The sequence below is a fragment of the Thermobia domestica genome, chromosome 5 (genome assembly GCF_964235325.1).
Source record: "Thermobia domestica chromosome 5, izTheDome1.hap1.1, whole genome shotgun sequence".
Lineage (NCBI taxonomy): Eukaryota > Metazoa > Arthropoda > Insecta > Zygentoma > Lepismatidae > Thermobia > Thermobia domestica.
Window position 1 is genome coordinate 219081548 of NC_137458.1, and position 55224 is coordinate 219136771.

The window sequence follows — 55224 nt, forward strand, 5'->3', positions numbered from 1 at the left end:
ATTGTATTATGTAGTATCAAAATCACATAATATTAATTTCACCTTGAATTTACATGTTTGAACCTGCATTATAATGGGTTTGTAATATATTAAGTGAATTACAAACATAAAATATTTTACTAAAATTGCAAGGTTTACATGAGAGAAAAGTATAGGCTTTCTACTGAAAACATTCGCTAATTAACAAATCATAATAAATAACATAAAAATTGTTATTTTCCTCCGCATACTTTTACTTCAGGAACTTGGTTTTGTATCCATGTTATATACTTTGTCACATTTGTAAATCCTGTAGGATAGTTCTCACAGCCTGGTCCGTAAAATGTTGTAATACCTAAGAATAAAATATGTTCAATTATTGTTAGAAACTACACTTGTAGAATTATTTATTTTACATAAAAGGCAAATAAATAGAAAATAGCTAGAAAATTATATTGTATACATAAAATGTTTCAAATATGATTAAATGTTATGAACAATTAATAACATTTACTCAACTCCTGTAAAGACTATACATTATTTTTAATTATTATTTTGAAACTAAGTAATTTACATTTATATTTATGCTTTCTAGTCTTCTGTTTTATTTTACGTAAACATTATTAAAACTTATACCTTACGTTGAAATTACATTTCAATTATAAAGAAATTCTCCTTAATTTCATTAATACAAGGTCTTTCCTGGTAAGATAGTGAAATCGGCCCTTGATCCATATTGGGTCTCTATTGGCCAAAAAGGTTAAACTTGACTTAACACTGCCTAAAAAAAATGACCCCTACTTTCTCCCCTTACCAAATTAGCGTATCATACATGCTCAAAATTGAATATTTTGTAATTTTGGTGGGGGTGGTCCAAAAAATTTGAAAGTTTCACACATTGTAGATACTATCTAGATGCAAATATGCAATTTTTCAAAACTATGGATGCGTATTTTCTTTATTCTTTTGCGTCTTGAAAATTTTAAAAAATTGTAGAACAAAATTTTGGGGGAACACGTTCCTGATTTTTTGGTCAGAAAATTTGTTATACCCTTAGGTACAACATATATTTTTTCAGGGCCTGAAAGTGGTGGCAACATTCTCAAAAAGAAATAAAACTGAAAACAAACGTGTTTTCAGCAAATTTTTCCACCATTTTAGGGTCCTCACAGTGAGGGCATCCTTCAAACAATCCTTTGCCAAAGTTCACAATTTTTCTTTCTCTTGCGCCCCTTCCGCATTTGTCGTTTTTCAGCTGCTTCGATTGTGTCCATTTCGAAACAGAATTACCAAATATATCTCCACAACAGTGCTTCTACTTCAGCCGACTCTTGCACAACAAAGTTACACACAGCTCGCGGTAGAGAGCGCCACTGTATGCGACCACTGAAGCAAGCACTGATAGATACGAGGAACCTACGCGAGGTATGTGTAAATTTGCAAGTGTCTTTTGAAGTGGAAGCACTGTAACGGAGATATATTTTGTGTTTCTATTCCGAAATGGACGCAATCGAAGCAGCCAAAGAACGACAGAAGCAGAAGTTACGCAAGAGAAAGGAAAATTGTGAACTTTGGCAAAGAATTATCTGAAGAGGTCCTCACCTTGAGGGCCCTAAAATGGTGGGAAAATTGTGCGAAAAACACATTTGTTTTCAGTTCTATTTCTTGTTGTCATCATTTCAGGCCCCAAAAAATATATGTTGTCCCTAAGGGTATAACAAATTTTTTAACCAAAAAATCAGGAACGTATCCCCCAAAATTTTTTCTAGAATTTTTAAAAATTTTCAAAATGCAAAAAATTAAAGAAAATACGCGTTGGTGGTTTTGAAAAAAATGCACGCTTATATCTAAATAGTATATACAACCTGTGAAACTTTCAAAATTTTTGGACCACCTCCACCAAAATTGAAAAAATATTCAATTTTGAGCATGTATGATACAGTAATTCGGTAAGGAGGTAGGGGGTCAAAAATTTTTTGAGGTAGTTTTAAATACGAGTATATATGTATGTACGAGTTAAAGAAAAGTAGTTTGTTTCTAAATACTGAGATCCCTTATATTTATATAGTAATTTCCCTCTTTAGCTGTTTATAAGGGATTCTATTTAATTGACAAATTGCTTTCTATATTATCATTGTTTTCGTTTATACATCAAACATTTATTTGTCTCCAGAGGGAATGTTGGCAGAGTTCTGTCAGAATTCGATTTAGGATTGGTAGTTGCAAATTCAGAAAAATCGTTTAAAACAAAATTTACCAGAGCACTTGGCAATAAAAAAGCATAATAACACATCTTATCTAAGGTCATTATAATAAGAATAGGAGGAATTATTGTGACGGCGTCCAATTTGCTTTATGTGCTATCAGGTGCTTGAAATGTCTTCAGTCTTCTTCAGACATTTCCCTGAAAATGAACACATGACCTTTGAGTCGGGAAGATTGCTATAGTCCAGTTCCTATGTTCTTCAGATGTTTCTTGAATTTCAAAGTAAAGGATCTCAGCACTTACAATCAAACTGCTTTCGTTTTCTTTCTTTCTTTGGTTTGAAGACGTGAACTTTTGTTTAATAAGGCTAAGGCGCTTCAACTCCTAGTGTCTTCAGGAGTAGTTCGTATTCGAAGCTCAAGATCTTACTTTGGGAAGACTACGTAATTCGCAGGACTTGATGGGGAATCTAGTAGTAATTGCGCTTTTTCCATTATATTCTGGAATTATATTAAACCACCATACTTTGAGCGAAATTTATAATGAAGAAGAGATTGTTGGATTCTTGAGGTAAATGTTCTGTTAGTAATCGAAGATAATATACATATAATTGTTTTCCATTACGTGTGTATAATGAATTCACCCTGGTTATTTTGTGATTGAAGTTCTTGGTATAGCCACTTGTGATTGTTACATGTGTTTTTAATTGGGTTCGACTCTCCTTACTTTCAACGGTAGGAGGTGATAGAAAGCCTAGTTTTGAAGTGAAGTATTTTCGATCAATATACTCCGATCATCGTTGACAGAATTTCCCACTAAACTGGATATCCATGCATTTTATATTTTTCTGTTACATACTAAATTATTCCATACCGTCGCATAAGAACCAGAGGAAAATTACCCCATTTTCGTAGGTTTACAGGCGAGAGGACAAAAATATTATTTTCTTTGAAAGATGTGCTTTTAATAAGATGGTAATTGAGCTACATTACAACAGATTATCGACAAAGAGAACAGATGGCGTTACGTTCCATTTGCATCAAGTGGGGCTTTGAAAATTATATCCAAACATGAAGAAAACGAAAACCATATTTTTGGAGTTAAGTTCCTCTGGTTCTCATGCGACGATATTATTGAGACGCTTGCATATTCTTTTCTATACTTATGGTGTTTGGTTTTCATTATAACATTTTCACTAGTGTACCGAGATTTCACCGCGCTAGAAAATTGCTCTATAAATACAATATCGTCAGGTCGATTCTGATAATCTTGATAAGCCATGATGGATTTAGAAATATGTATAAGTGTACAGATACGTTGCAATGAGTAGCTTATGGCTAAATAAAAAGGTAACAAGGAATTTTGGTGACGTGAAGGAATCCAATTCTAGATTTCAACTCAGTTACACATTGTATAGCCTATAGACACCGAAAAAGTTATTTTTTATCTATCCGTCAGTTCGTCCGCTCGCCCGTTCGTTTTTGTGTACACTCACCTAGACTTTGTGTATACGTCTTTGTGTATACTTGACCATATACTAGACCATAGAACATATTGTTCAACGTATTTCAATGACATTTTAGAGATACGGTTTGTATATGATGGAATTGCTCAATCCTGAAAAAGTGTAAGATGTTTTGTTTATTCTTGGGCTGAGTTTTCCCTCGTACGATGTTCTCAAAGATGACGACAATATAGTATAATTCATTTGTGCTGAAAAACATCTACGGGCAGTAGTTTATTCTTGATAGTGTTTTTGGGACGGTTTGATAACAAAACTACTCTACTGATTTTGTCCATACTTCATAAATAAATATTTCATTAATAACTGTATAATATTATATAAATTATTCTTTACGAAAAAATCAAAAGGAGTAATTTTACTCTTGGGGATGAGTTCATTTTCTGACAACTTACTCGAAAAATAAACATGCAATTTTGGTGAAATTTCATAATCCATAAATCAACACTTGGTTATTATTCTTATAATATTGCATAAATCACTTCTATGAGAAAACCTGCTACTGATAGTTTACTATTGGGCAGGATTTTTTTGGTCAAATTTCTAAAATACCACTCATGCGATTTTGTTATAATGTTATTAACAAATAATTTATTAAAAATCCTAACATATGGGAAAAAATATTTCTTATGGAAAAATCTGCAAGGGGTTGTTTACCTTTGAGAATGAGTTTCCTTTCGGTGAAGTTTAAGGAAAACGCCTTAGAACTTTGTTCGTATTTCACAAGAAAATGCTTCATTAATAACTGCAATACAGGATTTAAGTAAGGAATTGAAGTCAGAAAGTTTAGTGTGGCGGGCTGTGCCTTGTATTATTATTGTTGTTGTTATAGTTGTTGTTATTGTTGTGTGTAGTTAGATCGTTACTTCCTGTTAATCTTTCATTAAAAATAAATAAATTTTTGGCAATGATTATTAGAATTCCTAAATAAGCTGGTCAGTACTTGTATTTGTTAGCCATGCTATGTAAGTATTAGCAAGAAATAAAATGTCTCTAAATAGATGCTTACATCAGGATTTTCCAACTGGTGTTTCATGCACCCACATTTGGTACGTTGTGAAATTTTATAATTTAAATATACAAGATTTACATAATATAGGACGTATAATAATAATAATAATAATAATAATAATAATAATAATAATAATAATAATAATAATAATAAATCAATTTTGAGACCTACTGTACTAGTCAACAGCATAACAGTGCTCAACTGTACTACGAATTACAGATCATGTAAATAAGATTTAGAAATACACATAGTACTCTCAAAACAAGAACTGTAAAATTTACCTACTTGGATAAAGATTACCTGAATACTGTTCTTAACGTAACATTTCATCGTCTTTGACTAAACTAATAACAATATCATGACATCTTAAATCTTGAATATTTCTTATTTCAAATTTCTGTCATAAGATCTTTCTGAACATTAAATGGGAAAAAAGAAAAATGAAATGAAAATAGCATCACAATTTATGTTTTGCTTTCTTTCAGAAAGAGACAACGGTGACCTACTATCTTTCCTCATTACTTTGCTCGTAACATTTCTACGATTGAATAGAAAGACAAATGTGTATGATTAAAAAAATGATAAATATGCACTCCCATTCCCGTTCATTTTGAGTTTGAATATTGGGCTTCGGGGTTAATATTCAAATACGTTTAGGCACCATTCTTTATTCAAAGTAAGCCACGATGTTTCGTAACCATATACTATAACAAGCATAACTATAGTTGTATATAATTTTACCTCCAACTTCTTTTACAGAATTCGGGATATCAAGAGAGTTTGGACTGAATTACTTCGTGTAGGTGGTATTGATTGAATGTGTCCGTTTTGTCGAAGACGAAAATTCGAATTACGTTTCACATAGTCGTGTTCTCTCGTTCCATTCGTAACATTCGAAAATTCATTTCTTCTTTCATCCAGCTAACTTTCAGTTTTTTTTTATTGTATACACGTTTGAGAGTTCTCTACTAACTTTCTTCTCCTTTCTCAGAATATCCATGTTTCTGCGTTCTACATTTTGGCTCTTAATATGTGTTATTCGTCAAGTAATTTATATTTTCTAATTGAAACTTAGTGTGCTTTTCAGCATCGAGGCTACCTAAGACACAGATAAACAGTTTAAGGCAAAATCCGAACAGTCTTAATGAGATCAAATTTCAATGAGCTTATAACGGTAATCAAACTCACACACCGTGAACTAAAGGGCAGCCTAGCAACTAAAAATTGCTAATTCATTAACTGACTTAGAAGTTTCTCTTAAGATAAATTGAATTAGTGACGACGGTATCGCATAATCGGGTATAGTGTGAAGGAAGGTCAGATTATTACCTTTCCCCAGGCGTTATAATAGATAGGCATGATTTGTAGTTTAAAATCCCTTTTAAGAAATGAAGTTATATGAAACTGGACCTAGAGAATAACATTATTATTCTAAACTAGACAGATTTTGATGAAAACAAATTATTTCGCATGGAAGGCTTGTTTGCTGGCCAAATAGTTATACATGATGTTTTTCAATGTTATAGTAGGACATAAAATATATGGATACAAAAATATAAAGTTTAGTTTTGAACATGAGTAACAACAGATTATTTTCCCACTGTAAAATACACTGACAATGGAAGAAATTATTAATATATCAGGAAATAAATAATTGAAATATTACTTACCGATTTGTCCGAAGATATTTTCTGTTCCTGTTACGCAATTCTTATGAACAATATTGCTAATTCTTTCATTATCATTATTTGGAAGTGAAAAAAACAGGGGACCTCCAATATCGTACTGAAATGAAAATATCATTCAAATATATACAACAATTTATACGCACTTAAAATTATATTCTCATATATCTTATAATTAAGTTATTAATACATTCGTGGAAGTATATATATATATATGTAAGTGTGTGTGTTTAATATGTGGGGATCAAACTATCATTAAATCCAACCATTTGAAACTTAATATTGAAACTTTAAACACAAATGAAGCAGCTCAAAACAATTTAAAACATACATTCGTGTATAATATGAATCAATGTATCGTATTTTTGTTTGTATCAAATAGTTTTCAATATTTTGTTAGTAGTTAAGTGTGAGAACGTTATGGCCCTAACCTCATTGCTCTAGGAGAAAGGCAGTAAATAAGTAAATAAGAAATTCACCTTTCAAGACAATAGCGCTCTTCGGAATTGAAAATTTAAAAATTCAGCACTTACTAGGGATGATTCTACACCTCGAACAGGAACTTGAGGAACACTTATACACTAGACTCTCGTTAGTCTGCCATGCCTGGCACATTCAGTATGGGTGCCGGATTACTGAGTGTCTGACATTTATTTCATTCATTTATTTATCTTGTTTCTTTATTTATTTTCAAACCATAGGGAATATAGTGTACTGTACTTTATTAAATCAAAGGATATAATTTTAAATCATAGAGTATATGCTTTATTAAATCCAAATATACATTAATTTTCAAACTAAACTTAGTCCTTGAGTAATATCACTCACTATGGAACATGTTCCTAATTCTTAACTGATGATACGCGATGGTGGCATGCTTTATCACGCAACCGAACTGCAAAGAATGCTACAATTTCGAATACGTACAGTATAAAAAGCATTGTTTAACTAAGCATTTTTTCGCATGTGCACGATAATTCATTTTTCACTTCCTTTTGGTTGGTTGCGCGCCGAATTACCGAGAGGCCGGACTACTGATGACCGGTTTAGCGAAAGTCTAGTGTATATCGCCTGAAAGCTCTTGCCATGAGAAGTACGAAATCGTTTTCAAATCACGGGCAAACCCGCAACGTAACCCTACAATGGGCCAGTTTGTTGTTGTTTGTGCCCCTATGTATGGCATATTGGACAGAAGTAAGACTGAATGTTATACGATGCATCACGCGTAAACGCGTGAGATTGCCATGTTCCGTTTTTTGGCTTATAGCCAAAACATGACTCGGAAAAGGGTTTGGTAATACAACTTGGCACCCAGACGTACAGATTTGGTCAGTATTACTAACGAATTTTAAATACAATGTGGTAGATGGTTTCTGTACCACTGGATGTATATCCATGAAACGTGGCATAAACATCATTCGTCACTAGAGAAAATATACTGTGGACGTATTCTTCTCTCAAGGACCCCAGCCTGTCAGTGTTTCCAACCAAGTATAAAATGAAAAGTAAAACAGGTTCCGTTCGATGAGACGTTTATACACCAAGCTTGAGAGAAACATCACACGATACTATAGTAAAAAGACGTTGAGTGACCGTCTGCAGCAACTCTAGGTTTTCAGTGTTTCCAATCACGTGTAAAGATCACAACGTTGAAAACGGCGTGACTAATATACGTATGACAAATGTGACTGAACGTCAAGTAGACAATGGAAAAAATAGTGCGAATGTCCTCGTTTCCCAAGCACCCCAGTGTGGCAGTGTTGCCATGCAAACATTCAAGGTTTTCACGTGAAATCTTGGCGTTTATAATGAGACTGTAGCCAATAATAGGTTTGTAATATGTTAGTTTGATCCCACAAACATACATATTGTCAGTGTTTGCAACCATTCTAAAATACATTTTCTCGAAAGTATGTCTGACCATTGAATGGATAGAGACAATACTTGTCATAAACATCAATCGACACAACAGTAAGCAAACTGTATTTGTTACCATTCTGCGAGTACCCAATCTGCCCCCATTCCCCGAGCCACACTATTTACACACTGGCCAAATGGGTACTTCTGGGTGCAAAGTAATATTATAAAACTCTTTCCTAAGTAATGTTCAGGCTATGAGCCAAAAAATGAATATGATTGGCGTAGGCTCTTACGTGTGATGCATCGTGTAACAATAAGTTTTACTTTTGTCCAATATGCCATACATAAGGGCACAAACACAAACAAACTGGCCCGTTATAGGGCCAGGATGCGAGTTTGCCCGTGATTTGATAACGGTTCCGTAATTCTCATGGCAAGACCTTTCAGATGATATATAAGTTTTCCCCAGGTTCTTAGTTCTCGTTTGGAATCGTCCCTAGTTAGTGTTAGTGTTGCAATGCTTTAAAATGTAAGTGCAGAATTGTTTGTTGATAAAAGATCATATTTAAGAGAAATCGGAAGTATACTTTATATATACACTCAGAATAAAGGACATTTTCACGACGTATGAGTGATATTCAAACGTTCAGTGAAATTGTAATGTTGCAAGAAAAAGGAAAATCCATAGGTAACTAGAAAATAACATAACCTTGAATTAAAGCAGGGTCCTCTAGTATCAGGTGAGAATTCTACAACTAATCACTTATGACGCCATGAAACAATATAAAATACACAATTCATTGTACGAAATTCAGATTAATGGTTCTCAAAACACATAAAAGTAAGTAAGTCCTGAAGTTGGTCTAAATGTCAACTGAGCAGCCCTTAGCGTGTGATTATTTTTTAAGTTTGTTCCAGTAGAAAATCCTCCTACAGAAATGATAAATTTTAACCGAATTTTCCAAAAAGCTTCTCAAAACGTGTATTTTTGAAATAAATATGTATATTTTTTATGAGACATTTACTTAATTATAAAAATATTATAGAAATTGTTAATTCTGTGACAAGAATTATCATATATAATACATATCAAAATGCATCAAAATAATGATGAACTTGGATTAATACTTAAAACTTAATGATTCAAAGCTTTTGTGATAAATACAGTATTAAAAAGAAGTTCTGGTATGTTTAAATTCTCACACATATCAGAAACAAGTTCTTCGCTTTACGGTTTATCTGTAAGTTCAGGTTGCTTTGGAGGAGAGCTATCTAACAATGCGGGCATTTGTTTGTCTGACTTGTGTAATATTTGGAGAAAATATATAGTACTACACAGTTTTGTTATTATCTAAGGCCCTTTCTAAGAGCTTATTCGTGAAGAAAATTGACGTCATGAACAAAATGAATTAATAGGTGGAAATGACGTCACAATAGTATATTTAATAGTTATTTCAATTTTATAGGGTTTTTATGAAGTGTTTTAGATTTGAATGAGTGAACTATCAAATTAACATGAGAATATTAAAAAGATTGTGATGGAATATCAAAATAGAGAAATATATGCTTACTTCCATGTAAGAGCAAGACAACAAGATCATTGGATCGTAAAGTATTTTATATATGTACTAGACTGTTTATGTCGAAGAAGAAAAAGAAAAAGAAATATATATTAGTTCTAATTGTAATATCGACGTGTAAAGATATTCATATGTTTGTGTAGTTTTTTTTAAATAATAGGACTGTGAATAGGAGGTTGTCAGGACAACCATAAATAAATAGAGCGATTCAGATTTAGAGAGAGTAGACATATTGAAAAATAAGTTTGTAAACGTGATGTATACTTCTCAGTTTTGATTATTAAATTATGTATAAAAGCAGATATATAAAGGCATTATAATGGCTCAATAATTTATAAGAACCTGTGATTCGTTGTATATAGTGCCGCAACCTCGGGAAGTGAATGGTTGTATCGTTTTGGAAGTACAGTAAAAAGCGATCAATACTTGAGCCAAATATTAATTATACAATTTTGAGAAGTGGCCGAATTATATATAGAAACATAATGTTACAAATAATGGAACGATTGACACTCCAGTAATGAATTCCTCAGATACCATGTTGGAAATGTTAACAGAAATGTCACGACAAATTACAGACCACCAAGCTGAACAGTTTGCAAAGGTGAATCAACAGTTGGAAAAACTGGATCAAAAGGTGATCCAACAAGCTCAACATTTTGATCAAAAATTAGAACAATTGCAGCGTTGTAATGACGGTAAATGGGACCAAATACAGGAACAATTAAACCAGGTGATGGAAAAGATAGTTCAGAGATTCACCGAGGTCCAGGCTCTGTAGGCATTATAGAAACCACGGAAAAAGCAAACTTTGAACCTACGTTAGTGGAATTTACGGAGTTTTCAGAAAAGCATACTGCCGTGTTGGTTGAAACAGACTATCCTAACTTCTCCTTTCAGCCGCATACTTTTGATTGTCTTATGGATGCTGCGTGTAGTGGTGATTTCGGTATGCATCAAAGTGTGAAAAGTTACGACCGTTTTCGTCTAGTGAATGCTATTGATTGCTTGTATTCACAATATATTCAACATGATATTAATTCTGTGGTTCATGTAGCAGGAGGTAAGTTGATTCCAATATTCGTGAAATGCAGAAAGAAAACGTGTGTTCCTATTAGTGCTTGTGTTGATTGGTCGATTGAATTGAATCTGTTGAATTGTTCATTAAACGAAAAGATCAAAATGATGTTAGTAAAAAATCCGATGATGTTTTCACAGAACGTGATGCAGTGCATTGACTTTAATAATCTAAGCATGATAGTGCAAAGTTTTGAAAATCCATCAATAGTGCAATACAGTGCTAGCTTGAATCAAACTAACCTTCAAAACCACGTTCGAAGTTTCCATGTGAGACTCAAGTGTGATCTCAATGTAAAAGGTGATGTTAAATCCATATGTACCGGTAATGTAACCAAGCCTAACTACAGAAGAAACAGAAACCATGACAGGACAGACTACCGTGAATGTCATGTAAAGGACAAATACAGATCCATTAGGAGGCACGATATTTCACCTCCAGTAAAACGAAGAAGAACTGAACCTAATTTGGCTGATAATACAACTCAAACTAATCACAGTAGAAATAATACGATTTTTCAGAAACGCTGCGCAGATGGCAGGAATTCCGGTAATATAAATAAGAAACAAAGAACTGTAGATGTAAATAACGTGCAAGACTGTATTCCGGTTTATGACTTTCAATGCAACCTAAACAAATGCATTGGTCACCTAATGTAGGCACGTCCGAAAGGATATACCAAATTAATTCTTAATATGGCCACATATGTCTTAATGTTATGTGTTTTCTTTGATATTTGTATTTCATAATATTCATGCGTTTTCCTATGATAGAAGAACACAGTATCAATCACATTATTCGTGTTCCATGTTATTGAAGTATATTTAAAAGCATCTTTGTAATGCTACGATATATATTAAAGTTAATAATTTATGTTTTCTATAAAGGAATTTGTATTTTAAACAATTCTTACTTTTGTGTTCTCGTTACATTTGAATTATATGTTAATAATATAAATATATCCGATCATTTTACGTTCAAAGAACAACTACATGAATATCACATACATCTTTTTCAAAACCTTCTTCATCTTGCCAAAATAAATAATTAATAATTTGTAACAAGTATTTAATGGACCCGGAAAAGGACTTAAATAACTAGCAAATCAAATTTCGAATGTGCCTTATCGTCGTTGAAACGTATAAACAAATGAAGATGATGATAAAGTTTAAAATAAATATGATATTTAATATGATAATGATATTTTTATAAAATTAAATATGATATATATGTATAATTATATGAATTGTAATTTTCAAGTATACGAGGTGCATTCGAAAACTCGAATGATTGATATGTGAAAATAAACGATCCAGAATTCTTTTTCTTTTTATTTGAATAAATGAATAAAAAGAAAAGTCCGTCGGGCGCCATAATATACAACAGTATGTTGTATATTTATATATTGTTAATACTTGTAACGATCATTGGGTCGTAAAGTATTTTATATATGTACTAGACTGTTTATGTCGAAGAAGAAAAAGAAAAAGAAATATATGTTAATTCTAATTGTAATATCGACGTGGAAAGATACTTATATGTTTGTATATTTTTTTAAATAATAGGGTCGTGAATAGGAGGTTGTCAGGACAACCATAAATAAATAGAGCTATTCAGATTTAGAGAGAGTAGACATATTGAAAAATAAGTTTGTAAAAGTGATATATACTTCTCAGTTTTCATTATTAAATTACGTATAAAAGCAGATATATAAAGGCATTTTAATGGCTCAATAATTTATAAGAACCAGTGATTCGTTGTAACTACAGTGGGAAAATTGTTTTAACAAAATTCACTAGTTATATATTGGTTCTTCTATTACTCATTGGTGTAGGAGCTGTATTGTTTAATAATAGTATATCTAAACTAGGGATGGGCAAAACCGGTTTTTATAATAACCGGAAACCAATTTCTAGAAAAAATAATTCCCAAAAAAACCGACATTTCGGATTTCTCCAAAACTGGTTGAAGAAAACCGAAACCGGATCTGGTGAAAACCCGAACCAGTTTTAGATAAAACCGATAACCGGTTTCGGTCAACACCGAACCGGTATCGGTTATAAACCAAACCGTTTTTGTAGAAAACCGAAAAACCTGTTTTTGTGCCCACCACTAATCGATACTTTAGATCACGCTTGTCATTGGTGAGTGAGTGATTAAGGGATTATGAGTTATCACTTTATATTGGACTTTTAGGTTCTAAAAAAGTAGGTTTTAGGTGCCTAAAATAGGTGCCAAAAATACTGAATTAGGCATCAAAAATGAAAAAACAGGTTCTTATAAAAGATGCTCATTATTGAATGAAGTGATGCATTACGATCTGAATACAAACTTTAAGATACAGAGGTGCACGCACACATTCATGTTACATTACATTTTACCCAGCTGAAAAATATTGCTGAGGAATATTGAAATATTGTTAAAATTAAGAATTTTAATAAAACTATATGTCTGTAGTCTTCAGTACAAAACACAACACCTTCAATAGCTTGACATTTCTGTATTACATAAGCCGTAATTGGCCTCGTAGTAAATAACAAGCACTTTTCCAGATTTTCTACGGTGAGTCGGTGGCGCTGTTGGTAAGGATAAGCTTGTACGAAGAGAATGAACGTTCCACATCAACTGACGTGATAGGGGCAAACTTCAACTTGGGTACATGTTCGATTAGTATTTCGCATTATTATTCACTTTGTTTCTCAGCCAAAATATCTGCTGCTGCACAGAAACTCTAGAGCCCCAATTTCTTTCCCAATACACTTTCAATTTTTATCTTCAATTCCACGATTATCACTTCCACGATTTTTGCTTCACTTCCTGAATAAGCTCAATATTCTTAGAAATTGGTATTCCCGAGCCCTCTAATTCTGCAATAACTCGAACAAGAAGTATGTAGTGCAATTAGATGCATGTCAAAGCAGTAGAGATAGAAGAATCATTCATCAACTCTTTGGCAGCAATAACGCTATAAGCATCCTCTACTAAATTCCACGACTTCCTTTACTGCAGGAAAATGGTCAACATAGTACTCAACTGTTAGCAAGATTTAAAACCATGGGCGAGACAGTATGTCGCATGCACAAGGGAGGGACAGAACACCTTCAACAACTTCATTGCAGCAACCATGCAGCATCTGTATAGGCAAGAAGCATTTTCTTCTCATGAAGATTGTTGGGGTACAATACTTTTAGCCCATTGTTCAAGAAGTGTGCTATTGTTTGCTGATTGGTTGTTGAAAGTTGTTTTGTGCAAATAAATCAAGCTCTGGATGGTACCCCAGAGTAGGGCTGTTCCGATAATCGAGTAATTGATAACAATTCGATAAAATTTCAAAACCGTTTCATCGATAAAGAATTTTAATTTTATCGAATTATCGAACTTTCGAGACTCCCGAAATTTTCGAGACTCCCGAAATTTTCGAGACTCCCGAAATTTTCGAGACTCCCGAAATGTTCGAGACACTCGAAATGTTCGAGACTTGAAATGTTCGAGACTCCTGAAATGTTCGAGACTGTCGAAGTGTTCGAGGCACTCGAAATGTAAGAAACATTAGACAACTTCGAGACAGTCGAACTCTTCGAGAGTCTCGAATTGTTTGAAAACAGCGAATACAGAAATATATCAATATGATCGCATTTGTCGAGTCGCTTGAATATTTTGAAAAGTTCGGGATTATCGGAGTGTTAGGAAGAAACAATGAATTCGAGGTTATCATAGTTGTATATAATATGTATTACATATATGCAGAGTGTTTATTTTAAAACTTCTCTCCTTAGCAATGAAGTGGAGGAAAAGATTTTTCCCCACAGATCTGTATAAGGTTTAAGCAGTCTGTCAGAAGAGAGAAAGAGAAAGAGAAAACATGCATCACCTGAATAGAATTGGAATCCAAGACACCATTAGTCTACTAAGAGTCACTTTGCCGATTGCGCCAATAACGGGGCAGGCAGAAAAATAATTTTGATATGATTTCGAGGGTTTAATTTAAAGTTCTGTATAGAGATAGGTACTGATATAGGTAGAGGTAAGGAAAGTCGATAAGGCTGAAGACTTACCAAACTTCCGTTTCGAAAAATTACTCTCCGGCGCTCGAATGCCTTCGAGTATTTGAGATTGTCGTGAAGCAAACCTTAAGAATTTTGAGTGTGAAGCTCCCTATTATAGGCCGTCCTGTCTGTCTGTTTGCATGTGGCATCCGACGATAACTTTCGAACGGATTGTCCGATTTTGATGGAACTCATTTTAAAATGCTCTCTTTTGCTTTCACCAGACACTTATTGTTTTGGTTGCCATACCACAAGGGGATTTTTCCTGAATTGAAGTATTTGTTCTTACTTTGGGCGTAGGCGTGTGAAAGCTACGATAACTTTCGAATAAATTATCCGATTTTAAAGAGGATTGGTCTAAATGCATATGTCAGGTATCTGTTGCTCTTGGTTACTTTACGATATTTGATTTTGTGCATAAGATGCCGTGCGGCTCTGGGTATTACCAACCTCAGATTCAATGCGTACCTGGGAGGGGGGGATGTGGCCGAAGCGTGGTGCCGACAACACCACATTCATCTACGACTGAGGGCACACTCCCTACATGCCCTCATGGCATGATGCTATGCACAAGGGAGAACTTTACATATGACAGAACGAAGACTAAAGGAAAATGAAATGAAGTGAAATCTTCCAGTTCAATGACCTACTATTATGTCTGTTAGGCTAAGGGAGAAGTATGATTAAGGCAAGTGAATGATGATGGAATAATTGGTGGAATGGGAATGTGGAAGGAAACGGGAGTACGCCGAGAAAACCCACGGACACGATGTTGTCCACCACAAACTTACTTGGTCGTGGATCGAACCAGGGAGGGACAAAAGGGATGGAGGAAAGGAGAAAAACACACAGCCTCTGACTTACATTTCAATGGCTCTGATTCAATTTCCATATCAAATTAAAATAACTTCCGATCACTTCTTAAGGAAAAATAGAAAACATTATTTCCTCAAGAGTTCTTTTAGCTGCTTCGTATATTGTTGCAAACAGCCTTTCAAAGAAAGATGGCCGTGCAGTTACTTGCTTTGCAGTTGTTGAAAGAAATATTAGACCCTATCTCTCCTGTTGTGTCCTGTATACAATAGACTACTTATCATTGTTTCTTTCTTTTAAGAAACAAGAAGCCAATGTCTTTAAAACCGATTACGATTACATTGCACTTCGGTTGTAATCAGATTTCTCTATGGGAAACAAGGTTATACTGCTAATTCAAGCTTAAACAGTACTGGAAAGTGTGTTCAAGTTACTGAAGTGAAAATGTCAGCGAAAAGATCATATGGGATATTTGGATCATTCTGAAACTTGGATATTTGGATAGGGCACATACTAGTTCCTAAATAAAATCTTGACCGGACTACGGTAGATCCTATAGTATTGGAGCTATGGACCTATAAAGTTAATTTATTCATGTTTTCGGCATCCTATAACTACTCCAAAAGGAAGCATTTGTGCACCCAGGTTGGTCTATACTTTTTGTTTTATCTTGGTCTCAGGATAGGGTTGCCATATTTTGAAATTAGAAAAGCGGGGTATTCTAAACCGTAAGTACTGATGTGAATTTGTGTATTAGAAATACTGACGATCCTTCTGACCATTTTGTTTGTGATTTCTTTGTTAAGTGACACTTCCAATGTACTTTTCTAACAAAACTAAAGTAAAGAAAATTTAGTTTTTGCCTTTAATGTTTTATTAAGTTCAACAAATGTGAGTCTCGAATTGTAAAGTAAGTATTAAATAAGTATTACAGTAAAATATCTCTAATAAGGATTTACCTAAGACAAGTTTTCAAAAAAAAAGCAAGCGATATATGGCAGATGTTGTTCATACGGTTTTCTCTCTAAGGAATACAAAATAATTTCTAAACTTTTATCGTAAGAAAGCTAAAACATATTTAGGAGTCTTGGTCCATCTCTTATAAAATTTCTGATCATTTTCAAAGATTTCTACTTGAAATCATACTAACATACGAAAATACCACAGTTTCACAATATATGAAATACAGTATAAACATTTTAAAAGAAAAAATACTAATAATGAATCTAATCTAAACAATATGCTAAGGATCCGTAGGTTCAATTTGCAATCATTTCTGAATATATAAAGACTAGTTGAACATATAGATTACGTAACAACATAGACGTGCTCAGTTGAACTGGACAGAATGTTATCAAAGAAATACGCACCCATGAGATCATACACTAGTATTCATGGGTTGAACCAAAATGTGTATGATTATGCCAAATTTTTTACATTTTTCATTCCCTTTAACTTCTTTTAAAAAATCTCGATGGCATAAAATCTTATCATAAAATTCTACGCATGATACGTCTTTTATATTGTACAAAACCAGTAGTAATAATTTGACAGTTTTTGCGTTCATCTTGTTTCTGTCATCTGTCCATTCGCGATTGAGATTGACACAGAAATGTAGCGGTTTACATTGAATATAACAACACTTTATCAACAAAGTCGTCTTAGATTTTTCTCCAATCCGAAAAAGCGGGTGGTTTTTCATGATTAAGATATGATTAAGCGGGGGACGAATATAAGATCTGAAAATCTGGTGGTATCCGCTAAAATTAGGTAATGTGGCAACCCAAACGTTGGCGGTGTTGTTTTGAAACACTCTATTTAAAATAATGCACCACGTTATTCTAAATTGATGCAAAACTCTTACGTTTTTAAAACCTACATTATTCGTCCAGGAAGCAATCTAACGACGCCAAACGACGCTTCTGGATCCGCTAGTGTGTGGATTCATCATAATGTACAAACCAACTGTATAGAACATATGGTACACTGTATATTCACTGTCGAGGAAATAGATTTATTTCCGTTTTTCACCTTCATTAAACTTAGTGATGATTTCAAGGTTTCCCCCGCTTAGTCTTATCATACGTCCTAGATTCAAGCCCGATCCGGAAAATTGTCTGGGATTAACTAATGCCCGAAATTTTAGGGAAAATGGAAGACTGGGAAATTTCGCTGTGTTTGGTCAAGTGCTTGGCTTGCAATTCTGTCTTGTGCTGATATTTATGAAAAAATCAATAAGGATAAGGTGTTCTTCGCAAGAATACTTTACTCAGGAAAATAATTAAGACAATAATATAAAAAAATATATTTTAAGTATAGAAAATGAGCATAAGCATTTTAGGAAGTTAAAATTAGACTTTTCTTAACTTCTCAATAAACAGATACACCATTCTTAAAAATATCCAGAAATTATGGTAATCCTACCCCGGAAGATTTTGAATACACGGAGGGTGAAAGTAGCAAAATTACTGGTAAACCACGGTGAACATGATCAGAGATATGTTTGTGGGGAAATATTCCTCCTAAACAACCCCTGAAATCACTACTGATTTGACTAACATTTATTTTACTGAAAGGCTAAAGGGGGAGTTTGCGCCCAAAGCATCATCATGTTTGATTGCGGCAATGTGTGAACTAGTGGCCATTAAGAGAAAGCAAACACGACAGAAGATAATACATTTGGCTTTAAAAAAAATTTTGCTATAACATTTTAGCAATACCGTGCGTGATTAATATGGTTGAGGTGTATACTATATCGTATGAAGAGCAAATTACCATATTTGTACGTTTAAGACCGTATCTCTGGCAACACTAATACACTAGCTGTTAGCAAATAATAAACAAGAGATAAAATTCAGGAAAAAATGAACGCTTTCTGTGTGGGGGGGAGGGGACGAAAAAGCAATCCCTTTGTGCACGCTTTCCTTTCTACTCGCTTTCCTTTGCAATAACTTATCAGATAAAAAACGTTGTTTGACTAGTTTAGCTGCAAGAAGGAATCATTGGAGAGGTGAAGGAACCGAACTGTCCATCACTACTATTGATAATACTCGAAACTTCGATAATACCCGAAACTTCGATAATACTCGAAATATCGATAATACTCGAAATGTCGATAATACTCGAAATGTCGATAATACCCGAAACTTCGATAATACTCGAAATTCCGATAATACCGAAACTTCGATAATACTCGAAATTTCGATAATACCCGAAACTTCGATAATACTCGAAATTTCGATAATACCCGAAACTTCGATAATACTCGAAATTTCGATAATACCCGAAACTTCGATAATACTCGGAACTTCGATAATACCCGAAACTTCGATAATACTCGAAATTTCGATAATACCCGAAACTTCGATAATTTCAAATACTCGAAAGTTTTCGAGTAACCGATGACAACTCGATAAATTTTCAGTCCCGAAGTTCGATAGGTCCTCAGCCTTATCGAACACCCCTACCCCAGGGTTTAGTTTCTCGGCAACTAAGTTACAAATCGATTATCCTAGGTTGTCAGTGGTTTCATCAACCGATAACCAAATATAAGAATCTCCTATGTCATTTTGTATTCTGAATATTGCTTCGTCATATGTGGGTTGAACTTAGTTCTTGCGAAACTTTGACTCAGAGGGGACCGAATGATGGCAGTACTGTTCCAGGAATCTCTTAAAAGTTGAATTTTCTATAGTATGGTATGAACTGTTGGCTGCTAAAATTGCGTGGCACAGTTGAGCATAAAACTCGTTGTTCCTGTCACATTCCGCGCAAAATAGGCAAAAATAGGATCTAACGTTCAATTAAACATTTTTAGGCAAAATTAAACTTGGTGGTAGTGCTTTAATTTGTCATAAGACCTTCATATACGACTTTATTTTTAATTCTGAGCTAAGGACAAAATAGGTTTTACCTAAAGATCCGATGTCTAGTTATCACTGAAGAGGATTTTAGTTGACATGATCTTGGTGCTAATAGATAACAAGTGCCAGTTTCGTAGTATTTTCATTTCCGAAGAAGGATAGCTGTTTCTGCACATTAACCTGTACATTGTACATGATTAATAAAAATACTTACAAAACATGGCGTTGGACCTTCCACGGCATTTGCACATATCATGTTACATGTTATATCTCCTGGCCTTCCATATATTTTACGACACCTTTTCAATGATATCAGTGAAAGAACAGTTGCCATTACCACCTTTGAAGTTCGGTTATTTGCTTCAGGATAATCTTTCCAACCAGCTGTGTAAACTCTATGTGTATGGTAACCTGAAAATACCAAACGAATTATATATATATGTGCTGTCAATTCTGGCAAACAATTTGTTATATATTATGTAATGGTTTGTTTATACAAAACTTAAATGACTGTGGTGTATTTGCGTAATTGAAATGCACACAAACTTTTTAAACATTATATGAGAATATGTTAACTCCGTATTTATGTACATAGATCTGGAAGAAAAGCTTAGAAAAAGCTAAAAATCTACGGCTATATTTCTACATTATTTGTAGTACCGGTTTTAAGCTCTGAGAAATAAGCAGATGTTTAGCTTTCTTCAACTAGATATACTTTATGATCATATTTTTGTCAACGGCTCAAAATAACAAAGTATTGATCAGATATTTATAGAGTTTCTACAGCGTCGCTACTTACGTTTCAGTTGAAGATACTCACTCACATCTCCAGTATTAACAAACGATTTTGTAGCCCTAGATTATTGATGATTAAAATAAAACTGAAGAAGAGGTAGGGTTACAGTACCAAATTTTCTTGCTCCAATTCCTTATTTAAATCATGATGGGTTGCAGTTAACGAATTTTTGAGAAACTTTATCCAAAGAAACTCGTCACCAATAACAAACAATCCTTTCTAGATTTTTCCATCAGGAATAACTTATGTCACATTAGGATTAATATAAAATAATAACAAAATCGCATGATTGATTGATATAAAATTGTCAAAAAATCTCACTTCAAGAGTAAATCAACTCTACTTGTAAACCAATTCCAATGCAAGTGATTGATGTAGCATTATTAGAAAAATAATAAAACATTTGTTAATAAAGTATCATGAAAATCATGTGTGTCACTTTCGAGTAAGTAGTCTAAAAGAAAACTCATACGAAAGAGTAAACTACTGCTTGTGAGTTTTTCGAAAAGAATAAGTTACACAATATTATAGAGTTATTAGTTATATATTTACTTATGAAATATGAACAAGATGTCATAACTCGTTATTGAGAAAATTATGGACAGATATCGAAAAATCAGTTTCTCATTATCTATGTGAAATGAAATGTGCAAACCCGTCCAAATCCCAAATTCGACTTTTTTCCACGATTGCTAAGCTTTCTTTTTCCCTTACGTCGCCCGAAAGTAGAAGCTGATTTATTGCAATTTTCTAACTCAGTACATAAGAGGAAGATTGTATCTGGCCATTGTCATATACCAGCTGTGAAAATATCTTCTTCACCTTTTGTTATCATGCCTATTCTTCAAGGTCAGGCCGAATAGCATGAAAATGTAGATTTTATATAGTTAACGATCAAAAGTTTGTTGCTCAGGCTCCGATTAGCCTGAAGACGTGAAACATGAAAAACAGTCGTCCTCGTTTAATAATTTTTAACAGAAGTTTTCACTTGTATTTTAACATTTTTAACGTAATTAAATTACGTTAACTGTGTCAATTTTTAACGTAAATAACTATTTAGTAATTAGCTAGTGAGTAAATAACTATTAGCTCCTTCTGGACACATTAAGGACTTATTAGTTTATACGTCATCCCCATCTTTATTGAGTTAAATTTACATTTTATTTTATTGTTGGAGAAAGTTGTTTAGCACTGTCGTTTGAATTATAAATTCCTCCAGTTCAGTGCAATGAGTTGTCATCCAATTTTGTAGCATAGACGATGCAACATTCTCAAATATATCACAGGATATAGGGACTGTATGGCGAGCAGTGTCTGGTATGTTGTACTACATTCCGTTCGCCTGTGACAAGAAAATGCAAAATATAGTAGAACATAATGGATCCGTCAATAACATAGGTGCTCCTATATTGAAGTCAACCACTCTCTCCCAATGCGCTTAATTATTATTAGAAGGTATCATCTTACACATTAACTGTAATTCACAAATCTCTGTAACATATACTGTAATAAACTACTATTTAGATGTAACGGTAGCCCTATTTTCATTTGGGCAAACCTTATATTTAAGCGGTAAATACAAAAGTAGTAATAACATAATCAAAATATGTACCTACGGTTTGTAGAAACAAATAAGTTGATATATGAGATCCTAAGTTTATGTTATATTTGCCAGAGATGTCTAAGGATTTAAAACAAGATTTCTAATTTAATACTGCTTTCTTATGAAGAAAACATCTGTGATGAATGAGGCATTATAGTGAAATTAAGCATTACGTGGTTGTCTCAAGTTACAAAGAAAAAGTCAAGATTTACATTCAGAAATGGTAAAAGCAAAAATAATACCGTTATTTATCTTTCAAATGTTTCAGATATATTAAAATGTCTAAAGCATGAGGAGCACATACTTTTTCATTATAACATCAGATTTAACTTGCATTTAGTAATAAATAAAAATTCTCAATTTGTTCTTTTATATGATTATTTCATGATTATATTTTTATTAGTAACATTGCTCAAATTCATTATTACCGCTGTCGTAATTTTCACTTATTTTAGTTGGTAATTTATTCATTTAGATTACCTGAAACTGGAGCAATGAATCGTGACATTAAAAGCCTTTCTCAAAACTAGATCTTTAAAACTTCTAAGTTGCCTTTGAAATTTTATTAAACTTCGAAAAGTATGTTTAAATGAAAATGCTCATGGGATTGAAAACAAATTTTACTCATTGACAAGCAAGGAAAATGTTGTCCATATCTGACCGAAGCAAATTTGTAATTATCTTTATAGAAATAATTTCTATTTAACCCAATGGTGGTAAAATACTTGAATCTCTTTATCAATTGAGGGGTTTGGAGCAATAAAAAGTTAGATTCTCACTGCTCACTGCCTGCTTTGTGTAAAAAATACACACATTACAAAAAGTCAATATTTATTTCATATTTAACAGTGCAGCCAGCTTCAACTACGCGATATTTTGAGAATTAATAGGAGTGGCTAGCATATTTTTTCCACGAATCGCTTGAGCTAGATTTTTGTTTGAAGCTGTACATACCGCAAATTGTCGAGAATGAAGCTAACCCCTGATTGTAGCAAGCTTCTCCTAAATGTCTATTTTTTAACGCTTGCTATTGAAAATTCGCAAACAGGTCTTGTAATGTTGTTTGTTCGCTTTAGGACGTTTCTGCTTTTTATCGTAATTGTTGTAGTAGTTACTATCATTTTTTACTAATTGTTAGTGTTTATTCTTTTTTACAAGGTGTTTTATGACTGGAAAGAGGTAGGTTATTTGTTTATAGCTAAATCACGAACATTCTTATGTTTTATATTTTCAACATGTTATGCTAGATGACAGCTCTAAGAGCAATACAAATAGATTGTTGAATTTGAAAGTCAAATTGGAAATACTGATTACTCTAAATTAACTATTGATTTAGTTTATGATATTAGGTGTATAATACAGATGCAAGAAAACATAAATGCAGCTTCTATTCTCCAGTGTACTCAAAATGTAACTTTACCTTCATAAGAGTCTGCTGACGTTAATAATTATAGAAATTCTTTAGTAATTCGATATTTTAAGTAGTGTGCTTTATATATGCATTTTCATCGGTTTTATTCGCTTGGCAAGCAATTGCCTCAAGCACCAACCCAAATAATAGTTGGGATCCTACACTAAACAGTAAACCCTGTCTTATATAACCCAAATGCTGAAAATGGCGCGAAAGTTCGTGGCTCGCCTAAACATAAATATGATTAATCTAGACGTGATTGGTGCGGTGATTTGTGCGATTTATATCAGAATGTAAAGTTGATAATCGAATCTGTGATAAATCTTATTTTGAACTTAGAGAAACAGATACAGAAATAAAAGATACGGTGCAATAACATTCGGTGATGCATCAAGAGTAACGCAGCGACATTTTAATTGTCTTCAAGTTTTCAAGCTGAAAAAATGCCCGTATTGTAGGAATCTTAGTCCTGATTGCTGGTTCGTAATTTCCAATGAGTAAAAAAAAATGTCCATCTTTGTTCACTTGTGATCCAATAGTAAAGTGAATTGTCTACTTGTGATCCAATTGTAAACTGAATGTCCGTGATATTGCGGGAGGACATTCCAAATTTTAGAAGAAAACCTAGGAATTCGGCGCTTATCAGAGGAATTCCTGACAGGGATTCTCACAGTACCAACAAGATATTCGTCACATCATAAGCAAGTAATTTAAATAATCAGCGTCAACGACTCGACTTTCCTGACCAGAATCGTGAGAGATGATTATTGGTTTAAGTACGGGTGCGCCTCCGAAACTTGAATTGTCGAGAGCTATACAGCTGTGAACTTTCAATAAGGAGGTCTAGACAGCTATGTTACGACGGATACATAATTTCATTTATCATAAGCGGCCGTCCAAGTAAGCGCATGTGCAGTGGTGTTTGCATCATGACAGTGCTCCGTGTCAAACTTCACGAAGGATATTCCATTTCATCACAAAGAGAAACATCGCATTATACACAACCTTTCTACTCCCTTTATTTATTTACGTGTGACATTTTTCAGTGCCCACTGAAATTCATCTTAAAATGGAAACTATTTCAAACATCCATTATTATACAACACTCTGAAGCAATCCGCAACCGGGTTTTCAAGTGTGCTTCTAACATTGGTGATAATGTTGGAATAAGGAGGAAAGTGTTACATCGGATACACAATAAGAACGAGTAGTCTGTACAGCAGTTTATCGCTGTGATTTTTAGAGCTTAGTTCGGAACTTAAATAAACAGCCCTTGTTCGTTTAAAATGTGAATAATTGATGAACTATGAAAACATATTAAAATTTAATGTTAGACTGGGATATATATACAGTATAATAAAAATAATAATGATTATTTATCCTTTGAAAATGTTACTAAGCGATTAATTGATATTTGTTGCTGCAATCAAGAAACAATATATTTTGCCCTGAAGTTTATTTACTGCATATATTATATTAAAAGTTTTGTTTGCGTTATAACATTTTAAATTAATCATTAAAGAAGTTCATTTGAGAAGTACAATAGATCAGTACGTTATGATTTGTCTGCTTGTCTGGAAAATTACACGTTTTAAGTTATATATTTTAAGTGTCATTACATTCTACAGAATATTGGGTCGTGTATATGTCCCAGTGTAACTCAAAATTGCCTTAATAAAAACCATGACACTAACATCTGCAGACCTTCATGTGACCTCTATGTCTTTTGGGTACAACCTTGCACCGTAACTTCCATCGTAGAAGTCTTTTACAAAGCACAAGAAAAGAACATCCAGTTTACTCATCTTCAAAGGCTTCAGAGGATTGTTACGCGACATCAAGAAAATGACATATTAAGTATATCATATCCATAGCAATCCATAGTGCTGGATCTGATAATGTACTGTTACGTCCTCAAATGGAAGAGCCTTGAGATAATTCTTTCACACACTTGTGAGTAAAATTAGTTATATAATGAAGCTGTGGCCTTTGGAATGGTGGACTTAATGTACGTCACTTCTATACGGACATGGCAAATATTTTGTGTAAATAGTTGTCAGTAGACGTAACTAATTTGATAGATCGTTAATGTTACAGTTTCTGAGTTTTATCTGGAATATCAAGGAGCTTTAACTTGAAACCAGATAGATTAACTTAGTATAGTTTTTTCAGTTGCTTTTCACTCCTAGCGATTGCCCAAACATAGATAATGTCCCAGACACTAAATTTCTTTCCGAAATTCCATTTCATCCTGCAATGTACAGTTTACAGATTCTTGGAAGTCATAAAGCAATGTGACCACCACATTTTGTGTAGTGAGATGTTGCTGGAGGACCGTTAAATGTGACTTGTGAGATACACATTGAGTCACTATACTGCACAGTTACATTGAACATCCCTTAGTAGGTGAACCAGTAGCCGGAACCTGTTTGTTATTATATCTCTTCATGATGTTCTAGATAGCGGTCGATCATATACTGAATCTAATGAATCTATTTTGTTTGCACCATTTTCGAATTTCAGAGACAGAAGTGGCACGTAAGATTCTTCTCAAAACATGTTCACTTTGGAAACCATTATGTACACATTTACGACAGGAGAACATGATGCAATCTCGTCAATGTGTATTAAACTTATAAACAAACTTGTACGATCGGCACTATGAACATGAATGAGGATTGGAAATTGGACATACATACACGATTTAATCTTCTGTATTATCTTTTCCTCATTTGATAGTAATTGCTATGGAGAATTCTCTGAATCCGTGTCAGCTGTAGATTTGGAAACTATATTTTGCTCAATTTCAAGGTGTTTTAACTCAGTAGGACAAGACATAGACAAGAGTTAATTTCGTTTAAGTATGACTAGATTTCTACTAAGGTTGATTTCTGAGATAGACAGTAACATAGTTTTAGACTTTCCTTCCTAGATAAAATATGAAGGTATATTGTTTGAAATAATGAAAAGCTGTTTAGTGATATGTATGTGATGAGACAGACACCATTAGCATTTCATTTCTGTTAATAGGTATATTCGTGATTTCTGGAATCTGTTTCCGTACAATACTTACGAGTGCAACCTTTAAATATCAACTCATACATTTCCCTGAAAATTTTGACATAGCGCTGCAAATAAATTAGTTGACTCATTTCTTCCTATTTGTCAAGGTTAAAACTTAGTAACCTATTGGTCTAAGAGCATTCTTATAACAATAAATCAAACTTGCTTGCCAGAGTAAATATAGAATTCAATTCAAAAAATAGTAACAATTTACAGATTGCTATAAAACCTACCTGCATTTCCAACGCAAATTGGTTGAACATATTCAGAGAAAGTAAGGTCGTGTGATAGCAAAGCTACAGCTATATCATTGTCATAAGAGTTGTTATTGTAATTTTCATGAATAGCTACATACACGATACCATATGGGTGATTTTCAATTTCAGTATTTCCTCCTAGTACAGGCAAACCAATAATTACTTTCAAGGCGTCAATCCGGTGCCTGGAATTATCAATGCAGAACATTTTGAACTCACATTTTAACAATATACAAAGAATGTTTCAAAATTGTTGTTACAAACTTAGGAGGTACTCCACTTACAAAAGCAAATCACACAAATCTAAGTACAGGATAATCGAAACTAGTTTCCTTTCGAAATTTGAAACTTTCTACTTATGTCGTGAAAAAACAATCAGTAACTACAGAACACACACTATTGGATTCGATATAGTAAGTTGCATAGATAATCTAAAGCAGGTTGATTTTTTGTGCTTGAGGAGAAGGTAAATTGGGAAAGGGAAAAATATGTAGATGAGAATTCCATATTGTTCATGAATAAATACTTTGGATTTTGTTTTGCCATCTTCATACCGCTGATTGTGATATCACCGTATGAGTGCACTTCAGGACGTTATTGGTATTCAGCAATCAAAAAATGTCTTATAAAATCATGGTTCAACTCTTTACAATAATGAATTAGTTATTGTAAATATATTACTTGTCTTAAAAGCCTAATCGTTTTCTCTATGACTGGAAGCATCTTGAGCGCAGGGCCAAGAACAACCACCCTCCTTGCCCGATTGACGGCATTGTCCTACAGAAAATTATCCTTGTAATAAAAAGTCGAAAGTTCAAGATTCCTACTTTACAGAGGAAGAACTTTCTCATAGAAAGTAATGGATCCCATTTAATATTCTCCATTAAGTATATATCTTGATATCTAAATCCTTGCACGATATTCTTCAAGTTATGAAGTATACTTGTACTATTTAAGTGTAACTCCATTAAACTAAATTTATGAGGAATAGAATAAACTATTAATGTGACCATCGAAGAACAATCAAGAGTTGAATCCGGTACTTTGCGTATGATCATAATATTATATAAGTTCACCATTAACAGTATAGCCCGCTTTCTTTCACACTATCTAGTCACCAAGACGGTTGAGTTAAAAGATCACTCTATCGACCCAGGCGTGGATTGGACCCGGGTTCGAACATCGCTTCGTACTGGAATTACTTTAATCCTTCTACTTTCTTTCCAATGCTGCTCAGGAATTCAATCATCTTTAGTAGAACAGTTATGTTGCCACTAAAGACTTACTCAGCTTTGCGGTACAACTGAATATGCTCCTAGTTATAATTAAATATATTTTAATCAAAAACATATTAACATATAAATGCTAAAATAATCTACAATATTCATTACTAACTGAAATTTCTGTTCTTCGCACAGGGATAAGAAAGATGTGGAAAATATTTTAATGGAATTTTTTGAATTTGTTTCCTTCACCTTAAATCAAGTACTTTAATCGAAGTGTATTAATAAATATCCATTCCCTGATTCCAAATATATATATTGAATATTTATAAAGTTCACGAGATTATCATAAATCACATAACACAGTTATTCACTTTTGAATATTTATATTCACCTTCAACATATATCGTGTTTGTCATATTAAAATATTATACATTCAATCATTACAAGATTCGTTCTATTCTATCTTTTTAGTTACGATAACAAAGACATCAAACAGATAAACAAGTTGCCATAGCAACGAAATTAAGAAATCTCTCGATACGATACAAATATTTAAATTATTTCCTTATATTTTTCTTCTTTCTCTTAATTGCTTGTGCCTTGAAAATAGCACTTTTGCCCGTAAATATAAACAATACTTACAAAGTACCTACAAAATATCCATTATCGGACTATCGGACTTCTTTAAATTGATCACAATAAAGAAAGAATCCTGGACCGTTAAACATTTCATATACCTAGTTACCTTACTTTTTGAATAGCCTTCATATATGTAAAATTACAATTCATAAAATAAAATATTATTTTCATTTTCTCTCAATATCATTCTTATATTTACTTAATAATCAGTCTTATTTTAATTCTATAACATTATCGATGAGAAAGACATATTCAAAATGTGGTAAGTTTGTTGGTTATTTTTAGGTCCTAAATATATTCTTTAATTCAATGCCATTTATACTCTTTAACAACAAAGTTGGTGTGAGTTAAAATACAACGTGTAATGTTTTATTTATTCGGGCATAATTAGCGTAAATTTGATAGACAATATTTGTATTCATGAACAGATGTAATAGCATAGAGTTGAGTTGATTTTAGTTTAGCGTCCCTTTCAGCAGCGAGGCTATATGAGACGTGGACCTACTGATTAACGTGGAATCCGAACCACATGAGCTCCCACCGGGAATCGAACCCGGGTCTCCCGCGCCAAAGGCGCGTACGCTAACCGCTTAGCCACGGAGGAGCTCTTGTAATAGCATAGAATTTGAACGAAAAAAAAATACAATGAAATCATAACAATATTCAGACAATGAAACAAAACAAAAACTAATTGCATATGTTTTGACGGACGCCATAAGTTTAGCTGAAGTAACATTACCAAAAGATTCGATTAGGTTGCATTGAATGGCACAATCTTGAGTACAGTCCTGCATGTTATTTACTTCACCAATTTTTTGGTTTCTATTTTGAAAATTTCTGCCGCCTATGTAATTACTACGAAATCTGGAAGAACGTGGAAAATTAGATCTATTGTATGCATTATTCCTAAAGGCAGTATAATTATTATTTCTATTTCTTCTGAAATTCAGTTCGGTCGTATTGTCATTACGAGAAAATCTAACATTACCTCTCGTATTATGATTACAATCCTCTCTAACATTGATATTTCGAACAGGAATATAGTTAGCTTGATTTCTGTTATTATTACCTTGCAATCTAGTCTGACTTTCATAATTTTGAACTATCATTATTAACTGATTAAAATTAATACATTGCGAAGAGATCAATACTTGCTGTAGCCTAAACGGTAATTATATTCTTATCGGTGCGATAATGCGTGATTCCTGCTGATATGAATTGATCTGTTTCAAGATATTATACGCAGAGATTACAAAATCTGTAAGGCTTTTGTCCACTTTAGGATCAAAACGCCGGTTTCTAATTTAGGCACCCCGGTCTGCTAACATAAAATTGTTCTCGAAACTCGCTAACAGCGTATTTCTGAAATCGGAATTATTACGCAGGCTACCTCTGATTGCTTTGTACCATACCGAATAAAGTGATAACAAAATATGCGGTAAGAGTTTGAGGAAACTAGCCGTATGTATTCCAATTAGTTCACACTCTTCTTTAAATTTCTCTAAAAAGGTACTCGCTGGAATGTCCTCAGATCTACCACTGAATTTAGTTAATGATCTTCACTGAATTTCGCGCGATTATTATTAGTACTAAAATACCTTAGATGTCGAAGTTTTACTTGTGTGTAGTCCCTGCGACGTGGTTTTCTTTCTTCGTCCTCAATATTTCAGATGGTGTCCTCCCTTTCAGAATAGACTTCTGATGAGTTATTTTCTTCTTCATAGGATTTTGACTGATTTCTCATATGTTCTTTATGCACAACGTTGAGGGCAGGTTCAGGATTACACTTGGCTATACCGATTTTCTCTTTCATGATATGAATCTCTTCTTGCAATCTTCGATTTTGGTTTGTATGTTCGTTGACTTGCGTTTCAACTCCATCAACAGTACTTTTCACCAGTGCAAAGCTATGAATGATTTGCTCTATTCTATTGTCAGTTGTTTTCAATTTGGTATTTATCTGCTGCGTTGCTAGTTCCAATCTGGAATCCATCTGCTGTCCTATTTGTTGTGTCACTTTTTCCAATCTGAAATCCAAGTATTGTGTTACTTGTTTCAATATAGAATCCAATTGGAATCCATCTGCTGTCCTATTTGTTGTAGAACTCGATCCAATTTGGTACCCAATTTGGAATCCATCTGTTGTGTCATGGAATTCATCTGCTGTCCTAGCTGTCATAAAAGATTAATTACATCAGCTGAAGTCTCAATTTCTGGAATATCGACTTCTTCAACTCCTGTATTGATACTCATTTTAGGTCTGCGGTATATTTTTCTTGTAATAGATATTCCGTGATGCTAAGTGAAATATCGTACTAATACTTCTGACTAATCTCAAAGTTCCACGGTTTCGGCACCATATAAGTATGTAATGTTAATTATATATATCTTCTGCTACGATACACTCCCTGATTCCAAATGTATATATTGAATATTTATACAGTTCACGAAATTATCATGAATCACATAACACAGTTATTCACTTTTGAATATATATATATATATATATATATATATATATATATATATATATTCACTTTCAACATATACCGTGTTTGTCACATTAAAATATTATACATTTAATCGTTACAAGATGGCTCTTCGTTCTATTCTATCTCTTTTGTTACCATAACAACGACATCGAACAGCTAAACAAGTTGCCATAGCAACAAAATTAAGAAATCTCTCGATATGATAAAAATATTTAAATTATTTCTTTATATTTTTCTTCTTCTTCTTCTTCTTAATTGCTTGTGCCTTTAAAATAGCACTTTTGCCCGTAAATTTAAAACGAATTGACATGACAAAATTACAGTTCATGGCACATCATATGTTGCGATTACAAATAACAAGTGGTGTGCGTGGGTTTTCTTGGGGTTCTGTCGTTTCCTCCCACTTTTTCATTTCATCATTTCATTCATTTCTGATCACTGCCTCCTTTAGCCTATCCGACATAGGCGTGGGACGTCAAACTTAAGGATTTAATTTCATGTGCAAATAACAATGTGGCGAAAAACATTAGTTGGCCTCTAACCATCCTTAAAAGCGGATTTTGAGAGAAATTTGAAACGCGGTTACTTATTTTTATTGCATTTATATAGGCCTATCTATTTTCATTTTTCTAATTTAAAAGGATTATCAGATACTCCATTCATGACTAATATTTTGAACCCACCTTAGAATATACACTTTAATCAAAAAGATTTCATAAAAATCTATTTTAACATACATATTAATTATTCCGAAATTTATTCTAAACGGTTCAGTCGTTTCCTCTCTTTGCGATCACAAACTAATTCACTTGATTTTTTTAAATATATTACTTAATTTCTTAAGAAGAATTTAACCTTCGAGTAGTCTCGCCGCGGTCAAAAGCACCGCAGGGAAATTATTTTTGATCGTGTGTCTATTCTGTTTGTCCGACAGACCTCTCCGTCTAGCTAATCTTCCCCCTCACCTTCCCGAACATTCCTGCTCAATCACTCCGTTATCCGTTGTTTAGTTTAACTACTAGTGATTGTTTAGTGATTCTGCGGTGCTTTCCACCGCGCGCGACTAACCGTGTAATGTTTTTTCTCAGTGTTTCGCTCTGCACATGACCTTTGCTTTGGAGATGTTTTAAGCTTTATAAACATAAATATTATTTTAATGAACGGAAGAGAGGTCGACAGAGTTAAAAGCTGATACCAAGTGTGAAAAAAGAGAAAATTAGAAATGAACAGCTTAAAACAACCGAGGAAATGTTAGGAATGGGCTATTTGGATAAATCAGCCGAGATGAACTCGTGGAAGCTTTGTCTGAGGAAGATCATAAGAAATATATATATGTAAGTGAGTGAACACGAAAGGTGAAGTGAGGTATCTGCGAGCGAATCTGAAGATCTTAAACCAGAAATGACCAGCGATTCCCCTAATGTAGTCAGAGCAGGAGAGGACGAAATAAGCGACGACGAAGTGTAGAACAGTGTAAATTTGAAGATAACCTAAAATAATTAAATGTAGTGCTGTATAGGTGAAGTTTGAAAATAACAGGACCGTAAAATAATTCAATGTAAATTTGATTTGATTTCAAATTAGCGCCCTTTTCAGCATCAAGGTTATGTAAGACGTGGACCTACTCCTTAACGTGGGATTCGAACCACATGAGCTCCCACCGGGAATCGAACCCGGAAGTCCCACGGCAAAGGTGTGTATGCTAACCGCTTAGCTACGAGTGAGCTCTAATTGAATATAAAATGCGCTGTGAAGCTTTGTTTTAGTGTTATGTTTATGTAGTATATTTTTTACTAATTTACTATTGCATTTCTAATTTTAGACGAACCAGAATTGACAAAAACAAAAGATCGTCATCAGATTTAGAATTTTCAATAAAACCAGTGCGTAACTATCTAAAGAAATATGTAACGAAAAAAATATTTTATTCCAAAAAGAAATAAAAAAAACAGTACATGTCTAATTGTAGGTTCCTCTAATAGTTATTGCTGTGAAACTTATCAAAATAATAAAAATGTTATTCCCTCTTAATCAGAAAATATACAAAATTACGTTTCTAATACAAGAAAAATGTTTAAAACAATATTTGCAACACATTATGTTCGTGCGGTCCTTTTGACCGCGCGCGACTACTTGCGTTGCTTTTTTAGCGGGACTTCTCGAGGGTTAAAGTACAAACTCGATTAGATACAGAGTAACAATATATTATATATCACCAATGTATTTTGGCATTGGTGACATACAGTCATACTTATAATGTTTCAAATTACGTTAATGTTACTTTGGATTGAACCTTTCATCATTTTTACGGTATTGAAGTTACTTTGAATTGATACAAAGTTAACCTTAGAGAGACATTTTGAGGAACGTATGTGTAATTGTTGTTCTGTGGAATGCATTCCTCAATTGAATAATATGTACTCAAATCCTGATGTTCACACATTGTCACCTTTGTTTACTTATATTATTTATGTTAATTTATTATATTAATACTTGTTATAAATAGAAAATTGTATAATCACCAATACATATGGATTAATGTATATGTTAGTTGTACAATGGAAAATTTGTTCAATAACCAACTTGAATTGATATAAAATGAAAAAAATTAATTTAACTTCTTACGCATATTTTCTGAAAGCAAAGAAGATGAATAATATAAGAGAATGGTCATGAAATAATATACGAAATAATAAAGTGGGAGGAAAGGGGGAATCTCGAGAAAACTCGTGGACGCGGTATACACAGAAAAAGTACTAGAACTGATATACCGTTGTACTTTTTCTCCATAAGTTACAACTAAAAGTACACCTTAACAATGTGCCTGGATTTTTGTAAACTAGATTTGGTATTCGACCAAGATAGAAAAAACATTAAAATATAGTACATTTTGACATATAGATAATTATTTGGTTACGTGTTTGAAGAGGGACATGTTTGGAAAGCAGACTTCGAAATATTATGACGTAAAGAATGTAAAGCACTGGGAATGAACCTATTGAGACATTTTACTACGAATTCCATAATGTTATGTATAATCTGGCACATTTTCTATAAATATTTTGCATAACACGTTTAATAATAATGTCATAAGCAGTACTAGTCTATGTGGTCAATTTAATAAACTAAATAGTAAAAATTTAATGACCTGAAAGTGTAAAAGAATTGTGAAACTTGATTACATAGGACTACCGTCTACCAAAAGTATTCAGAGGTTTGAAATAATTCTTCATATCGCACAATCTCTGCCTATCCGCGCTTCATAAATATCCACTGAACATGCCTTTCTATGTAGTCTTGCCAATAGAACCATTCGTAAATACGTTTAGCAAAACATAAAAGTCTAATGTACCAGACTAAACCCCTCTTCGTATGATGAGTCATTATCTACTGTTCAGAATCTACGTTCTTTCTTAATCTTGAGGGAACTTAATGTGATAGTACTCTTTATCTCCACATTGACTTTTGTAGTAAAAAAATATCATCCAGTAGCTGCATATTTCATAAGCAAGTTTAACTAGGTCTGTTAACAGTACATTCTAAACTCCTATATCAGAAAGGTTTTTCTGCTAATAAATCATAATTTAAAACAAACACCGAATTGAAATAAGTTTTTCAAATTTTAATTTAAATTCAGTGTTGGGAAATCCAGTGACAACCCATGACCAAATACAGCATCACTTGAGCAACACAAAATAACGACCATCCTGGAGTCATCCAATCATAAATTTTTCTGATGGATTACATAATAATCCAAAGATCAATTTGTTTTCATTGTCTCTTTTTATTAGATAATAAATTCGTAAATTTTAGAGTTAATTCATAAGAAACACTCCGAAATGAAAATATCATAAAATTACCAATTACCAACCAACGAAAAAGGCATTACCCTGCAACACAGAAAGATGATGTCAGTAGGGCCTTATTAGTGATAATACTTGCTGAGCACAAAGGCGTTTTCTGTAGACGTATTAAAGCCATAAATGGAAACTGTGGATCAATCGGAAGGAAACCACTTGGAGACTCATCGTTACCACGAGTACCTATAAAAGAAACAATTGTTGATTTGGTTCCGTGCTTTGTGGAGATAATAGAGATATATATGAGTAACCAGAAGCCAATAATAAAAATAAAATAGAAAAGAATGTTTTCTGGTTTCTCGAAACATCGATAAAATAAATATGTCATTAGCTATTGTTATAGGTATCGATAAGAGAGTCAACTATTTAATCCATCTCAAATAACTTATCATTCTTCATTTACATCATTAGTCACGCGCTTAGCCTCTAATGCTCGGTGTTAAGTAAAACGCATTCCATCTTTTATTAAAATTTGTTTCAATGTGCAAATAACTACTGAGGTATTTAAACTTACGTACAATATATACATAGTTTTCTATTCAAAACGGTGAGGAAAGTTATTTAGTTAATGTGTGTTCATTTATTTATTAACGTAATCTCATGTGCAGTGTAGCTTTCTATATTAGAGGCAATTAATGAAGAAATCTGGAAATTTTCAAAGGGATCGAAATGAGTTCAATGGTGCAATAACTTATTCTCCCAATGAGGCTAATGGAAATACTGTAAAGATTAGCAGAGGTCTCTCGATTACGGAACTACAAAACAAATATTTTTTATGATATTTTACGAAAAAAATCCAAATAATTTATGAACGTATTAACTATTACGTATGGATTTAGCATGCGTTCTTCTTTTTCATATTATTTTGCCATGTAACCTGAAAGTAAGTCGAATTTTAGTTGTTAAGCTACATATTTTCCGAGGCAAATTAAAACTTAAAGAAGCGATCTTCAGGTTAGACACGATTTTCTCCAAAGTTGCAATAATGCATTGTTATACTATAGACTTTGTATACACTCAATTTTAGGAATGTTTTAGTGTTTCTTGCTGAAATCAATATTAGGAAACCACAACAGCAAAAAGTGTCGTTCTTTGATTTTATTGTACGTTTAGAAACATTAGTCTAGTTTTAACAAAAGAGACACTGACCAAAGCTTAAAACTTTACTTTATTTTAAATTATAATTTGTAACTGTTTCCGATATCTAGCATATCCTTCTTCAGACACGATCGAAATTAATGAAAATACAGACATATATATATAAATGTTGTTATAACAGAGTTTAAATTCTTTAACGATCATATATATATTCATTGTTATAAAAAAAATTAAATTCTTTTAACAGTCATATATAGAGTCATTGTTGTACTTTTTTATTTTTATTTATTTATTTATTTATTTTTCTTATTTACCGAGGCCTTCAGCACATCCTATAAGTCTTCGTGATCACTTTCCATTTAATCACTTCCTTTATTTTTGGTTCTTATAAGGGCCTTTTATTTTTATTATTTTTTATTTTTATTTATTTATTTATTTATTTTCTCTATGTTATTCAAACTTTCTTGCCATGATTCATTAATTGGTAAGCCCCCTGTCCAGTTCATCAGTTTATCTCTTCCTACCTTCTTTATCCAATCCGCTTCTTTCCACTTCCTTATTATCATTCTTTTCTCCATCTCCAATACTTCCGTCTTATCCCAATTAATTGCGTGATTCGTCTCCTTAACATGTTTGTATATGGCATTGGTATCTTTTTTCTTCCTAACATCATCTTCATGTTGTTTTATCCTTTCTTTCATTCTCTTTCCTGTCTCTCCTATATATGACATATCGCAGTCCTCACACCATACCCTGTAAATGACTCCTCCTTCCTCTTCATTAATCTTTTTAGTTCCTTTTCTATTCTTCTTCTTTATTGATCTTAATAAAGTTTCTCCACTCTTTCTATAAGTTCTGACCCCTCCTTTCTTCAATAAATTCTTCAGTTTCTCCGTTTCTTCTCCCATACTTTCTATGCCATGCCATTTTCCACTCTCATCCTCTTCATTCTTCTTTTTCCCTCTCTTCCTCTTCCTGCGTTCTTCTTCCTTCTCTAACTCTTTCTTGCTGTAACCGTTCTTCTCTAACTGTCTGTAGAATTTCTGTATGCTCTCCTTCCTTCCTTCCTCTTCGTCCTCCATCATTTCTATTCTTCTTATCATATTTGTTATGAAATTTCTCTTTGTACTCCTATCCACGTCGCTCCTCTCATGGCAGTACACTCCCGCTAAGCACTCTTTCTGGTACCACCTCGTAACCAGGCCTTCTCCTTGTTTTATTATGCTCATGTCTAAAAAGTTTATTCTTCCATTTTCTTCCAACTCCATTTCCAAGCTTATGCCTTTTTCTTTATCTTCCACACTATCTTTGAAGTTCTCTAATTGTCTCCTAGTCCCTTACCACAAGCCTAGAGAGTCATCCACATTCCTACAAAATATGATCAAGTTTTTACACCCTTCTTCTTTCACCTTTTTCTCCCATTTGTTCATAATTATTTCTGCCAGTACTGGGCTCAGCCTCGAACCTATACTGATTCCTTTTCTTATTTTTACCACTTTCTCACCGATTATACAATAACTGTTTTCCCATATTAACTTCAGAACCTTAACTACTTTCTCTTTTGTCCATCCTTTTATACTTTTACTACCCATTTCTTCCTCTATGACACTTATTATTGCTTCTCTACTAAGGCTCGGGAACATAGCCTTAACATCAAGACTAAACATAAGTTTTCTGCCTCCAATAAGATCCACTCTTCTTAACAATTCCTTGGCTTCTTCTGTGTTCTTCACTCTGCACGATTCTTGTCCTTCTCTTATGCTTTCACAAATCTCCTTCAACTCCTTCTCTAGTGGCTCCCAGTAGTTGCCTCTACAGTCTAGTACTGGTCCAAGCTTCACCTCTTTCTTGTGTAATTTTGGGAAACCTTTCATTCTTGGTATCCTTCCTTGTATATTTATCCATTTCTTTAAACCTCTTCCTTCTTTCATTACTTTCTTCAATAGATCTTCTTCCTTCATGTCCTTATCCCCTATAACCTCATATGTATTGTCACATAAATCTTCCAGTTTCTTCTTGTACCATTCTTTCTCCATAACTACCACTGCTCCACCTTTGTCCGCCTGTTCTATTACTATGTCCTTCCTACTTCTCAACATCATAAGACCCCTTTTTTCTTTCTTCTTCAAATTCTCTTTACTCCTTTTCTTCATGCTGTTCTTCACTAACGCTACTGGTCTTCTCCTTATCTTCTCTCTCTGTTCTTCTTCTTTAACGTCCGTTAAGGCCTCTTCCACTGAGTAAATCAGCTCTCTAAAGTCTATTTCCCCTTCTTTCACCTTGAATCTGTGACCTAAACTAAGAAGTTCTTCCTCCTCTTCCGTTATTCTCACGTCTCCCAAGACCACTACTCTAATTTTTTCTCTTTCTTTGCTTTTTTCTCTACGCCATCCTAAAGCTTTTCCTTTCTTCATCAATCTCTCTTTCACTTTTTCTTTAAAACTTCTTTCCCACTTCTCCAAATTCTCCATAACCACTTCTCTTACAAACACTGTCAGCCCGTCTTCTATTTCACTTCTTATTCTCTCCGTAGTCTCTCTACTCCTTCTTTCTTCTTCTTTATTTCTTCTAATTACACTCCACACTAGTTCTTTTTCGGCCTTTTTTATTAATTTCTTAAATCTCAGTGATGTGTGCTCCACTCCTTTCTTCATAATCCTGAGACCTCTTGGTGTTCTTCTTCTTCCAAACACGTTTTCAGGAACCATATTTGCTGTATCTTCACTATCTCCCTTCTTCTCCTATCTTTCCATATGTATATACTCCTTTTCAGTCTTGGAGTCATTTCGATAGTAAGACTATTCATGGCTTTGGATTAATTGTTTTAACAAAAGAGACACTGACCAAAGCTTAAAACTTTACTTTATTTTAAATTATAATTTGTAACTGTTTCGGATATCTAGCATATCCTTCTTCAGACACGATCGAATTACGCATGTTAAGGAGACGAATCACGCAATTAATTGGGATAAGACGGAAGTATTGGAGATGGAGAAAAGAATGATAATAAGGAAGTGGAAAGAAGCGGATTGGATAAAGAAGGTAGGAAGAGATAAACTGATGAACTGGACAGGGGGCTTACCAATTAATGAATCATGGCAAGAAAGTTTGAATAACATAGAGAAAATAAATAAATAAATAAATAAATAAAAATAAAAAAATAATAAAAATAAAAGGCCCTTATAAGAACCAAAAATAAAGGAAGTGATTAAATGGAAAGTGAACACGAAGACTTATAGGATGTGCTGAAGGCCTCGGTAAATAAGAAAAATAAATAAATAAATAAATAAAAATAAAAAAGTACAACAATGACTCTATATATGACTGTTAAAAGAATTTAAAATTTTTTTATAACAATGAATATATATATGACGGTTAAAGAATTTAAACTCTGTTATAACAACATTTATATATATATGTCTGTATTTTCATTAATTTCGATCGTGTCTGAAGAAGGATATGCTAGATATCGGAAACAGTTACAAATTATAATTTAAAATAAAGTAAAGTTTTAAGCTTTGGTCAGTGTCTCTTTTGTTAAAACAATTAATCCAAAGCCATGAATAGTCTTACTATATTAGTCTAGTATGAATAATCAGATATTATTGCATTATGTGAGATAATTCATAGGGGAAAATAATATAAATTTGTAACATGACAAAATAGAAACAATTTGGTGGAAAAGAATCTATGTAATGTTTATGTATATTTTATGAAGTTTGAGGTGAGCACGAATGAACTGCTTAATTTAGCTTCTGCTAAAGGATGTATTAGGAAGAGGATATAAGTGGTACAAGGTTAGTACAAGAAATTTTCGCACACATCCAATTCAATTTTGTTTCTTGATTCAATTATTATTTTGGATGATTTATACGTTTAAATATGAACATATGTATCTTATAATATATACCCAGTATGAAGACAGCTGCTATTTTAGTACAAATTACTCTACATGAATTTAAACTTTAATACAGGTTGGTTAGGGATTATTTCCATGCTATGTTGATTTTAACTAAAGCTGTAACTAATGAATACTAATAAATTCAAATTTAATACTTAGTGGAAATTTTCATCATCATGACAACCTTAATGAAATAGTTGACTTGGTATTGACTGCAAAGGTTATTATTATAACTTATTGGATGAGAACGGAGAAAGGGAATTTTTTGGACTATATACTGTATGTAAGTTATTTTCTGGGTTATATTGTGGGTGTTTTGGACAATATGTCAGAAACGGATTTAGTAAATAGTTACACGTCAATCGGAATTTATTATTAGCAGTCGAATGAAGCACAACTCAAACTTAAAAGAACTGTCAATAAGTATAATTGTGTGTACTGGGCCGAACATAATTTCAACATTATTGTTCAAAAGGCTGTGAATTTGTCTGGTGGAAATGTGCGATATGATTTGCCATCTAGAAGACTGATAGAGTTTTTCAGTTTCGATGGTGCTGTGACTGGAGGAAACTGTTAAACATTTCTTGGTGATTCCATTTTCCCTACCATTCAAGTAGCATACGGTGAATACAAATTTTATTGCCAACGAGATGCCCCCACCGGACAATCATAGAGAGGTGCGATCATACCTGGATCCAAATTTACCAGGCAAGTGGATAGAACCCAGGGAACAAATCCAGTTTCCTGCACTCTCTCTGGACCTTACGCTGCTTAGGGAAGAAATGAACAGAGAAAACCTGTACATTCAAAGCAATATGCCCACACGGTATGACATATCCAGTAGCGCACTAAGGGCGGAGCCAATGGAGCCCAGGGTCAGGGGTCCCCAAGCTTAGAGACCTCCCAAAATCCCCCTCTTTAATACTAAAATATAGCAATCAACTTATTATATTATAGGCTTCAGGCCATTGCTATTTTTTTCCTCTCGCTCGCTCGTGGAATTGCTAGAGTTAAGTCTTCTTCCACCAGCGTCTTCAAGATACTTATTTTGTGAGGGAGTGAGCTATTTTAGACCTCTAAACCAAATTATTAGCTGGTGGTGAAATTCCTTTGAAATATCTCTTGTAATTATTTAGAGCAAATATAGGAGGTTTTCCAAATCACTTTTACTCTATTACTGTTTTTACATGAACATTGACCATTTGGCTTGTACTTGGCATTTGTGTGTCACACTGCAGTATATGAGCATTTAACTATACTAACATTATAAGAAATACCAGGCGAATTCGTTATCAAATTATATTCCTACAACAACATATTTATAGATATGCGACAATAATTTTGGATATGAGTGTACATTTTGAAAGCCTATGAGAAATTATAGTAAAACAATTACATGCATATACTAAGGAGTAATTTACTACAACGAGAATCAACTGAGGAGTGATTGGTTAAGTTTGTGGCCATCACGTTGAGCATTCTGAATTTTAAAAACCAGAACTTTACAGGACAGGTACTCACTGCAAGAAATTTCCTAATTCCATTTGTAAGTGTATACATTTTTATTCCTATTAGTTCATTTATTCCAATATCTTCACAATAAGTTCATTAGAAGGAAAATATAAATTAAACATAGCAACATTGAAACAATAATGCATTTAAGAAAATGAAGCCTTTACTTATCTACTTATCGCGTGACACATTAAACAAGTGAATTTGGACATAAACTTTTATTTGTTTCAAGAGTATAAAGGTCATGAAATAACATTTTCGAAATAAAAGCAAACATACTTATGACTATTCTAATTTAGACTAAAATATTATTCTAATATTAAATAGTCACTGTATCTGAGTAATATTGACTTAGGGCTACAGTAATGTATGCATTACATACGAATTCAAAATTTTACCTCTGTTTACTTTCTTGTATGTGTGCCGAGACATATCAATCGATGTTGGTTTACTTTGTAACTGAAAATACATATAAAAAGTAATTACTGTTTGCACGTCAATTGCACTGAATAATAATGTAAAAGTGATATTTCTTAAATTACCGAGGTTTGTATCATAATATCTAAAGTTTTTAATAATAATAAAGCAAATACAAATTAAAGTAATTTGTGAAGATAAGTAATATCAATTTCTTTGTAGTTTTATATATGCAAAAGGCGTTCAGTGAGTTTTGTACAGATTGATATAATACTTTCAAGTGTTGCAATGTGATGATTGAATTTTAGGTGAACATACTTTCGTCCTTAGAATTTAAAATGCTAATAATTGTTCTTCCCTATTGATCGCAAGTAAACCACAGTGAAGATTAAAGTAGACTTCAGGACACGACAACGGTTGGTAATGAAATTCCTGACCGAAACCGGTGATGAATAAGCCACATCAATTCATACGAAGTTCCTTTTGGTTTTCAGTAATCACACATCGTACTACGCCAGTATCCAAAGTTGGTTGCAGTGCTTTAACATATCTAGACATTCCAGATTAGACTAGGAAATTACATCTTTTTGTTGGATCACTGCAGTGTCATGTTGATAGACTTCTTGGAACCTGGCTTCACAATTAACAAGGAGCGTTATTGTTTGTCACTGCATAAGGTACTACGTGTTCTCCAGGCCAAGAGACCAGAGTTGCAAGGTAATGTAATCAAACTCTATCATAAAAATGCCAAGCCTCACACAACCATGATGATACAGCAGAGAATCATGAGAATGGGATAGAAAATCGTACCCCAGCCACCTTATAGTACACTTGGCTCTTTTGAATTTCTTTCTGTTTGGGCTTGCATAGACCCATCTGCGAGAAAAATCATTCAACAGTGACATGACTCTCATTTTTGTGTGAAACAATGATGTGAAAGTCCCCGTCTGAGTTTTACCAAAGAGCATTCAAGGCATGGAAAGAACGTTGGACTAGCTGCGGAACGGCAGATGGAAAATACATTGAGTGATGTGCTCTTGTATCCATAAGATGAAAGTATGTTCACAAAAAATTTCATTATCATAGTGCTACTAATAACAACATAATAACCATCTGTGAAAACTTATTGGACGCCTCTTGTATAGGAGTGTTTATATTATGTTATTTTCATGTAATAAATGTCTGCTATTAATCTCAACTACAAAAATAATAATTATTTTTGTAGTTAACATCTTTTCTGAATATGAGGATTGTTGTGATCTTCTATAATTGCCTTCACTATTTTCATTTACACTAGACTCTCGCTAATCCAGCCATTCCTTGCACATATGGGTGCCGGATTTGCGGAAGTACCGGATTATTTAAAGGATCGGAAATTACTACTAGTTTAAACACATAGGGACTACAAAAGCTGTACTTTATTAAATCCAAAGACACTGTATATTCATTTACATACAAAATTTAGTCGTTTAGTGCGTACATATACAGTAGTATTAATCACTATGAAACTGTCACGAATTTTTTTACTGTAAGAAAGTCACAATCTTATATATAAAAGAGAACGCACAAATCCTTTGTTCCCTCATCACGCTAATACGGCTGAACCAATTTCTTTTATTTTTGGGGGGTTATTAGGATTTGGACCCTAGATGGTTTTTATCATATCACTTTAATTTTTAATTACCAGTGTCTTGAGATAATTGACCATTCAAGTGTCCATAACGTACAAATCCTTTGTTAGTTCATCATAGGTATAAAAATAAACGTATTTATATGCAACGCGCATGACCGTGTCACTCGGCGGGTTAACATAAATGACAGGCGATATAATGTTAACATTTACTGCAATCTACTATGGTTTTTATCATATCACTTGAAAGCGAAAAAGTAAAAATTATCTAAGTAACAAAGTTTATTGCGTTCCGGGGTGACCGCAGCGAAGCGGGGTGAACGCTGCTAGTTTCAAATATGTATGTATAGCATTGATTAATATTTTTAACTAAGAACATTGTTTCACATGATAATTCATTGTTGTGCGCATCATTTCTGCTTGAGCGACTAGAGATCTGATGTTGGCCGGACTATTGAGGGCCGGATTAGCGAGAGTCTAGTGTACTTGCTTATTTTCTGTTTTGAAATCGATCCGCCACATTAAAGGAAGAAGTGAATCCTAAATATTGACTTTAGATTTAAGGATATTCGTAGCCATTCTTAAAATGTCATACCGATTTCAACGTCTTACAATAATAACTTTATTGTACTTTTTTTTAGATAGTCAAACCGTTAAGTTCGTAACTTACGAAGTACCAAGTAAGAATTTATAATTACAGAATAGAACAATAGTTGAATATAATAGATACAATAGGTTGCCCACAATAAAATTTTTGAATTTCACTGGTCTTCCCAAACAAAATGTTTAACCACTCTTATGTCCGATACACGACTAGCTGACTGGAGGTCTGTACTTGATAATAGTGTCAGTTGAGAATGATCTGTCCAACGATGACGATAAAAGTGACATACTTTTGGGAATAATTCATTTGTAAATTTTCCTTAGCTCATTATTGACACTCACAAATAACTAAAATGTACAAAGAAGAAAGTTAATTATCAGCAAAGCTAATGTTGGTATCCTCATCCAACAGTGTGCACAACGGGCTCTGAAATTAGTTGTCGGGACTGAGGAAAGAACGTCCCTGCACGCTCGAACTGCTAATACAGTGTAGGCTATTAGAAGAGTAACACAAGGAAATCAATCAACGCAGAGAAGTACAAGCACATGACACTGTATTTCAAAATGCAAAGCACCCAACGCAATTCGGAAGAATCTTGGATCGGAAACGCACCAAAAAGTACGTGGTTATCTACTGACAGAGCGGCATATCCAGGAGAGATTCACAAACTTCAGTAAAATGAAAAAAGTATCTTGCAGGCGACATGTAGAAATAAGTTCGCGCCAGGTAGAAAATGGCTCAAACTCTTTTGTTTCATCTTCATACTGTAGAAAAAGTGACTGTATGAAGATGAAACGAAAGAGTTTGATCCATTTTCTACCATGAACAGATCACAAGAGTTCTAACTTTGTGCTGCATCGCATGGAAAATATTCCAAGTGATCTGTATGGCCCCGCGTAGTGTAGTCGCTAACCGGGTTCGATTCCCGGTGGGTGCACTCGGTTGAAAAAGTGTAACACGCTTTTTCAGGGCAGCCACCCTGAATGAGGTTTTCCTGTTTTCCTCATTCACACCAAACAAATTCCGGGGTAGTACCTAACTTATAGGTCCCAAGCCGTTCCCTTCCTTCCCCCATCCTTTCTTCCTTCCCTTTCCCCGGATTCTGTGCTTGCCGAGGTACGTCATCCCTCAAAGTTGAAGGGCTAAATGGCCTTAGATGCTGAAAGCCCAGAATATCTAAATCCTAACCTAACCTGTAGTAAAGCTATCACTCAATGAAATGCATTCCAACAGAAATGATACCTGGGTAACATCAGTTGACATACACATTCTTCAACTATACAATAATAAAACCACAAATATATGGATCCACATGGACAAGATCTCCAGCGATACTGCTCCAGCATCCCATGCCAAGGAAGGCAGTATAGACGAGAATTGGAGTGGTCCTATTTATTCATGACTATGATGTTGTCCATTGCAAACTAACTTCGCCTGGGATCGAATGCGGGATTGCTCACACCAGACACAAAATTGGAATTGACTGACCAACTGTCTCCTTCTCATTCGTAACTGATGCGATTGTTGATCATTGAGCCTATTTGAAAAACTTCAGGGAAACTGCACATCAAAAATTAAATGAAATCTTTGAGTTTTACGTCCAACGGTTATGCCGGTTAGGCTAAAGGAAACAGTTATAATGAGTAATGAATGAAATGATGGAATGAAGAAAATGAGAGGAAACGGGAGAACCGCGAGGAATCCCACGCAGACTGTGTTTGTCCACCAAAGAGCACATCAAGTTTCATTAAACTTGAATAAGTTTTCTGCAACTTACAATGCACCAGGCAGACAAGGACGTTGATACTGAAATGAGTGTCGTTCTAAATAGAAGTTCGTTAATCAGTAAAAAGAAATAGTGGTGAAACAGTATAAGCTAATGTTTCTTTAACGTTGGGGGATTGAATGAGGATATTTCTCTGTCACCGATTACAATCCCAAAGAATAATAGAAATTGTGAAGTCTCAAACGAAATACTTTCCTTTCTCTTTCTTTCCTTTTTCTTATCAACATGCACGGCAGTGCATGGCAGCCAAGTTCCGCGAAGAAAATGAAACTGGCCTGCACTGCCGTAAGCAAATTATACACGAACAAGAGTTTTGGGTAAAATCGCCGATTTCGAGGCTTTGTAAAAACGATTCTATTAAGGGTAGAAACATAAAATTTAGAATGTAAGGAGATATCCCACACATGTACTCATATGCCAAGTTTCACATTCCTACCTTCAACCGCATTCGAGTACTTGACCCCCAAAATATGCAGTTTTTAGGCTCACTGACTCACTGACTCACTCATCAAATTGATTAGGTACTTCCCAATGAGATACAAAAGTGAAACTTTGCTTAAAGGTAACTTATAATGACTTGAGTATGGAAAAAGTCCGAAATCTGAGGAATGTGCTATTGTATTTTTTTTATGGGCAAAAAACTGTCCTTAGCCAGGAAAAAAATCGTTTCACTCACTCACTCATCAAATTGATTAGGTACTTCCCGCTGAGATAGAAACTTGAAACTTTGCATAAAGGTACCCTATAACAACCTGAGTATGGAGAAAGTCGGAAATCTGAGGAATGTGCTATGGGAAATCTTTATGGGCAAAACACTGTCCTTAGCCAGGAAAAAAATCGTTTCACTCACTCACTCATCAAATTGATTAGGTACTTCCCAATGAGATAGAAACGTGAAACTTTGCATAAAGGTACCTACAATAACTTGAGTATGGAAAAAGTCCGAAATCTGAGGAATGTGCTATGGGAAATTTTTTATGGGCCAGAAACTGTCCTTAGCCAAGAAAGAAATCGTTTCACTCACTCACTCATAAAGTTGATTAGGTACTTCCAAATGAGATATAAACTTGAAACTTTGCATAAAGATACCTGACTAAAACTTGAGTATGGAAAAAGTCCAAAATCTGAGGAATGTGCTACGGGAAATTTTTTATAGGCAAAAAACTGTCCTTAGCCAAAAAAAAAATCGTTTCACTCACTCACTCATCAAATTGATTAGGTACTTCCCGCTGAGACAGAAACTTGAAAGTTTGCATAAAGGTACCCTACAATAACTTGAGTATGGAAAAGGTCCGAAATCTGAGGAATGTGCTATGAGAAAATTTTTATGGGCCAGAAACTCTCCTTAGCCAGGAAAGAAATCGTTTCACTCACTCACTCATCAAATTGATTAGGTACTCCCCAATGAGATAGAAACTTGAAACTTTGCACAAAGGTACCCTATAACAACCTGAGTATGGAAAAGGTTCAAAATCTGAGGAATGTGCTATGGGAAATTTTTTATAGGCAAAAAACTATCCTTAGCCAGGAAAAAAATCGTTTCACTCACTCACTCATCAAATTGATTAGGTACTTCCCGCTGAGATAGAAACTTGAAACTTTGCATAAAGGTACCCTATAACAACCTGAGTATGGAGAAAGTCGGAAATCTGAGAAATGTGCTATGGGAAATCTTTATGGGCAAAAAACTGTCCTTAGCCAGGAAAAAAATCGTTTCACTCACTCACTCATCAAATTGATTAGGTACTTCCCAATGAGATAGAAACGTGAAACTTTGCATAAAGGTACCTACAATAACTTGAGTATGGAAAAAGTCCAAAATCTGAGGAATGTGCTACGGGAAATTTTTTATAGGCAAAAAACTGTCCTTAGCCAGGAAAAAAATCGTTTCACTCACTCACTCATCAAATTGATTTGGTACTTCCCGCTGAGATAGAAACTTGAAAGTTTGCATTAAGGTACCCTACAATAACTTGAGTATGGAAAAGGTCCGAAATCTGAGGAATGTGCTATGGGAAAATTTTTATGGACCAGAAACTGTCATTAGCCACGAAACCAATCATTTCACTCACTCACTCATCAAATTGATTAGGTACTCCCCAATGAGATAGAAACCTGAAACTTTGCAGAAAGGTACCCTGTAATAACTTGAGTATGAAAAAAGTTCGAAATCTGAGAAATGTGCTATGGAAAATATTTTATGGGCATAAAACTGTCCTTAGCTACGAAAAAAATCGTTTCAGTCACTCACTTATCAAATTGATTAGGTACTTTTTAATGAGACAGACACGTGAAACTCTGCACAAAGGTACCTTATAATGACTTGAGTATGAAAAAGTCCGAAATTCGAGGAATGTTCTACGGTAAAGTTACCATAGGTAAAAAAAAACTGTCCTTATCAAAGCAAGAAATCGATTCACTCACTCACTCATCAAAATGATTAGGTACTTTCCAATGGGATAGAGACGTGAAACTTTGCAGAAAGGTACCCTGTAATAACTTGAGTATGAAAAAAGTCCGAAATCTGAGGAATGTGCTATGGGAAATTTTTATGGGCAAAAAAATGTTCTTAGCCAGGAAAAAAAGTTCGTTTCACTGACTCACTCATCAAATTGATTAATTATTTCCTAATGACACAGAGACGTGAAACTTTCCATACTCAGGTTATTATAATGTATCATTGTGCAAAGCCCGAAATTTAAGGAATGTATAATGGGAAAGTTTTTATAGGCAAAAAACTTTCCTTAGCCAAGCAAGAAATCGTTTAACTCACTCACTTATCAAGTTAATAAGGTACTTCCCAATGGGATAGAGACGAAAACTCTGCATAAAGGTACATTATAATGACTTGAATATGGAAAAAGTCCGAAATGTGAGGAATGTGCTATGGGAGTTATTTATGGGCGAAAAACTGTTCTTAGCCAAGTAGAAATCGTTTCATTCTCTCAATCATCAAGTTGAATAGGTAATTCCCAATGAGGTATAGACGTGAAACTTTGCATATAAGCACCCTATAACGACTAGAGTACAGAAAAGTCCAAAATGTGATTAACGTGCTATGGGATTGTTTTATGGGCGAGAAACTGTTCTTAGCCAAACATAAATATGTTCGTCCTCTCACTCATCAAACTGATTCAGTACTTTCCAATGAGATAGAGACGTGAAACTCTGCATAAAGGTACTGTACCTTATAATGAATTAAGTGTGAAAAAATTCCGAAATCTGAGGAATGTGCTATTGGAAATTTTTCATGGGCGAAAAACTGTCTTTAGCAAAGCACGGCTCATTCAGTCACTCATCACATTGATTTGTTAGTTTCCAATGATAATGAGGTGAAGCTGTGCATAAAGGTACCTTAGAATGACTTGAGTGTGAAAAAAGTGTTAAATGTGAGGAATGTGCAATGGGAATTTTTTTATGGGTGAAAAACTATTTTTAGCCAAGCAGATATCGATTCATTCATTCACTCGTCACATTGATTAAGTACTTGTTTATGAAATTTTGACGTAAAAGTCTGTACATTGGTACCTTATAATGACTTGAGTATGGGAAAGGTTTGAAATGGGTATGGGAAAGTAATGTACTAAAGGAAATATTTATGGGTGAAAACTGTCCGTAGCCAAGCAGAAGTCGGTTCACTCACTGATTGATTCATTCATAGCATTAATTAGGTAATTCCCAATGAGATAGAAGGATGAATCTCTGCATAAAGGTACCTTATAATGATTTGAGTATGGAAAATGTCCGAAATTTAAGGAAGTGCTATGGAAAAATTTTATGGGTGAAAACTGTCCTTAGTCAAGCAGAAATCGGTTCACTCACTCGCTCATCACATTGATTTTGTATTTCCAATGAGATAAGTCGTGAAGCTCTGCATAAAGGTATCTTATAATGACCTGAGTATGAAAAAAGTCCGAAATGTGACGAATTTGCTATGGGAAATTTTTTATAGACGAAAAATTGTCCGTAGCCATTAGGTACTTCCAATGAGATGAAGATGTGAATGTATACACAAGGTAGCTTATAATGGCTTGAATATGAAAAATATCCAAAATTTAAGGAATGTGCTATGGAATTTTCTATGGGTGAAAAATTGTCCTTACTCAAGCAGAGATCGGTTCATTTACTCACTCATCATTGATTAGGTGCTTCCAAATGAGATAGAGATTTGAAACTCTGCATAATGGTACCTACCTTATGTAATGACCTGTGTAAATAAAGATTCCAAATTTAAGGAATGTACTATGGGAATTTTTATTGGCGAAAATCTGTCCATAGCCATTAGGTACTTCTTAATGAGATAAAGATGCGAAACTCTCCATAAAGGTACACTATAACGGCTTGAAAATGAAATTTGAGGAACTTGCTACGGAAATTTTTTCATTAGCAAAAAAAAAAAAACTGTCCTTACAATCAGAAATCGGGAACGATTCCGTTATTGAACACATCATGTGCATTGTGATAATGTTGTCAATCGTCTGAGTGGTCAAACTGGTGCCCTCCTCGCTGGTGTATTGGCTATACTTAACATACGTTATCCATATGATGCATACGCACTGCCCTCTTTCCCGCTTAGATGCTACACAATGTCGTTGCAGGATGTGTGATATCTAACAGTCTTCCGTACATTTCGTACGTCAGCTATAAGTTACATACGGCCATCTGTATGTGAGATCCTGACCGCCTACACACAGTCTTTTCCTTCGTGTAGAAAGTACGTATATTCGGAACACTCAAAAGGAAAGTACGTTCAAATATACTTTTTCAGCTATACGTTTAGTGTACGTTAAGTCCAACAACTACAGGATTTAGATATGTAACAAACGTTTTTACGTACGCCACATACAGTTTTTCTCAGTGTGCGAGTAAAATAAGTGAAAGCTAGTAATAAGTAGTTAAGCAAGTTAATGAGGCACGTTCTGTGAAACAGTTAACTTTTAAAACCGTGGGCTAAGACACGTACATACTGCCGTAAATTTCGTGGTTGGAAACCCAGACAAGGAAAGCCAATATTTTGTCTTTTTTCGGTGAATATTTTTCCTTTATTGCAGTCACTGGTATTAAATACATATTGAAATTAATTTGATAAGTAAGATAATGTAGAGGTGAGAATGTTTAAAATTAATGAAGTTTTCGAAGAAATGAGAAATCCAATTGTTCGAATTTATGAGAGACTAGGAACAAAATGTAACCGATTTCGTAAATATATTGGTAACAGAGTCATATTATACTTATCACAGTCGTTATGTAAAAATGTTCTTGATACTTCGTGTCTCTATCTGTGAACAGTGTGAGAATCTCTTACGTAGCAGCCTTTTCATCAATAGTGAATTTCGTGCCTTTTGCTCTTCATATTTTCTGAATTTGCCCTTCGGGGGTTCGCCCCCACACCCTCGCCTTTGCTCGGCCTACTTCCTCACACCTCTTAAGCTTACAATTCCCGAAATTCAAGTTTCTTTTCCTATTTTAACTATCTAAAAGATAAGATTTTGTATTCCAGGAAAACGCCTATTTAAATAACATGGTGATTTCTTCATCTTCCTTTAGACTCCTTAAAAATTAAAAATATTCAATTTTAGCAATTTTCCTGTTGGTTAGTCCCGGGAGGATACAAACGTGCCAAATTTCATCATTCTAACCCTGCGGGAAGTGCCTAAACATTTTGGGGTTTAGAAGACGTCCATTATAAATAACGTGGAAAAGGTTTTTCTGTTCCCCATAAAACCACACTAAATTTGGATATTTTCATTTTTACTGACTTACTTAGGTAATACTAACGAAAACGTTGAAGCATACCGAATTTCACGTTTGTATTCCAATTTCAAGTACCTAAAATATGAGATTATTTGTCCCAAAAAAAAGGCCTATTTAAATAGCATGGGGAATTTCTTCATCTCCCCTTTAGACTCCCTAAAAATTAAAAATATTCACTTTTGGCAATTTTTCTGTCGGTTAGTTCCGAAGAACTACAATCAAGTCAAATTTAATCATTGTAGCCCTACAGGAAGTGTCCTATAATTTTGGGGTGTAAAAGGTGTCCCACATAAATACGTACCATGGGAAAGATTTTTCAGTTTCCCAGAAAACCACTCTAAAGTTGGAATTGTTTATTTTTAATGATTTACTTAGGTAATACTAATGAAAACGTACAGGCATACCCATTTAAATAACATGGGAAAATTCTTCATCCCCCTTCATCATTTCAACTTTCCACGTCAATCTGAAGCACCCCTTTTAATTTATGCCAGTTCATGTAGCTTTATATACAGTTAGGATATGTTGGTGGCAAATATTATTAAGTTTACAAGCTATTTGAAAGGTGTATATCATTGGAAGGAAAACCCGAGGCAGTATGAAACTGAGCAACATGCGCGTCATGTAATGAACTCCGTAATTTCGCAATGTGAAAAGGTAGAGAACAACTAGGTATATTGAAACACCAGCTTTGTCTATTGATGTAGCAGGGAGGATTCAGCATCAATGGTTTTGGGCCCTGTTTGATACTCTTCGTATTTAGGCAATGAAAAATGAGATGTTAGCGATCGTGATTTTGTAGTTCGGGTAAATGAATTAGAATCTCGTTTGGACATAACGCTCTGACAGATATTTGATATAATAAATCCTTCCCGCTTTTCTAGTGGCTAGCATGTGCGCCTTTCTTGTACAGGTCTTGGGTTCAATTCCCGGTGGGAGAGCCCTTGGGACGAAATGTTGTATGTGACACATTACGACTCCTATAAAATGTACAATTTTAAATTTAAATCCAACAATATGCCACAATTGAGAATTCCAATATACGATATTGACATGGTGAACTACAAAAAGAAGTGAAATATGAACAAAAACACCAGAGGTGCAAAAAGTGCAGCCAAGTTCGTCAGCCTCAAAAAGTGTTGAGATGAGGATGGATGAGCCAAGTTCTTTGGCCACTGCATCTGAAAGGAACACTGGAACTTGGCGCGAGGTGTCTAACACATTCGAATACATTAAGATGTCTGTTCCTAGTTTCACGGCCGGGACCTTTCAGCCCTAAGGCTAGTGGTGATCCCCAAATCCACCACGCTCACAAACACCATCCCTAAGGCTCGTTAACTCATTTACTTTGACACTTCGAGGAGGAATATAAGTTTTCCTTGTCTGGGTTTCGAACAGTGGCGGCTAATGTCAGTGTTGCAGCGTTGCGCAACGACCAAAGTATTTCAAGAAAAAATATTATTATCAATAGTAGTAAAGAACAGAAAAAATACTTTTTAATACTTGCACATATACACTTTAAATAACATATTTTTTACTTCTGTAACTGTCCATTCCGTTAATCCGTTTTAAAAAGCGAAAAATAATTCGTCACAGAGTCTCCAATTTACATTGTGTTGCAGCGAGCATACAACGACCAGATTCCTTCAGCGCGGCAATTGGAGCAAATGTTAAGTCTCCTTTCCCCTATCTCAGAAGTTAAAGGGACTGGTCGTTGCAGTGCTTCTGCAACACAGCATGGTTTCCAGTGAACGAGAAGGTTTTTCACGCTAAATAAGATTTCTGAATTTTCTTTCACTAGCAATTAACAAATGGAATTTGTTTTTATGCATTCATATTTTTAAATTACGGGACCATACTGAAGCAAATCAATATAATAATTAATAAAAGTGATTGCAGAATCACAAAATAAAAAGAAAATATCTAGTAGAGGAGAATACAAATGAAAGTAGACTCGCATTTAAAGTTAATTCTTAGCTTATATTGATAATGAAGGCTTCTTCCATAGTAATTTGTGAATCAAATATTAATAAGTCAGTATGTTGAATCCCCCCCCTCTGTGGATAGTATTTTAGTATAAACATATTTCTTTTATAAAATAAGTATATTTTATACTCTTGGTAATTTCCACATAAAACTGCATGATGGGGAACGCCACATTGAATTTGGGACTAGTTAGCAATGCTCAGGGGTGTAGCCACGAAGGGGGTCCACTGGGTCCGGACCCCCCCAAAATTTAGAAACTTGACTAACGATTGATGTAAGCTAAATATTTTATTTTACGCTTCATCATGTACTCTTCTTTTCTTATAAAAATAATCGTTCTATCATTTTTTTTAAAAAAATACAAATAACAATAAGTAAGAATTACTTATCGTCTTTTCGGGTGAAGTATAAGACAGGTTCCATATTATGTAGACGTATTGGACCTCCCTCAAATACTTTGGGCCCCTCCCAGTTAACATTTCTGGGTGTAGAACTGGCAGTGCTGTTTGTTTTGATGTTCTTTGATTTTTTGGCTTCTGTTACATGCTGATCCTTCATCTGGCGGGTTTCGATGTTTCCTTTCCAAAACATATCACATTGGTAAGCATTGTTTCGCCTCATGTGGAAGTATATTGTGTTCATAGTGCATTGCGTAACAAGCAAGACGGATGATTTGGAATGTAGTTTTTTTCTTTTACGCACATGTGTGTGTGTTGATGTATGAATATGTGACATTCGGAATTCATATACCAGTACCTATTTTATATCAGCTGTTTTGGTTTTTAATTATTAGGTTTAATTTTATTGTGTGCGCTTTAATTTTGTAAATAACCTACAAGTTCTGAATGAATTGTATACCATGACTTCTGTAAATAACTTACAAAAAACATTGACCAGCTTTCAACTGAGGAAAAATTTGCAAATAAGACTTAGACAAAACAAACAAAGGGCAATTCAGGAGAGTGTTCGAAAAAAAAAAAACAGTTTAAATTTACAGGATATCTTATGCTAGTAGTGTTGTTTGCACCAGATACATTTTCTCAATTTATTTTAAATTCTCCTGGATAAACTGTGAATAAAGTGTGTTCAATGTACATTTTTTTATAACACTAATCTCTGCTACGAACTCTCTTCAGACAACGCTGAAGAGGAATTCGGATCACTGTCAGGGACTGAGTTTGCTAGAATGAATCGTTCGCAATAATCTAGAAAAAATATTTAGTGAATCTACAAAGCTTCTGAAATTAATATTAACTGTACCTATGGCGTCAGAAAAAGATGAAAAGTTTTTTTCCACGAGAAAGAATTGACACTTTCAAGGAATTGAATGTTCCAAGAAAGGTTATCACCATTGGTTATGCTTTCCATCGAAAACGACCTGACAATAAGATTACCAGAGTTCAACCAGCATGTATTAGACAGATTTGCTCCAATCAAAGAGACGAGAATGAACTGACGAATTAATTATGGTGATTAATCGGATAAAATGTTCTACATTTTTTTATTTTTTAAAAAAACAGAATTTTATTTAATTTAACATGTCAC

The 55224-nt window shown here is 34.0% G+C and overlaps 1 protein-coding gene across 1 annotated transcript; it reads right to left on the reverse strand.

The window, feature by feature from the left end:
* Nucleotides 1–212: 212 nt before the first annotated feature.
* On the reverse strand, nucleotides 213–26982 carry LOC145685394 (transmembrane protease serine 2-like). Its single transcript, XM_081757789.1, has 4 exons — nucleotides 26751–26982; nucleotides 19859–20055; nucleotides 6390–6504; nucleotides 213–334 (listed from the first exon to the last, which is right to left on the reverse strand). The coding sequence occupies exons 1-4, from the start codon at nucleotides 26980–26982 to the stop codon at nucleotides 213–215; spliced, it is 666 nt and encodes a 221-aa protein (XP_081613915.1).
* Between the last annotated feature and the right edge of the window lie 28242 nt (nucleotides 26983–55224).

What these genes read in the sequence shown, in the direction of transcription:
- LOC145685394 (XM_081757789.1), bottom strand. Translation starts at nt 26,982, where the DNA reads ATGTTCTGCATTGATAATTCCAGGCACCGGATTGACGCCTTGAAAGTA. An exon ending in AATTTGCGTTGGAAATGCAG is followed by an intron (nt 20,056 to 26,750) that starts GTAGGTTTTATA and finishes TGGTATTTTCAG; the next exon opens with GTTACCATACACATAGAGTT. An exon ending in AAATATCTTCGGACAAATCG is followed by an intron (nt 335 to 6,389) that starts GTAAGTAATATT and finishes TTTTATTCTTAG; the next exon opens with GTATTACAACATTTTACGGA.